The sequence below is a fragment of the Nicotiana sylvestris genome, chromosome 11 (genome assembly GCF_000393655.2).
Source record: "Nicotiana sylvestris chromosome 11, ASM39365v2, whole genome shotgun sequence".
Lineage (NCBI taxonomy): Eukaryota > Viridiplantae > Streptophyta > Magnoliopsida > Solanales > Solanaceae > Nicotiana > Nicotiana sylvestris.
The window spans coordinates 139,310,512-139,382,600 of record NC_091067.1 but is presented as its reverse complement, the minus strand read 5'-3'; the positions used below and the strand labels follow the sequence as shown (position 1 = coordinate 139,382,600).

Genomic DNA, 72,089 nt, shown 5'->3' with positions numbered 1-72,089 from the left:
GTCCTATCATGAGGTTGCAAAAGAAGGAGGAACTTGAGTCTGTTCTAAAGAAAAATAAAGTAGAAAAGATGACAAAGAGATTGGTGAAAGGGAGAAAGACATTGGCTCTTGCACTAGTTGTTGAGGTTGATGAAGACGAGCAAAAGGAACCTGATTCTTTGGTTCGTAAGTCCTCAAAGAAACTTGGTGTTCCTGCATCAAAGAAAGAGTTATTTGTGAGTGAGATAGGTGTGAGCAATGTCGAAGGTGCAAAATCTAGTGAAAATCTGATTGAAGATTTTGGTGAACAAGTGGTAGGGGAGTCTGTTGAAAAAGAGTCTATTAAAAAAGAGTCTGTTGAAAGGTGTCTGGGAAATCTTATGAGAAAGGAAAGAGTGCTCGAAAATTAGTGAAAAGGAAGGGTAATTCTAGTGAGGAACCTAGTTCGTCCAAAAGGGCCAAGGTTGATGATGCCCAGGATGTTGAGAAGGCAAAATTGAAAAATCAAAAGGTGATGTGGGCCCGTACATTTGACCCTAATATTCTGGATATGGATGGCATGCGTCAATTGGTGGAGATCTGTGAATTTCAACAGTGGACACACCTATTCACAGGTGATAGTCCCAAAGTGTATGAGGAAGAAGTGTGCAGCTTTTATGTCGACTTCTTTAAAGTTGAGGACGATCACATTTTTATGATGGTGAATGGTGTAGATTTTGTGATGGACTCTGCTGTGCTGGGAACTATTTTGGGCGTGCCCGTTGAGGGTTTGTCTTTTGTATCAGGAACCTGCTCTTCAAACTTTAGAAATGTTATCTTGAAGTATACGATAGTTCAGCAAGAGGAACGGGTACAGAAGAAGGCCCTCCTTCCGATGTACTAACTGTTGTTTGAAATGGTGAACAAGGTCTTGCTCCCTCGTGCAGAGAGAAGGTCCATTACATATCGCGCAGACCTGGTTCTCATGGAAACACTGGATAGTTACACAACTATCAATCTGCCTGGCATCATGATAGAACACATGCAGAAGGTGGCAGATTTCAAGGATGGTAATCATGGGCTGCCCTACGGGTTCCTCCTTACTAAGGTGTTTGAGTACTTCAAAGTCCCTTTGGGACAAGATAAAGTGGGTACCAGTAAGCAAACCTTATCCAAGACTACCCTTGAGGAATTTGAATGCATTGAAAAGGCTGGAGGGGTTGGCAGCACTTCTACTATCTCCCAGTTGATCAATGCCCAAAACAGTGCCACTGGTGAGAAAAGGAAGCTGAAGGCAAGGAATGTCATTCTTGAGGGTCAGCTAAGTCAGCTTCAGGAGGCACCTGGTTCTAGCAGCTCTCAAAGCACAGAGGTTACCCGTCTGACCAAGGAAAATGCCGACCTCAAGAAATAGGTTGAGGACCTGAAGGAGAGACTGCTCAACAAGCAGGTGTCAGCTAATGCTCGAATGGACATCCTTCTTCGCACTCTTGCCTCTTCATCTGGGCCTTCTCCTTCCAGTGCTCCCTAAACAGTGTTCCTTCCCAAGTGTCAAGTTCTTAGTGTTTGTCCTTTGTTTTCGTTCTGATAATGTTTATGACTGGTACTTTTGTTTTTGCTATTTTTATTTTGTGGGTGTGTTTGGAAACAATGGAACTGCTCCTTGCTTAATTATCCAAAATTAATGAAAGTTTCATCCTTTTACTATGTACACCTTGCTCTTTTTCTTTGTTTTAGTCATGATTGTGTGCACACATGTGGCATGAGTTAACTAAAGCTAGACTTGTTTTTTCTTAAGGCCTACTACTGATCTTTTTATGATGCCAAATGGGGGGGAAATAATTGTTGATGGGGAATAGATTCAGGGGGAATATAGGAATTGCGAATGTCATTCTGGTTCTTATGAGGAACTTAAATTATAAGTTTGTCATCATCAAAAGGGGAAAAATTGATAGGTTATATGTGTATCCTGGTTATGTTTTGATGATCTAACAAATTTACTGTTAAGAACTAGATAAGGAACCTATTACACATCCACAAGAACTTAAGATCAACAAGTCTCCAGGCGGGGACACGGTTCTACTCTTCAGAGTCAAAGGAAGTAAAGAGGGAACAGTTAGCTACCAGTTCCCGTCGTGACTATACAAGTCAACCACCCCAGCTGTACAGCTACTGCCTGCACACACAACAATGCAAAAATAGTATAATAATCAACTTTATGGGGAATGCCCTTTACCTAACTTTCTTACATCATTCAAGTGGTGTCACAAATGAGATATTAACATCAAGCAAAGGTAAAACAAAACACTTGCACACTCAAGATTTGATAAAGCATTCTCTCAAGTCATCTATCAATCTTGAAAGTTACTCTCAAGGGCATCAAGAACAATATAACAACGGACCAGTTCCCTGTATCGAGTTATTATATGTCCTTAGTTGTGTTGTACCTTTGTTAAAGCACTCTACTTGTAATTCCTACTTAGCTTAGTTAGAAGCATTGTGTAGGGAATTTTTGTAAATCATAAACCCTTGTGTTTGTGTCTTGGCTAGAGTTAGTCGAGTTGTAAGTCTTTGTAATAGAGTTATTACAAAGTGGCTTGTAATAAAGTTGTTACAAGTTAGTGAAGGATTAAGCGGTTAATTCCTAGGTTACAATAAGTTGTAATCTAAAGTTTACTCAGTAGTCAAGTTGAAATCCTACAAGGGTATGTCATGATTTTTGATATATATGTGTGTGTGTGTGTGTGTGTGTTATATACATATAATATACATATTCTATATATTTTTTATCTAGCGAACACAATTAGTTTCGGCCGACCGGTCATTTTTGTAATTTTTTCTTAAAATAAGAATGACCAAATCTAACCTGACCAATACCCATATAAATATATTAAAATGATACTAAAATATATCCTTCCTCCACAAAAAACTTAGTTTGGAATCTATGAGATTCTGACAAAAAAAGGTATAATTAGAGAGCACTTGAACCAAAAATGCTATAAATTTGAATGAAAATCTTGAAAAGAAAAATAAAAGATAGAAGTATCGTATTTTGAATGATTCACTTTTAGTATTATTTTAATTTAAATATATGGGTATTAGATTGGGCGGGTCGAGCCAGGTTGGGTCATTCCTATTTCAGTTGAATTATTATTTATTAGACAAGAAATTAAAAACAAAAATCGTGGTATAAGAAAATAATACTGAAAAGTTATATTTTCGATCACTATGATTTTTATGTGAGTTTGTAAAAGTTTTATGATTTTTGTGTGAGAAAAACAAAGTTATATGATTTTAGTGAAAAAACTCATAATTATATCATTTGTGAAATTTACCCGTCATTTGATTTGTTATTCGTAGTTAATCATACAAAATTATAGACGCAAATATCAAAACCTTGTTTTAACTGCAATCAAACCAACATTAAAACATCTAACAGTGTAGCATAGAGATCAACGAAAGGGAAAAGGACCATTAGAAGGGTTCATATCTCGACAAATTGCCAAAAAAAATGTAACGACCTGGCCGGTCGTTTTGCTTTCTAGAATCATGTTCCCTAAATGAGACTCCACGTATGTGTTTTTACTATTTTATGACTTCGGGGGAAGGTTAGTTCTGGATTTGAGAGGGTTCGGGTTGAAATCGGAACACTTGATTCCTTAAGGTTAGCAAAAAAGGGGCTAAGTTTGACTTCGATCAACATTTTGAGTAAACGACCTTGGAACCGGGTTTTGATGGGTTTAATAGGTTCGTATAGTGATTTCGGACTTGGTCGTATGTTCGGATCGAATTTTGAATGACCGGGGAGCATTTCGGTGCTTAATATTAATAGTTGGCACCTTGAAGGTTTTAAAGTTGTTTAAATTTGGTTTGAAGTAGGATTTTGTGTTATCGAGGTCCAATTGGGATTCCGAGATCGCGAATAGTTCCGTATGGTAATTTAATATTTGCACGCAAAATTTGGTGTCATTCCGAGTAGTTTAAGTATGTTTCGGCGCGTTCGGAGTAAATTGGAAGAACTCGAACCCTCGGAACGCATAGAATAATATCAAAACTAAGAATCACACCCCAATTGGGGTTGGGTAATTACTCAAATAGTTAAGTTATGAACTTTCAAACATGTATTGATTAATTTATATAATATTTGTCTAGTTTCGGATCGCTTGGCACCGAGTTGAGGCTTTAGAACGAAATTTGTGACCTGAAAGTAAGCTTTGAGACGAGGTAAGTCTCTTTTCTAAACTTGTAAAAGAGAATTAACCCCATAGGTGAATTGAATTAATATGTGCTTCTAATTATGGGGGCTACGTACTCACGAGGTGATGAGAGTTCGTGCGTAGCTACTAATTATGCTTATATCCGGGTAGTTTAGGACCCAAATCATAAAATACTTGTAATGTGTGCACTCTACTTGTTAATTTAAGTGCTTATATTATATTGGAACTTGATGACGGAATTTTAAAGGATTGAATTTCATTAACTTAAGTTGTGACGGGTTACTTGAATGTTAACAGGAACTTGTGCTTCTTTGTATGTTAGCCTCATAATAACCTCTAAATCCAGTGTTTATAAAATATCTTTCCTTCTTGTGGAGCGAGACGAACGTTTCGATAGTGGAATAGATGCATCTATGGTTCGTGTCGTTCGACCCTCGGTAGTGCACAATATATATGTTTATATTTTGGATCGGACCGTACGACCTCGATATAATTCGTGCGTAATAATACTTGGAGCTCAATTATACCTGATATTGTTTCATTGGCTTGAGAGGTTAAATTGTTAAATGATGGAAATTGATTTGGGGTTTTTTATCAGTGAAAGAATTGTTTAGTTGCTTCTTGTTATTGAGTTTCAACTTCATTTATGTAGCCCATGCTTAATTATAATTTCAGTATTTTATTGTTAGCCCATAGTGAGTGTCGAAGTCGCCCCCTCGTCACTACTTCTTCGAAGTTAGACTAAATACTTACAAGGTACATATTATTTATGTACTCACGCTACACTTCTGCACAAATCGTGCAGAATCTGAGGCAGGTGCATCTGATTATCATCCCGGCGCGCACTCCTGATACTTGAGACTTTGCGGTGAGCTGCCTTCCGAGCCCGTTCTACAACACCCGAAGTCTTTCTTTTGCTTTTACTTTCTGTCTTCTTCATTTCAGACGGTAGTCTGTATTTTTTTGTATATTCTACTAGTAACTCATACACTCGTCACACTAGGTCTTGAAATTGTACGAGTAGACACTTGATGATTTTTGATTATTTACTTCACCTCATTTGCTTTTAAAACAGTCTATTTCTCATATTATTTAATTTTTTACTTCTTATTTATTCAATAATTAAAAATCAACTTGCCAAGCGGTAACGTTGGGTGCCATCACAACCTATAGGAGAAATTTGATCGTGACAAAAAAAACCTGTGTAAGCTAAATGTCTTGTATTAAAGCATTACAAGATTGTAGGTAACTTCATTATATTTCTTGTGTCTTGGATCGTTTATTCATTTATCTAAAAACTTTACATGTGTTATAAATATATATATTATAGATGTTCATTTAGTACTCCGTTATGGATAAATATTATCCCTGGTAGAAGATTATCTATATCTGGTATAGTAGCAGCTTACACAGCAACTTGCAGTAGTAGCTTACATGACAGCAGCTTCCTTTCTTCTTTAAATAGAGGAGATTTCAGTTCATTATGTACATGAATTTGAAGTTGAATAATAAATCTCTCCTTCTCTCTATCTCTTCTTGTCTTTGATTTCTTTACTTTAAAGTCTTAATTTTATAACACGTTATCAGTACAAGACTCTGTCATTTTGAGCACTTACTTCGAATTTAATTTCTATTTCAGTGTTCATCTGTGATGTATGGAGACATTCTTACATCCGTGGTTAGATTTTGTTCATTCCAAGCATCATAAGGCAGACTATATCCTTGAGGTGGTGAGCTTTTTTTCTTGGCGTTAGAGATGTGGATATCACTTACGTCTGGAGGGGCCAAATTTGTGTAAAGTAACTTGAGCCTTTTGCTTATATTTGATTTAATATCTTTATCATCGCTTGCTTGGTTATATGCTACGTATACAGTACCTATTTTAGTATTTATTTTCTTTATCTTAATAATCATAATAAAGGATTATAAAGTGGATAACATTGTTAGATCCACTTAAACTCCAGCAGAGTTTGCAAAAAATATATAACCACCAGAAGTGGTTATGTTTTGTATATCTCATTGTAACTAAATTTTGTTAACCACCAGAAGTGGTATATGCCTATAACCACCAGAAGTGATAATTTAGGCTTTCTATGGTTACAATTGAAGATAAGTTAGAGAAAATTTCTCTATATTACTTGCATGCCTCGATTTGCTCCTGAAGTAGCAATATCTTAAAAGTGGTTCTAAGCCGTCATACAATCTGGTGTGATTAATACACATTCAAATAATTATGTTCTGTTCCCCAAAGGAAGAGAACTTTTGACAAATATTAACCATTCCCGAAGTGAATGTGACAATATTAATAAAGCTCTCATAAATATGAACGCGCTTTTGATGTGAATATATTACAATTCACCTCTAGAAGAGGTAATATAATTGAGGGAATATATACTCAATATTTCGTATTTTAAATTTGCTCCTGAAGAAGTAACACAATTGAAATTTTCTCCTGTAGCAGGAAAATATTATGAAATTGTGTCTTTCTGTGCTTAAACAAAATAATAAGCTATTCAAAGTTATTTTTGAAGCACATTTTTATTCCCTGGAGTGAACGAAGAAATACCATAACTCACCTCCTGAAGAGGTAGATAACAAAGGATATAAATCTTGTTTTTGTGGCATAAAGATCATTGTCTCACGTACCCGTTGTACGTAAAATATCTTGAAATATTTTATTAAATATTATTCCAAGGCAAAAGTATTCTTGTAGAATGCTTTCTACTACAACCACATCAGTACATTATGGTTAGTTATTGAGTTCCCCGAAGGAAATAACAACTCGTGTATCTTTTCTTAAAGGACGCAATGACTATGTGATTGCCGCATTGATACAAGATATTTAGATGTTAATGGTATTTCTCCTTGAAAGAGATATTTGTCACGAAGTTAGTAGTAGAATATTAAAATTCTTGATTTTCGTCATTTATAAATTTAGGATTGGCTTTGTATTGTCTATTTGATTATGATTTTCTCTCATGACACCAAAAGTGTTTGAGCAATATTTGGTAGTACAAAATTTATCAAAAGCTCCCGAAGAGCTATCTGTTTGTCTAGAAGACATATGACACCAGTAGTGTCCGATAAATATTAGATTGTGGATAATGAATGAAGGCTCTTGAAGAGCTTATATATAAATATGTCATTCATATTATATGATTATGGTCAAAACACATGTTGTAGTAAACTTGAAGTTTACTAATACAAATGGAAATCATATTAAGACTACAAATGATTGAAAGATTGAAAATCTTCATGTTTCCACAATCATAGGGGGTAAATATGTATATGAGAAGTTACCTGCCTTATTTTTCAATTTGTACTACATCATGTATCACAGTAAACCAGAAGTTTACTAATGCAAAAGCAGCTACAGTAAATCAGAAATTTACTTATACAAAAGTAGTCGCAGTACATCAGAAGTTTACTAATGCAAAAGTTTGTGCCATAGTAAACCAAAAGTTTACTAAAAGATAGCACATGCCATGATAAACTTGGAGTTTTCATTTGCCATTTTTAAATGAGCTATTTGAGAATTCAGATAAGCATATACTAAAGAACTAGAAGATTCTTCAGGAATTCTCATGTGTTGCTTGTTCTCATAATGAATTGATTATACCAGCTAAAGTTGGGACTAAGACCCCTGATTCTGAAATATATAAAAGGTGAATATGGGCCCGTTCACCTATCATGTGAACCACTTATAGGTGCATATATGAGATGGTTACATGTGTAATTATTGTCAACCTGCAGTTTGGCATTTGGAATTGCTTTTCTCGATTAAGAGCATAATTTTCAGATTATGAAATCAAGACAGTTCATCTTGATAATGCTGGTTTATATCCAAGCTGGTTTAGCATTGAATACCTCCTATTAATGGCTAAACCATTGCTTATGAGAACAAAGCTTCATGTGTTGGTCTAAGATTTTCTAAATTGCATATAGCAGCACTTGTATGCATCAGACCAACAATATATGATATGTCCTCCCCTCACAATTGGTTTATGATCAGAAACCAAATACTTTTACTATCTTTTGATGTGTGGTATATGATTAGTTTCTCTACCACAATGCACAAAGATATGTTTCCCAAAGAAGATTGGGGATATATGTTAGTTTTTCTAACATTTGGGGGATGGAATAAACAGCTGAAAAATATGCTATATGAATCGATTTATCATTAATATGATCCTCACTTAGAAGATAATTCAAGTAAAATGTCAGAAGCATTTGCTGATCCAAAATTAAATATCATATTTTAGCTGCAAATGCTCCTATTAAAATTTAAAGTCCTAAAGTTTATTGTACGCATGAAGCGTGGTAGACCAACCGGTTCCAAAGGTAATAATCCTTGAAAAATGATAAAGAGCTAATGATCAAAATGATCATAATGAGGAGGAAATGAGCTCTAGAAGAGCCTAAGACATAACATTTCATGAAACTCCAGAAGAAGTTTAGGTATTTAAAAATAAAAAAAAGTGATGAGATCTCAACAAGTTATGTCGCTTGTGAACCGATGCAAAATGATCGTCGACGATATATTTGATACAATATAGTGTACAATACTGTGAAATATTGTGAGGATCAGACCGGTAGTCCAGACACTTGAAGATGCCATACCATTTAAATGCGAGTCATAACCTATATGACTCATTTGATCAAATCTCTATAAAGATCTCTGAATGATTTAAAATGCCTGAAGCATATTCAAAATCTCAGGAAATGTACTCAATCAAATTACAAAGATCTTTGTACGATTTAAAGCAATCTGGGCTCATGTGGTATAATCGCCTCAGTGAATATTTGCTTAAAGAGGGCTACATAAATGATGTTATTTGTCCATGTATTTTTATAAAGAAAATGGCTTTAGAATTTGTTATACTTGCTTTTTATGTTGATGTCATAAATCTTGTTGGAACTCCAGAAGAGCTCCAAAAGGCAATTGAATATCTTAAGAAAGAATTTGAGATGAAAGATCTTGGGAAGACAAAACTTTGTCTTGGTCTGCAAATTGAACGTTTAGCAGACGAGATCTTTATCCATCAATTTGCCTATACAGCAAGGGTCTTAAAACGTTTTTACATGGACAAAGCGCACCCATTGAGTACACCAATGGTTGTTCGATCACTTGAAGTGGATAAGGATTTGTTCCGACCTCCAGAAAAGGATAAGGAACTCTTTAGTCCTGAAGTACCCTATCTCAGTACAATTGGTGCACTAATGTATCTTGCTAATGCTACAACGCTTGATATAGCATTTTCTGTTAATTTACTAGCAAGATATAGTTCTTCCTACACGGATTAAGGATTCGTTCTTACCTCCAGAAGAGAATGATGAACTCCTTGGTCCAGATATACTCAAGTCTCTGCACTGTACTCTTTTTCCCTTGCTCGGGTTTTTTCCCACTGGATTTTTCCTGGTAAGGTTTTTAATGAGGTAGCTTGCAATGTATATTATTAGTGTACTCTTTTTCCTTAATTAGGATTTTTTCCTACGGGGTTTTTCCTAGTAAGGTTTTAACGAGGCACATAATAATGAACATCCAAAAGGGAGTGTAATGAAGATATTATTGTAGATGTCCATTTATTACTCCGTTGTAGATAATCTTCCTGAAGAAGATTATCCATTTAGTACTCCATTGAAGTTTTATACAAGCAGCTGATGCATGCAAGTTGCAAGGAACTCAATGAAATGACTTGTAGTAGCTTCTTGGTTTGATGAGATTAATTTAAATCGATCTGAAATAGTGGTGGATAATATTCTCTAAGAACTCAACTTTTTGAGAAGATGGTATACAAGTTTGGAATTCGGTGACTCAAATATTTGAAACAAGGTTTTCATCAGGGGGAGTAAAATACGCGATGCACTCTTTTTTCCTTGCTAAGGTTTTTTTCCCACAGGGTTTTCCTTATAAGGTTTTTAATGAGGCACGTAGCAATGCGTATTACTAAATATGTGTACTCTTTTTCCTTCACTAGAATTTTTTTCCCACGGGTTTTTTCCTAGTAAGGTTTTAATGAGCCACATTATCCTTTAAATGAACATCCAAGGGGGAATGTTATAAATATATATTATGGATGCTCATCTAGTACTCCATTATGGATAAATATTACCCCTGGTAGAAGATTCTCTATATCTGGTACAGTAGCAGCTTACAAGCAACTTACACAACAACTTACAGTAGCAGCTTACACATCAGCTTGCAGTAGCAGCTTACACAGCAGCTTCCTTTCTTCTATAAATAAAGGAGATTTCAGTTCATTATGTACATGAATTTAAAGTTGAATAATAATTCTCTCTTTTGTCTTTGATTTCATTACTTTAAAGTCTTAATTTTATAACAACATGCAAAATCTTGATCCACGAATATGTATAAATTATAGAAACAAAAAATAGCTAAAACACATGAGCTAGTTGACGTGAATACAAGGTGAGTGGGGCATAATGGTGCCCACTTGAGCACAACCTCTGTCTATATATGGTCAAAAGTTGGTTCAATCATAAGACAAAATACAAGCTCTTCCTTTTGATTCGGGGAATCCCTGTAGGGACCATTCCCGGCGCCTTTTTATTCGTACTAATAATAATAATAATAATTTCAGTTTACGTTGATTATTGAGCCATTAACTTTGTTTTTTAGTTCTGGGGCAAAATTAACTTTGTTATTTGACCACAAAGCATAAATTGATGCAATCTTATCTATCATTCTTTGTATTGACTATTGAGAAGGAGCCAACACGGAAATGTGAAAAATTGGTCTTGATTAGTGGAACAAAAAAAACAAAGATCTATATTCAATATGGAATCAAAGGATTTCTCCTTTAAAAAAAAAAAAGAGAAGAATTCGGTTGTTTTTCTTTCTCTGCTCGTGCGTGATTATTTACAGAGTGGCATACTGGGAAAAAAATATCAAGATTTTATATATACAAATAATAATAAATAAATTGCTTTTATTCGAATCTATTAAGTATAAATCCTGAATCTATTAACTATAAATCCTGAATTTTCTTAATTCTATTGCTTATTCCTCCTCCTCATCCATCTCAATCTTCTTAATAAGAGTAATAATTCTTCCAATGATGATGATTAGCATGCAAACTTTCTCAAATATCATTTAGTTAAGTCATCCAATATTTTGTAAAATAGACTTTACAGAACAGTTGCACATTAATACTATTTGATAAAACTTTAATTAGATGGAATAGTTCCTTTATATCATATGAATGTATTCTTTGCTAAAAGTATGTATAGAACTTCCTAAAATTATAAATAAATATCCTAGAAATGCTGGGTTAAGAGGTAGTTTTTTTTTGGATTTCTCACCCGGTATCCGGTACTCACATTGGGGCCCGATTAATCCGGATTCGCGCCGGAAAAGCCCACATTAGGGGTAAAGTGCTCTCAAACAAAGGCGACTCCATACTCAGGGGCTCGAACTCGAGGCTTCTGATTAAGAATGAAGAAGTATACTTGTCACTCCACCACAACCCTTGTTGGTGGAACAAGAGGTAGTTGTTTACAGTACAATAGCCGTTGCTAAATAAGTTGAAACAAAGGTCTTTATTCACTTTATTTATGTTCGATTAAAGGCAATTTGAAGTAAAACCTAAATATACCTATTTATACAAGGGAAGGAAAAGGAAACAACAATTGCTAGACCATTTCCCTTTCAGTTCCCTGTTTACCTCTTTGGGACCCAAAAATCTTATGGAAATATATTCCAGACAGCACAAAGGAAGAAAAAAAAAAGATAAAAAGTACAGAAAAAAAATGTGCAGAAAGATTCTGATAATATTTTTGTTGCCTCTGCAATTGTTGAGTTGGCATTTGTAAAATATGCCCTAATCATGAAGATCCAAGCTGGAAAAAGAAAGAAAAGAAAAAGTAATTACTTTAATTATACCACTAACCATTTCTTTATTATGATATAGGGGTTGTAATTATAATTATCATTAATCTTATTAATAAAGACACTTAGCTTCTACTCAACTAAATTCAAATTGCAGATGTATCTTTTTCTTTAACACATTTTTCTTTTCAAGAAAAAAGAAGAAAAGGTTCGTGTTCCCCTCTCTACTTTGACTTTTCCCCCATTAATAATTCACAAGCTCTAACCATAGAGCGTACTACTAGACTGCTAACTTATTTTCATAATCAATTGAGCTACACAAAGTAGTACTAAATGCTAACAGTTCTTCATTTGAATTGGCACTCATACGTTTAGAAATTACATAAATAAACCACATAGTAAAAGCATCTGAATTTAAATATAACAATGATTAAAAAAAATAATAAACAAACTCCTTTTAATCGAGTTAAACATAATGCAATAAATTCGCAATTAATTTGTATTATTCGACTAAAATGATAAAAGAATAACACAACATTAAAAATATACCACATCCATTAGGAAAAAAGACAATGAAATCATGTAATTGTAGTTGTAACCACAAATAATTTATGTAATTGTAACCAACAAGGTTGGAAAAATACATAAGTACCCTCTGACCTATGCCCGGATTTCCAATTACACATTTTTTCTTTGTGGAAATCTTGTTACCCCCCTAAACTTATTTTAAATGGAATTATTTGCACCCTAAAATTAGACAATCAAACTCTTGGCAAGTGGTTAGCTACATGCGCCCCACTTATACTTTTAGTACTTTTTTATTCTTTCTTCTTTTTCTTATCCTTTTTTTCCTATTTCTTATTATTCTCATTTTTTTGGTTAATTCATTCTCTTTCTTTTTGTTTTGGTCACCGGCGGCATAAAATGGCGGTCGTCGGAATTTCACAAACATCATTTTTTCCGGCGATAAATTTTTATCCCGATCTAAGTATGTTTTATTTTATATATATAAATTTTTCTTGAAAGTGTAATTTATGTGTGGGAGGAAGAGCAAAAGAAATAAAAATGAATATAAGCTGAGAAAATTTTTTCCAGTTAAAATTTCAATACATCATTTTTTTTTCCGGCATGGGAAGGTTTTCCGATGATGAATTTTTGCCCCCAAATCTGAGTATATTTTGCTTTGCTTGTGAATAGATCTTTTTGAGAGTTTAATTTGTGTGTGAAAAGAAAAAATGAAAGAAAAATGGTTAGACAAGTCACCGGTGAAATAATATCCGCGGGAATTAGAGAAGAAACGAAAAAAAAAAGTAAAAGAAAAAAGACAAAGAAAAAGGAAAAGGAAAAGGAAAAAAAATAAAAAATGGTAAAAAGGAATAAAAAATAATCTGAAAATCATTTTTTCTTGCTTCTCACTCTCTTTTGGGAGAGTGAAATACACACACTCTGCCACATCAGAGTTAAGGGTGTAAATAATTCCATTTAAAGTAAGTTTAGGGGGGTAATAGAATTCCTCCAAAGAAAAAGTGTGTAGTTGGGAATCCGGGTATAGGTCAGGGGGGTACTTATGCATTTTTCCCAACAAGATTTATAGTGAAGTGATAAGTATTCCACCATAATCTTTAATCAGAAGTCTCGGGTTCTAATATGTAGTCATATTTGTTAGGAAGTGCATTATCCCCAAATATAAGAATTTTCGACGCGAATAACATTTAATCGAATCCCAATATAACTACCGAATATCGAGTAAGAATTCCAAAATTTTAATTAGATCCTCCACTTGTGGGACGATACTGGGTATGTTTATGACAAAATACCTTAAAACCTCCCTAAACTTGACACAGATTATTAGTTACAGCCTTAAACTATTCGTGGTCTTAATTACCTCCCCCAACTTGGCCTTTTGAGAGTCGTTACCCCCTGGATGCTGATGTGGCAAAAAGGGTGGGTGCACTCGCCTGCCACGTGGATTTTTCTGTATATGTGAAATTTTTTTGAAAAATAAAATATATTTTTACCTTTTATAAGAATGTTATTTTTTAGATAATTTTTTTCGAATACAATTTATAATAAAACTTGGATAGAACTACATTATTTAGACTAAATTTTTTATCTGGCTAAAAATAATAAAGTTTTAGTTAATCTTTTTTTGAATTTGACCTGAAAATAAAAATTTATACAATTGAAATAAATAGTCACGACATCTAAAAAGTTATAAAAAATAAGTAATTTGAAATTAATTATTTTGGCTATAATTTCTTATATAGCTCTAAATTACTTTGCTCTAAAAATATATTTTATTTTTACAGAGTTTACCTGTAAAAGTAAAATACACAATTGAAATAAATAGTCATTGCATCAAAAGAAGAAATAAAAAGAGTGTACAATTGCAAGAAATAAAATGAATCACATGCATTATACTGCAATTGTACACTCATTTTATTTATTCTTTTGATGTTTTTTTATTTCATCTGTAAAAAAAAAATTAGAGCACCGTAATTTAGAGCTATATAAAAAGTTATATCCAAAATAATTAATTTCAAATTATGTATTTTTTATAACTTTTTTAGATACCTTGACTATTTATTTCAATTGTATAAATCTTTATTTTCATGTCAAATTCAAAAAGAGATTAACTAAAACTTTATTATTTTTAGCCAAATAAAAAAATTTAGCCTAAATAATATAGTTCTATCCAAGTTTTATTATAAATTGTATTCAAAAGAATTATCTAAAAAAATAACATTCTTAAAAAGGTAAAAATATATTTTATTTTTCAAAAAATTCCACATATACAGAAAAATTCACGTGGCAGGCGAGTGCATGTTCGCAACAAATTTTCGTAAGACGAGAAATAAACTGCAATAAAAATAATATAAAGAAAAAGAGATTTTATTGATAAATATTTGCGAGTACAATTCTATATATCCCTTGATTCTCCTCTCTAAAATTCTCCGTGATTCGAGGGCTTGAGAAGCATCTTTCTCGAATGCAGGATGATGCGGACCTCCTTGTGATGTATTTAATCACCAAGAACGTCGAGCAGCACTTTGTTGTTACCGGTTGATCTCCGGGAAGAACTCCGTTGATCACTCCTTTGTTGAAGAACTAAGCACTTGATGATTAATCTCTCTGTTTGTGGATGCCTTCACCAATTGCAGAGTGTTCTTCTCCAACTCTTCCCATTGAGAGTTATGTGACCCCTCTATTTATAGTTGTAGAGGATGGACAGTCAAGCTACATAAAAATTCTCTTGCTTGATTCTGATTGGCCCATGTCATTTTAGCCACTTGGCGACTTGTGGTTGGTTCTTGCTTTTTGACTTGGATTGCCACATCATTTAACACATGGCGTCACCCTATTGGCCTGGAGTTTGACTGGATATTCCATGTCGTATGGCATGAGTCTGGGCCTTAAGATGAAATGGATTTTGGGCCTGAAAATAATAAAATGGACTTATTTAATTTGTAAAGCCCAAACTAATTATTCAACCCAATTGAATTAATCCAAATTTTGTATGGACTAGATCCAATAAATTTTATATGTCTACAGATGCCCCCTACTTCAAGGCTTGTCGCGGTGTAGGCTTGCTGAAACGAACGACGAGACTTGAAGTACCCGTGAACGTTGATATTTTTGTTTCAGCACTTGTGGTGACTTCTACCGGTCAAATCTAAACTTTTATCGAGTTGCACAATTATGTGAAATGCTAAATACAAACTCCAAGCAAAAATTAACCTTCCAATACTTTGGTTGTAGAACTAAATTTGTAGCAACTAAATTTCGCTCCTGAAAAATAATAATCAAGACAAGAAATATAGCGACAAATATTATATTCGATTTCAAGTGATGGGGTTACAATCTCTAAAATATCTCTAAATCTAAAGAGATGTAGTCTTTTGATTCTTCTCCTCACGGTCGATAGTTCAAGAACTTGAGAACTTGATCTTGAACTTGACAGATTTCAGATTTGTGGTTCAAGAGCTTGAGAGCTTGATCTTGAACTTGACGGATTTCAGATTTGTAGTACGTCACAAACTATTTGAAGGTCGTCACGAACCAGGATTTGGTGTTGGGTTATTACGAACGGAAGATTTGAAGCCACCCGCCTATGATTTGGGTTCGCCTTTGGAATTTGACCACAGACGATGATTGCAGATATGGATGGAGACCTTGATGTTATTCTTTAGAGCTTTTTTAGCCTTTCCTTCTGCTTACTCGCTTCCAATAGATCTTGGACTTGGTAATGGTGGCTTCTCCATATGTCTTTTACTTCCATGTATAACATCTTTCAGATTTGCAATTGACCTTGAACAACCTGATCTACTTACTGTCTTTTTCGTCGATATTTTGCTTAAATTTTTTTTGTTGCCATCAGTTCTTGGATCATGAACATATCTTAGCTCTGATTTGCATTGTAGTAATCTCTTTAAAGCAAACCAAACTGCTGGCATTTTTTCCCCTCCTCCTGTCTTCTTCTATAAGATCGTATAGTATGAATCCAGCATTAATAACTTGACTATCACAAACATGGAAAATTTTACTGTCCAGTGGCATCAAATATAGAAAATTTTAAAGCTTTTCCCACTTTCCCGTAACAACACTTGGGCTAACAGTAATTTTCCTTTCCTACTTTGAATTCCTAGTTTCAAACCTATTCATGTACAAATCGGACATGATATTTCCTTATTTTCACATGTTAGTAGCTTGAATATCAAGAATTTCTTTAATTTCTTCCTTGCTGGTTCCTATAAATTGGCCACTTTCTCCTTGTATCGTTACCATAGCAGTAGTCCTCCGCTCTTTGATGAAAGCAATAGTACTACTTTTTGGTTGGTTTTAAAGGTACTCTTCAATAGTTGGCAACGCAATCCTATCGCTCGATTCTCCTAACCTTTTTTTTGCAACTGCTACCAGGAATTTCAGCTTTGCGTGTTTTAACCAAAAAAATCATATCTTGGTATAGGAATGTCGAAATCATGAGCGGTTTACGGCTGCAGAAACTAGAATCAAAGTACTACAACATATCAAAAATTTGGATTTAAGTTCATATTCTACCATCCCAGGTGAGCTTCCTAAACTTGGCTCAAGTTCTGTCACGTTTGATATAGATCAGTTTGCGCGCCTTAACTAAAAAAATCATATCTTGGTGTAGGAATGCCGAAATCATGAGCGGTTTGTGGCTATAGAAACTAGGCTCGGAGTATTATAATATACCTAAAATTTGGATTTAAATTCGCATTGTACTATCCCAAGTGAGCTTCCAAAACTTGGTCCAAGTTCTATCGCGCTCGACATTTCAGTTTTGCATGCTCTTGCTAAAAAAATGCATATCTCAAGATAGGAGCATCTGAACTAAAAGCTGTTTACACCGTTGGTAAGAAGACTCGGTGATACACAACATATATAAAAGTAAAAGCTCCATCCCTTTTGATCCAGACGCAATAAATCTTTGATCAATCAAGGGCCGGAATCGAGATGATTGTTCCGGCAACATACTTCTTTTCTCCCTTTTTTTTATTGCAGGCTCGGAGATGATACATGGTGAGTTCTCCAATATGCATCATGAGAAGATGGGGATGTTCACCACTCCTTTTTTGTAGGTTCATGAAGCGTATGATCCATCAAGATTTGACGGAGAAGTGCACGTCACAATGCTCACCATCCGCATTGAAGCGTCGTGTCATTGACACTGGTACTTGTTGTTGAATCAAAGCTTTGTGTCATTGGAACCAATCAATCATGTGGGATTAACAGCTTCGTATCACCGGAATCGTATCCATCAGTCGAACTGAAGCGTCATGATATTGAAGCATTGTGCTACTGGTACTATATTCACATAAACTTCATGTTGTTGGCATCGAGAATTTCGACAATAGTTTTCATTTGCAAGTTTTTGCGAGAGTACTGGAAGTCTTTGATATCCCTAAGAAGATGCAATATTGCTAGCGAACAACTCTCCTATTTGTTGCGGCTTGGCGAGAGAGACATATGGAGTAGGACTTTCCAACATCGGCGAACAAGCACTTGGCGCATCTCTTATGCTTTGACTTCATAGCATTTCATGCTCGCATTGAAAAAAAATCGTACCTCGACTAGGCGTGTCCAAACTGCGGTTCTACAGAATTAAAACTTGCACCACATCGACATATCCAAAATTTAGGGCCAATTTCATCAGGACAAGTCGGAATGAACTTTTGAAGGCGATGCACAAGTCTGTCATTACGGCTTCACAGCACCATATGCTATCATTGGAACGCACATATCTCAAGCTAGGGACGTCCAAATTGCAAGTCGTCTACACCATTAGAAATAAGACTCAGAGATAATTAAATTTTCAAGATATCATGGAAGGATTCCAAGCAGATTAGCCGCAACAATATTTTGAAATTGACCCACTTGTCTGCCAAACTCGCTATTCAGCTTTGTGCGCACTCGTGGAAATTCATATCTCGATCTACAAGTGTCGGAATCGTGAGCCATTTGTGCCATCGTAACACTTGAAGATATCATGTATGAACTCCTTTTAGATTGCCTGCAACAGTAGTTTGAAATTGCTCCTAACGTTTGCCGCACTTGCGATCCAACTTTGCATATTTTTGTAGAAAACTTCATATCTCAAGCTACGAATCTCCGAATTGCAATACGTTTGCACCGTTAGAAAGTAAACTCAGAGACCTACAACATATATTAATTTCATGGAATAACTCATTTTGATTTGGAAACAGAAAATTCTCAAAGTCCACCTAGCAGCAGTAAACTTTTTGATTCGTGTAGTTCCGGCGGAAATAAAATCATATTTTGAACTAGAAGCCTCCAAATCACAAACGGTTTGTGTTGTTGACACTAGGTACATGCAGATACAACATTTGAAAAGTTAGAGGTAGAACAAATTTTAGATGGACTGCAGTGGCTTTTTGAATTTGATCGAGACGTCCGTTGAGCTTGATTTCCTACTTTGCGCACACCTGCGGAAAAATTTCTAGCTTGGGATACGGGTGTCTAGACCATAAATGACTTGATTCTATGACATTTAGATGTGAATAAATATAACCATGTCGAATATCAAGGCTTCATTTTCTCTGAGTTGTCCTATTTTGAGATTGACTCTACATTCTTGTATGTAGTAACTTCAAGTACCATGCCTCACAAATTTTATCTCTTGTTTATTCCTTTTGTAGAGTCGCGAAGGAGCTCAAAGGGTTCAGATGTCAGACTGAGGAGTCATACAGATGCAGAGTCAACCCTATAACAAATGTTGCACTTGATTTGATAGTCTTAAATTCATCAATGACGGCTCCCATGCTGATTAAAGGTTTTTCAAGAGAGACGACTTCTCATATGTGGGACCTTCAACCCACTTGCACAAGAGAAGCAAACTATCATGCTCGAGGCCTAACAACAATATATGTGGTCAAGAGATCATCACAACTACTGAGCACGAGAGATATACATCGAGAATGGCATCAAATGTGGAGACGTCATACGGAAAGGCATTTAAGATGCATCAGCAACAAAGCCTAGTTTATAATCATCTTTATGATTTAGGCTTTTGTATAGAAAAATGTCTAGTTCCTTTTGTCTCTACATTTTTGAATGTATCCACTTTTGTACTATTGAAACAATAAAACATCTTTTATATTTCAACGCAAATCATCTTCTTTTCCTTATAGATACGTGCCTCTACACTTGGCAGAATTAATGTAATGATACGATGACGCCAAACTTTTATTTTTTTAAAACTCATGCGACTGAACTTAGAATAAAACTTTAAGCTGCCTACGTACCTCGGTGAAGAGGATCAAGTCATAACGTAGTTCAGAGGGATGAGTTTTTTTTGTCTTGACTTTTGCCTAAGCCACCTCTTTCGAGGTTTTCAACCTAGCAGACTCTTTTTTTTTGTCGTACATAGTTTAGACTCATGCAGGCCAGGAGTGTAGCAACGTGTAGTTTAAGCTCATGCATCAAGGAGCGTCATGACTTGCAGTTTAGGCTCGTGCGTCGAGGAGCGTAGGTGACTTTCATGGGAAGTACTGCTTCATAAATTTTCCGTTGATCGGACCAAGTCTAAGACCATCCTTATCGACAATTTTGTATGCGCCACTTGAATAGGTTTCTTTCACAACATATGGCACATCCCATTTTGAGGTAAACTTGTTGCCTATGCATTTGTTGAGGATTATGGGTCGTCGAACAGCTAGGACTAAGTCTCCCACTTGGAATGATCGTGGCCGCACTTTCTTGTTGAAGGCTCTAGCTAGTCGAGCTTGATAGCATTCCATTTTTTGTTGCTCTTCCAATCTTTTCTCATTCAGTGCCTCTAACTCTGCTAGGCGAAGTTGAGCATTCTCTTCGGACGTGAGTCCTTCTTGGATTGCTTTCCACAATGATGGAATTTGTTGCTCCAACGACAGGACTGCTTCTACTCCATACACCAAAGAGTAAGGAGTTGCTTATGTAGCAGTTCTAAAGGTTGTCCGGTATGCCCACAAAGCTTCACCAAGTCTCTCATGCCAGTCTCTCTTATTCTTTGCAACAACTTTCTTCAAAAGGTTACCAAGCGTCTTGTTAAAAGCTTCAGCAAGGCTGTTGGCAGGTGCATTATACATTAAAGACTTATGTTGTTTGAAACTAAACTTCTCGCATAGACTCTTCAAGAGCTTGTTGTCAAATGGCGCTCCATTATCAGTGATTATGTATCTTGGTATGCCGCACCTAAAAATTATATATGACTTGATAAAATCGACAATGGCTTCCTTTTTCACCTCCTTGAGTGGAACAGCTTCCACCCATTTAGAGAAGTAGTCTGTAGCAGCCAATATGTACATTTGTCCCTTTGATGACTTTGTAAGTGGTCCAACAACATCAAGTCCCCACTCATCAAAAGGCCATGAAGCTACAGTTGGGTGAAGAGGCTCTGGAGATTGGTGGATGTAGTTGGCATGAAATTAACATGCTTGACATCTTTTGGCATGATCCATGCAATCCTTCACCATTGTCGCCCAGTAGTAGCCCATCCCCTTGATGTGAAAATAGAGATTGGGACCAGATTGGTGTGATCCACATGAGCTAGAATGTGCTTCCTCCATCATTTGGCGGGCTTCTTCTTTGTCAAGACATCGCAAGAATAGTCCTTCAAAAGAGCGGCGAAACAATGTCCCCTTATAGAAGATGAACCGTGGTGCTCTTCGTTTGATGTCTGTTCTTTGTCGCGGATCTTCAGGTAACTTTCCATGTTCAATGTACTCTATCAGTGGTCGCCTCCAAACTTCTTCTTCAATCACTTGAACAGACGTATGATGGCTTTTGTTGACTTGAAGATCCAGAAGTCTAGGAATAATCCATTGATGACATACATATACCTTTGTTGACTCATTTTCTCCAAGTTCCATCATCGTGGCCAAGTTAGCCAAAGCATCAGCCTTGCGATTTTCTTCTCTTGGGACGTGGTTTAAGAACACCCGATCAAATTTTTCAAGTAAACCGGAAGCGTATTCATGGTATGATAATAGATCTCCCTTCTTTACCTCGTAACTCCCAAAAGTTGGTTGATGATTAGATTAGAATCGTCGTAGATCTCCAGCTGTAGAATCTTCATTTCTAATGCCATTTCGAGACCGACGATCAAAGCTTGGTACTCTGCAGCATTGTTGGAGCATGTTTCACCTAAAACAAACGAGAATGGCAAGACTTGTCTTTCTGGAGAGATCAACACAACACCTGCCCCCGCACCATTACGACGTGCAGATCCATCAAAAAACATTGTCCACAGTGGCGATTCTTCGATGAACAAAACGTCTTCATCTGGAAACTCATCTGAAAGCTCCCATTCTACCGGACGAGGGTGATCAGCTAGAAAATTGGCTAGTGTTTGTCCTTTCACAGCTTTTTGAGGTGTGTATGTGATCTCATATTGGTTAAACAATATGGACCATCTTGCTAGGTGTCCAGAAAGAACAGATTGAGTCATCACAAACTTCACGGTATCTGCTCGAGAGATGAGTTTGATGGTGTATGCTTCAAAATAATGCCTTAGCTTCTTTATTGCATAAAGTAACGCTAAACATATTTTCTCAATAGGCGTATAGTTCAACTCAACTCCTATCAGAGTTTGACTAAGGTAGTACAAGGCTTATTCCTTTCCTTCCTCATTCTCTTGAGCAAGTAGTGCTCCGGGTGAACTTTCCTGTGCTGCGATATAGAGTATCAATGGCTTCCCAAGCATTGGCGCCCCTAACACAGGTGGATTCAGCAAGTATGTTTTAGTGCTTTCAAAAGCATTTTGACATGACTGATCCCAATGAAAAGGGATATTCTTCCTTAATAGATGATTGAAGGGTTGACACCGTCCGGCTAGATTAGAGATGAACCTCTGGATGAATGCTAAGTTTCCTTGGAGTCTTCAAAGCTCTCTCAAGTTCTTTGGCTTGGGAATTTTCTGAATGGCGTCAATCTTTGCAGGATCAACTTCAATTCCACGATGACGCACAATGAAGCCAATAAACTTTCCTGAGGTAACTCCAAATGCACACTTGAGTGGATTCATCTTCAGGTCGAATTTTCTTAGCCTTTCAAAAACAATTCGAAGGTCTTCAAGGTGGTAACTCCTACTCTTCGTCTTCACCACTAAGTCATCGACCTAGCATTCAACCCTCTTATGAAGCATGTCATCAAAGATGTTTTGCATCGCGTGTTGGTAGGTTGCACCAGCATTCTTCAGACCGAATGGCATCACTTTGTAGCAATATGTCCCTTTTGGATTTCGGAAATCAGTACACTCTTCATCTTTTGGAGACATTCTGATTTGATTGTATCCAGAGGACCCATCCATGAATGACATAGCTTCATGCCATGTTGTAGCATCAACCATGAGTTCAATAATTGGTAACGGGAAGTCATCTTTTGGACATGCCTTGTTTAGGTATCGAAAGTCAACACAAACACATATTTGACCATTTTTCTTCTTGACACGTACAATATTCGATATCCATGATGGATACTTTACCTCTCGAATAAATCCCGCCTCGATGAGCTTGTTGACTTCCACTTCAATTTGTGATACAAGCTTGGGTCGAAACATGCGTTGTGACTGCTTCACATGGCGTGGTCCATTTTTGATCCCTAAATGATGAACAACTACCTTAAGACTAAGACTAGGCATTTCTCTATACGACCAAGCGAAGACATCCTTGTACTCGGTCAACAACTTGGAGTATTCCACCTCCTCTTGAGGCGTAAGTAGTGCACTAATGAAGGTGAGGCGTGGATCTTTCAGAGTACCTAAATTGAGTTCCTTAAGCTCATCCACAGTTGATTTTCCGCCATCTTCTAGTTGAGGGGGAGCCTCATGTACTTCATCATCGATGTTAAGGCATGGGCTATCTTCCACGGTTATGTGATAGGATGTTTCCACAAAGTCTGACTCTTCTCTTTGACTTCCTTGGATGGTCAGCATGGCTTATTTCTCTTTCTTTGCTTCTTTATGAGGCTGGCAAGTGTAAACAATGGTTCTCCTTTGCACCTTCAGTGGACCATCTGTGGATATCGACAAAATAGACTTCCTCTTCATACGTGATGGGAAAACACTACAGATTTCTTTGTCAGCAACAACTTCAAAATGATCTCGCTCCTCATGGACTTGCTCCTTGTATTTTAACAGTATCTTTTTATATGGAGATTTCCTTGTGGTCCCTAGGCGACAAAAGACAGAGGTCTTTGAGGTAGTGGAAACTTCTTTTAGATGTTTGGAAGATACACATTCACCTTCGTGGCTTAGCCTTTCAAACACCGAAACCGGAGGGGTTGAGCCTCCAATGCGATCAAATATTGAAGCCCATTTTTTTTATTTTTCTTGCCCTTAACTTCCTTCATCTCCTCTACCGGGAGTATTGTGATAAAGCTATCTCTTTGCTTCTCTTTGATGAAATTCGAAGAGGCTCTGCCAAACTGAAGCCCAACCCAAACTTTAGAGTGGCGACGTAGTGCCCTTGCTTTCTCAACTTCATTTGGGACTTATTGAGCCCATGTATCTTTTCACCAGTTACTTCGTCTTTGAGTTCTCCTAGTTATGATGGATTGGAGAAGTCATAACCGGACTTTTCAATCAGTATGAAGGCCTTAGGATCATAGTGCCCTTTTATTTTATCAGCTTGAAGATTGCCTTTAGCAGACTCACCCGTCACAGATGGGATTTGTGCAACTGAGACAGTCATATGCTCCTTCAAATATTGGATATCTTTATGACTCATTTGCTTCTTTGGGGTACATTCCTATAGTAAAGGTTGCCCTTTCTTTCGACACTCACGTGGAACATAGCGAAAAACCAGATGCTCCTCAGTCTTTATCTGTATGTCACCTTTAGATGATGATATCTTAATGGAGACTTCTTCCATTCCCTTCTTAGGCAGCTTGGTGGTAGTCCATTGAGCCTCAATTTCCTCTTCTGACTTAACACCATCTTCGTCATCTGATGATGGTTTCTCCACTTTCAGTTCACAAGAATCTAGGTAGAATTTTGCATCTGCAAAGTATGACTCCATCTTAGTGAAAGGCTTGATATCTGCAACAATTTTGACTATCTCACCATCTCTTATGTACTTCAGACATTGATGCAAAGTAGATGATACCACCCCATTCTCATGAATCCAAGGACGTCCAAGCAACAAGTCGTATGATGTTTTAGCATCTATGACATGAATCAGGGTGTTTGAATTCATCTCACCAATAGATAATCCTACGCGGATCATACCTATGGCTCGTTGTCCTCCTTGGTTGAAACCTTGGATTGTTAGGTTACTTTTGGATAGCTCATCGATAGGGATCCCAAGCTTTTTTATCACCATATTTGGCATGATGTTGACAGCCGAACCATCATCAACAAGTATGCGATTGAGATGTTATTCCCGAATGGACCCTACAACAAACAAAGATGTGTTATGTGGCTTAGACCCCAGCAGCAAGTCATCATATGTGAATCAAATTGTTGCACAACATGTGACAACTTTTCCGTCATCATGATGTTCATGTGTTTTTATTGGAGCAAGATCATCGTTACTTTCCTTTGTTTCGTTAGTACTAGAAACTACATGAGTTACACTAACGTGACCTCCATGAAGGAATTTTCTCGGAAAGAATTCAGCAATGTGATGGGCTTTCGGAACTTCGGCGATAAGGCACTGTTAATCTTCTTGCTAGTAGAAGATTTGATACTTTTTGGTGATTGTAGCCTATCTGTATTGCTCATCATCACTCTTGAATTAGGAATTCGTAGCCTCAAAACTGCCTGATGTTTTCACTTCTTGTGAGTGACTAGAATCCAACCCTCATCGTCTTTGTCTTTGGAGTGATTGTCTAACTCTAGTGAACCTTCAAGAGTTTTTCTTGGAAGATCAACTTCAACAGGATCGAAACTTCCAAATTGTAAGAAGGTAGTGCTTGACACGTTATGCAACTTTGAACACTTCTTTTCCTTGATCGCGATACTTGCATGATTTGCTTCTGCTGTTTCATTCATGTCTATGATGATTTTCCTTCACTTACAAGAGCCATAATTTTCTCCTTTAAGATAAAGCATTTCTCTGTAGGGTGGCTAATGACGCGATGAAACTTGCAGTATTTCGGGTCGCCAACTTTGTCAATTTCCTCTGGCCTTTTTGATTCAGGGAGATCGATGACTTTCTTGTCCAGCAGTTCATCAAGGATGGTGGGTACGTCTGAATCTGGAAATGGATAAACCTTCGCCTCTAATTCCTTCAAGGTGGGACGACGCTTCTCCTCTTTGGGATATTGACTTGGGGTCTTATCCTCCTTCACTTTTTGCTTAGTAGTGACCTTCACAGAAGTTGCTTTCACCACCATTGATTCTTTGATGCAACATTTTTCTTGAACTCCTTTTGATCAGCAAATGGAGATGCATTTCCATGACTTGCGATGCTTAACTCCATGTCGTGCGCTCGTGTTGCAAGTTCTTCAAAAGTTCGCGGTTTGATCCCTTGTAGGATGTACAAAAGGTCCCAGTGCATTCCTTGAATGCACATCTCCACAACAGATATTTCTGATAGCCGATCTTTGCAGTCCAAACCTAACGCCTTCCAATGATTAATGTAATCCACCACAGGCTCGTCCTTCCTTTGCTTGGTGCCTGTCAACTCTATCATGCTTACAGTTCTTCGGGTACTGTAAAAACGGTTGAGGAATTCCTTCTCAAGTTGCTCCCAACTATCAATGGACTCGGTCTCCAAGTCAATATACCAGCCAAATGCGTTTCCTTTCAGAGAACGAACAAATTGTTTTACTAAAAGGTCACCATGCGTTCCCGCATTGCTACAAGTCTCGACAAAGTGGGCAATATGTTGCCTTGGGTTCCCTTTGCCATCAAATTGATGCAGCTTTGGTGATTGATAATTGGTTAGCATGGTTAAACAATCAATCCTCTTAGTATAAGGCTTAGAGTAGTACAACGAACTTTGCGATGGTCCGCTATATTGAGCTCTGATGGTATTTGTTATCATGTCTTGCAATTGTTGGACAGATAACGCCGCAACTAAAGTAGATTGCTTTTCCTTTTGAATGTTTAACTTTGCAAATGATTCCTCAACAGCTGTTTTCTAGGAGGTGAAGACAGGTGAACGAGGAGGGACATGGCTCGACTCTCCAGGTGCATAGGCCTCCAATTTGTTCATGAGTTGAGCGATTTGAAGGTCTTTGTCTTCAACTGATTTCTTCAAGACCTCTATAGTCTGTTCCATCATGGCAAACTTTTCGTCCACATTAGTTGCGTCAGTCATCAAGGCATTGACTTTTGTTGAAACTGAAGAATACACCAAATCCTCAAATTCGCCAAAGTTTGAGGCTGTTTGAGAAAATTGGTCAATCATCGAGAATGGGGTGTTGCCCCCAGAGATTGCGGTTGTGAACGTCATATGAGATATGTTTTTCTTTTCCATCTCCAAGGAGGCGAAGTATTCAGATCCATCCAAGCCACTAGTCTTGAACTTGCTTCGAGTGATTGGGCCAACATGACCGAGCTCAGCGGATGCGGCAATAGTAGCATCTTTGCATGAAATATCACACTTGCGGAAGGCCATTGTAGCAGTAGATATGAAGCTTGTAGTTTTCAACTTGCAAGAAGGAGAGATGAAGGGCATAATTGGTCCCACTGGACGAGCCAAAATTTGTTCGCAACAAAAATAATATAAAGAAAAAGAGATTTTATTGATAAATATTTGTGAGTACAATTCTATATATCCCTTGATTCTCCTCTCTAAAATTCTCCGTGATTCGAGGGCCTTGAGAAGCGTCTTTCTCGAATGTAGGATGATGCGGACCTCCTTGTGATGTATTTAATCGCCAAGAACGTCGAGCAGCACTTTGTTGTTACCGGTTGATCTCCTGGAAGAACTCCGTTGATCACTTCTTTGTCGAAGAACTAAACACTTGATGATTGATCTCTCTATTTGTGGGTGCCTTCACCAATTGCGGAGTGTTCTTCCCCAACTCTGAATGTCCCCTTAAGAGTTATATGACCCCTCTATTTATAGTTGTAGAGGATGGACAGTCAAGCTAAATAAGAACTCTCTTGCTTGATTCTGGTTGGTCCATGTCATTTTAGCCACTTGGCGACTTGTTGGTTCTTGCTTTTTGACTTGGATTGTCACATCATTTAACACATGGCAGCACCCTATTGGCCTAGAGTTTGACTGGATATGCCATGTCACATGACATGAGTCTGGGTCTTAAGATGAAATGGACTTTGGGCCTGAAAATAATAAAATGGACTTATTTAATTTGTAAAGCCCAAATTAATTATTCAACCCAATTGAATTAATCCAAATTTTGTATGGACTAGATCCAATAAATTTTATATGTCTACAGTGCACTCACACTTTTTTGCCGCATCAACGTTCGTGTTAAGTTTAGGAGGGGTTTTTAAAGTATTTTGCCTTATTGTTGTTGTTGAATCCCAAAATAAAATGTAATTAAAAAAGAAAAGAAAAAAGCTACTAATATTTAACAAGAAAAAGAAGAGAAAGAAAGAAAGCAGAAGGAGCTAAATTTGAAGGCGGAAAAAAGGGCTGAAAAGATTCTTTAGATTTAACACTTGAATGTCAAGTTTCATGACAACACTACTCTATTCAGTATTCACTGTCTTCAGTAGCAGCACTCTACATACTCTTTTTTCTCTCTCAACTCTCTCTCTCTCTCTCAGTGTTCAGATCTCAGGTTAGTGCTCTTTCTTCTCCCTACTGGTAGCTTCTCTTTTTTCATTTTGGAAGCTCAATCTCTGTCACAGCTTTTGCCCCCAAGGCTTGGGTGGTTATCATTTCTGCTCCACCTATTTTGCTGTGGTTTAATCGATTCGTGCTTGAATATATTTTCTTGGTGTCGTTTTTGCTTTTACTTTTCTTTACTTCTACTTTGTTTTTGTTTGAGGTTATGTGACTGAAGAGTTTGCCAGGTAAATACTGGCAAGTGTTGGTTTGAGCTGAAAAGTTTTTTGCTTTCTGTTCAATTTTAATAGGATAAAATTAAATATGTAGCATTTCTCTAGAAAAGGGGGTTCTGTATATGTTCAGGCTTAAAAAGATTTATACAGGTTCTCTAGCTCTTCTGATCCTTATACTCAGTTACTATTCTGTTTTTTTTTTTTGAAAATATAGTTGAAAGATTTAACAAATGGAAGCAAAGGATTAAAGCTTAGCTGATATTCTTAGGTGTCGTTTGGTACGCAGTCTAAATTATCCTAGTCCTGAGATTATAATCCCTAGACTAATTTATCCCACAAAATAATACCAAGTTTGATGGGATATCCAGGATTAAGTGTGAGACTAAGTTTGTACTAAGTTTGGTTGATGGGGATAAATTTATACTGTCAGCCAAACATAGTATCAATTTAATACCACACTTTATCCCACGAGAATAAATTTATACCTCCACACTTTATCCCACCTTATCCCGCGTACCAAATGAACCCTAATTTGTATGCACTGACTGTTAAAAGATATCTATGCAATCAAATCACTTATTAAATAATTGAAGGTCACTCTCTTGATAAATGTTAATTGTTAATTTGGTAAAGATGGTTTTACTATCACATGTTAAAATTTGCTGTAGTGTGGAAAAAACATTTAGACTGTCAGATTATACAACTTAGAAATTCTATTCTTAAAGTTACACTAGGTCTCGTGTTTGGGCATTAGGGACTTGTATGTTAGTGTATGCTTTTGTGTGATATGCAGAGAACCTCTAGTTTTAAAGAACACCTAAATTTACCTTTTAAAAATAAATTAACGTATCTGTCCAAGCCCTGGTACTTGTAGTGGTGGGAGGTAGAAGGTACCCTATGAAATTAGTCGAGGTGCCAGCAAGCTGGCTTGAACACCACGATTATAAAAAAAAAAAAATTAAAGTAGTGAAATGAAATTGGTCCAAATAGAGCGGAATGAATATAGAAGATTCATGTAGTTGCGCCAACTAGTTTTGGGATGGATGCGTTGGTGATTGAATGATTGATATAAATTTGAAATAGCTCTTGTTTTTGCAACCGGCTATGGATTCTGTTTGATGCAAAAGAATCTGTATGAAATCCCTTTTGATGCTCAAAGTTGCTTGAAGGTGGTTACTTCTACTGTTGTTGTAACTTCTTCATTTTTTAAAATTTTTACTGTGATTTGTAGCAGGTTATCTATAGAGTAGTTACTTGCTGCTCTGTCAAGGGGCTCAAAGAATACTTGCGAAAAATACTTGCAGTGTTTCACCTTCCGTCTGAATTTGTAGTTCGGAGTGCCATTTTTCCAATAGTTGAGCAGAATTAGAGAATTGAAAAGAAATGGAAGAAATACAGTCCCAATCGGATCATTACAGGTCTTCATCTTCTTCAGCAAGTAGTCCAGCGAGTAGGGTGCCATCAAGTAATTTCTTCTACTTGAGGAAACCTGGTTCACTTAGACAACCAATTTCATTTGAAGATTCACCTGATTGGGAAGACACGGATATTGAGGTCAAAGTGGACGAAGGAGGCGACTCCATCAATGCTGCAACTACACCAGCCTCACCTTCCCTGTCAAAGATTAATAGTGGTTCATTGCCGTCTCCACCTTTACCAGAGGGGGTAGTTATTACAAGAAAAATTGCCGGGGCATCGATTGCCTGGAAAGACTTGACTGTTTCTATAAAGGGAAAAAGAAGATACTCTGATAAGGTGGTCAAGAGTTCGAATGGTTATGCGTTGCCCGGAACAATGACTGTAATTATGGGACCTGCCAAGTCAGGGAAATCAACGCTCTTGAGAGCCCTTGCAGGTTTGTGTTGTATAGGCAAACATCCATTTACTTTGACTGCCTATATCAGTCCGTATGAATTGTTCATAACCCATTTTGGTTTCTCTTCCTTAGGAAGGTTGCCTGATTCAGCCAGAATGTATGGTGAGGTTTTTGTAAATGGGACAAAAATGTGCATGCCTTATGGTTCCTATGTAAGTATGCTTTTGTCACATGTAGTTGAGTTGCTGTTCACAGTAGGCAAAAGCCTGTCCATGGTTATTGTTTAATATCCTATGGTGCGCTTTACTTTTCTTGCTGTGTAAAAGTTCAACGTGTCTGTACATGATTAGGGTGTGCGCTCATTGACTACAACCTATACCCTCAACCAAAGTTGGACTTTAACAAGAACTAGAATTGGATTCTCATGCGACAACCCTGATGGCCTGCAATAGTAGCATTTGACTGAATGTTGGAAGAACACCCTCCATCCCATCATTGTAGATACTGTTTTAATAGTGAGAAGAGGGCTTTTTTTTCCTTGTTGAATTAGTAGTTGCCCGAATGAATTGAGTGTGTGAAGCCACATTTGTTCCTAACCTTCAGATGGAAATTCTCTTATCACAACCACCAGTCCTTGCTCAGGGTGTATAAAATCTGCATTATACCCATGTTCGAGAAAACCTACTAGAATCTTCTCATATGCTCTCCATCCACAACCCAAACAATAGCTCATAAGTCATTACTATAATGGTGAGTAGCTTAATGAAAATGTAATGCAGTATTATTATGGAACGATACAATAGCATTATTTTATCAGCTTTGCCTTTTGATAAGGAACTTCTTTCGTCTGCAGGGATTTGTTGACAGAGAAACTACTCTTATTGGAACGTTGACAGTGCGTGAATTCCTCTATTACTCAGCATTGCTTCAGCTTCCTGGTTTCCTTTGTCAGAAAAGGAGCGTGGTGGAGGACGCTATTGATTCTATGTCACTAGGAGATTACGCTAATAAACTTATAGGTGGCCACTGCTACATGAAAGGTCTTCGAAGGGGCGAGAGAAGGCGTGTCAGCATTGCAAGGGAACTTGTTATGAGACCACACATATTATTTATAGACGAACCCCTTTATCGACTTGACAGGTTTAGTTGTTAGACCAACTTTATACTAACCTATTCACTGTTGGTAACTGCACTAAATAATCTTCTCCATGTCTAGATCTGAATTAAAGTAGCAAAGAGAGCTGTCAGATTGTGTAGTGTGCTATACCTTTTTGGTAGCCACAAAATCCAATCTTTAACGTATTCTATCTTCTCTATGTTATAGTTTAGGCATTTTACAGCTGTCTTCTCTAATATGTCATGGATTAAATGGGCAAAGATTGGCTGGTCTTATATGTCACATATGCTGTGGGCAGATAAAAAGATTGAGTTTCCTATTGAAGTATCTGAATAGAGTTGGTCTGATGGAAAATATCAAATCGAGCTTCCAATTCCAAATTTTAATGAATTTGACTTATATGAAGCTTGTTAACAGTTGGGAACATTTCAGATGGATAGTCTGTGGCACAAAAAAGTAGGGCATAATGTATTTTAAACTCATACTATAAGAGGCGTTTTGTTCATCTACTTTAGATAGCATGTAGGAAAACAAAGTATCAAATATGTGGCTGTTTTGGTATGTTCCAAGTCTGTTCCCAGTAGGAAAATTTGAACTTCCTATTGCCTGTAAATCTGCTACCTAGGCCAAGGAGCTCTCATTGACAACCTGTCTTAGCAGTTTTAGGACCTTTTGTTATATTTCTTGTTGCCATTTTTGTCTTCTGAGATTATTGGACTAGAACTTAAACCAACAGAAAAAATCTAAGAATTAAGAAACTAATCAGTGATAAAAGTTTTTTTTAACGTCGATCATTCTTTAGCTGTTATAGCTCTTGCCTAAAGAGGTAAGCAGGTCACAATAGACTGCCTCAAATATATCTGTTAGTGTGACTTGTAAACTTTTCTTTTCTTTTAAAATTCCCCCTCTAAATAGAACAAATTCACACGTACTACTTAATGGCATGACAACCCTAACAGATCTGATCATTGACAGAAGATACAGGAGTGACCTACCTAAGAGAGAATGCAAGATGACTTCGCCCTATTACTTTAAGGACCGCATGAAAAAAAATATCCCATAGCTTTGGAGTACTTTAGGAATTTGAGGTACTGCTTGCTAGGGCAAGCTATGTTTGCAGGAGAAGTGGATCGAAATGCTATGCATGATATAATAGGGTTTGTTTGTGCATTGATCAGGTGCTTTTGAAGTGTTATGAACAGAAGTGCAAGTTATTTGAATTCTAAGAATCTTCTGACAGTAAATGCTTGAAAAGGTCAATAGTAAAAAGTTTGTAAACATTTTAGCTGTAATGATGCTAATTCCAAAAGACTACAAGATGGAATCTAGGACTGCTAGATTTCTACATGGAGGCCAATAGTTTCGCAACCACCCATTTTAAAAAAAAAATGCAACCCGTTGCTTTTGTTCAATGGTTCGTGAAATTCTTTTTTGTCATACATAGAAGCATCAATTTAGGAATTGATGGAGATATGGTTGATGGTGGCTGCATTTCTTTTTTCCATCTGACGGGGTCAAAATTGATAACTTTCTGGAATAGTGGAAATAATTATGGGGGCCTTCAATCAAATGAATGTCCTATTATGCTTCTCTCTAAAGTTTCTCTTCCTTCCCATCAATTATCCCAGTATAATCTTGTGATTCATTATGGTTGAGACTTGGTGTTTTAGGCCCTTCGCTGTATTATATATGTTTTTAATGCATCCTCTTAGTTACTGAAGTGTAATCAATTGTCATGTTCAGTGTTTCTGCACTTCTGATGATGGTTACACTGAAGAAGCTCGCAAGTACTGGCTGCACTCTGATATTCACCATGTACCAAAGCAGTACTGAAGTTTTTGGCCTTTTTGACCGCATTTGCCTCCTCTCAAATGGAAATACGCTGTTTTTTGGGGAAACATTGGCTTGCTTGCAGGTAATATATCTGAGTATTCTTCCACACACTATATCCTTCTTGATTCTTGTACAGCTTCTCTTATTAGCGATCAGGAGTGCATCAAATAGAAGAATAATATACTAATTGATATACATTGGTGCTATGATGGGCTTTGGTTGCTCTTTTCTTGTATGTAATCCTCCCAGACAGTTGAGGGGTGTGGCTTATTGAAAACAAAGAAGCCAAATGCTTAATTCAGATGACACGCTCTACTATAGGATAGAAGTGGCCCTGTAGTTGAAGCATAGATGCTTTATGGACTACCGTTCATTCAAGGGTGCTAATTATTTGAAGTACCTAGGTTCTCATAGCTAGGGTGGTTACATTCTTGTTGCCTGCTTCTCTTACAATTGAGCTGCGGATACAATATTGTTTCTGCTGAACTTATTTTGCAACACTGAGCATCTGGATTTTAGTAGTCCAAAAGTGGGTCGCATACAAGCATCTGCCAGTTAAAACTTCCTATGACTCCTTATACAGTCAATCGGAGGAAAATAATATGTTTGAAATATTGGGGCCAGACTTTCCCAAGGGCTTATATTTCAGAATTATAGGGTTTTGGGGGAAAGAAGCAAATGGGTTTATTTTTTATTGGGTGTGGGAGTGGGTGGGGAACCTGTGTTTTCTTAATCCACATTATTTTCTTGGTACGGATAACTTTCAGAGACTGACATATTATTTATTGATGAAGCACTTTTCAAATGCTGGTTTTCCTTGCCCAATCATGCAAAGTCCTTCGGATCATTTCTTGCGTGCCATAAACACAGAGTTCGACAGGATTATTGCGATGTGCAAAAGTTGGCAGGTAATTGCATGAAACTATTTGAACTTTTCTTCTTTGTTGCTTTAGCAACTCAAACTCAATCATACTGATTGTTGTTGGTTTGTTAACTATAATATCAAATAGAAGAGTTTTACCAGTTATAATATCACTCATGCTGCTGTTTCTGTTGTTTTAGAGTCAATTCTTCAAAAAAAAAAAAAGGAATAGGTGATCATTTCAGGCAAGCTACCATAAGAGTGTCCTACCAGCCCTCAAGAAAAAGAAAAGAAAAAGAATTTTAGTCTTCCTTTAAGTTTGTTGCACTTGTTGTCTGGACAGGATGACCATGGAGACTTGTCAGCGGTGAACATGGATACTGCTGTTGCTATACGTACCCTTGAAGCAACCTATAGATCATCGGCAGATGCCGCTGCTCTCGAGACAATGATAGTGAAGCTCACTGAGAAGGTAGGATTTTACAGGAGATCTGATATCTGTCACTATGAACTTCGCTCAAAATTTAAATACTCCTACCTATGAAGTATAAATACATATCTGGAAAGCTAACATATTTAACTCATTCAGTTGACAATGAAATTATGCACATTATGTAAAACAGTTACTCCTTTTGTTTCATATATTTCCTTATTAGTCCAGTCCAAAAACTATGGCACCTTTCTATATCTCGAAAAGTGTAAACTTTTGTAGATGACATTGTATTGATTGATGAGACGCGAGGCGACGTTAACGCGAGATTAGAGATGTGGAGGCAGACCCTGGAGTCTAAAGGTTTCAAGTTGAGTAGGACTAAGTCGGAATATCGAGAAAGTTTGAAGTACCTTGGGTCTATTATACAGGGAGATGGGGAGATCGACGAAGATGTCACGCATCGTGTTGGGGCGGGAATGGATGAAATGGAGACTTGCTTCTGGTGTCTTGTGTGATAAGAAGGTCCTAGCAAAACTCAAAGGTAACTTCTACAGAGCGGTAGTCAGGCCGACTATGTTGTATGGGGGTGAATGTTGGCCAGTCAAAAGCTCCCATGTCCAGAAGATGAAAGTAGCAGAGATGAGGATGTTGAGATGGATGTGCGGACATACAAGGTTAGATAGGATTCAGAATGAATTTATTCGAGACAAGGTGGGTGTGACCCCAATTGAGGACAAGATGCGGGAAGCAAGGTTTAGATGATTTGGACATGTGAAGAGGCGGAGCACAGACGCTCCGGTCAGGAGGTGTTAGAGGTTGACATTGGAAGGCCTAAGGAGAGGTAGAGGTAGGCCGAAGAAGAATTGTGGTGAGGTGATGAGATAAGACATGGCGCAGCTTCAGCTGACCGAGGACATGACCCTTGATACGAATGTGTGGAGGTCAAAAATTAGAGTAGTAGGGTAGTTAGTTTAGTGTTCTCCCTGTCATACCGGTAGTATTAGCTTGTACTTTAGTATTTTGTTGGCATTAGATTTCTACGACTACCAATCATTTCTTTCATTGCTGTCTCTTGATTATTTGGTTGTTCTTTATGCTTTACATGGCTTCTCTCTATTGTGATTTTTGATTTTCTGCTTATGCTTCTTTGAGCTGAAGGTCTATTGGAAACAACCTCTCTATCTCCACAAGGTAGGGGTAAGGTTGCGTACACACTACCCTTCCCAAATCCCACTATGTGGGATTATACTGATTTGTTGTTATTGTTGTTGTTGTAATTTAAGTGTAAATTTTCCATCTTACCCATAATGCCATACTTCTTTTTTTTTTTGATTGTTCATAATGGCATACTTTTATAGCCACACAAATGACATGGCAGGTTTAGCGCTTGAACTTCAATATACTTTCTGATTTCTTGCTATTGTTGCACAGGAAGGTCCATCTCTCAAAAGCAAGGGCACGGTAGGCAACATAATGCGAGTTGCTGTGTTGACTTGGAGATCCTTATTGATTATGTCAAGGGAGTGGAAATATTATTGGCTTAGGTTGATTCTCTATATGCTTCTCGCACTTTGCTTTGGCACTGTATTTTCTGGATTGGGGCATTCCTTATCATCTGTTGTGGTAAGCTAATAATATTCAAAACATTAGATATGTCCTTTTCTCCTTTTGTTTTTCCTGCTTCAGTGGTGCGTTATATGATGTATATAGGCATGTCATCTTCCGAGAAGCTTGGTTACCTAAAATATTATCTTTTGTTTGCCAATGCAACTTCCATTTCTATGTCTTATTGAAACATATAATCTTATGTAGTCCAAAAAATGCATGTATTTCTCCCAAACCACGTTTACTTGTTCATTTATGGACTGAGCTTCTCCATTATGCTGTTAGATGTTCTGCTCATGATAACTTTTTGCTATTCATTTTTCTAATTTAAACTTTGACCTCTTTATTGCCATGCAGACAAGAGTAGCTGCAATTTTTGTATTTGTTTCATTCACCTCTCTATTGAGCATTGCCAGTGTACCTGCACAAATGAAAGAAATCAAGGTGATTCAAATAACTTTTTCGTGTTTCTTTTGGATAGCACACAAGGATACATAGAACTTATTGCACATATACTGATTTCTTGTTGGAAATGAATACGAGAAATGCATGTCTTCTGAACATAAGGGGCTGCGTGATAGGGGAGCTGTAGACTGTAATTATCCTCTTGTGGTCCTTAGTAGGCCATTGCCATTTTCGTCAAGACAAGTAATTTTTTATTCAGTTCCTTCTTCAATTCCCTGGAATATCAAGTTCAATATTACAGCCCCAACACTATAGTTTTCTTTTATTTCTGTGTTTCAATTTCTGTATCCGAAATGCTAGAGGTTATTTTCCACTATTTCTATCATCTTTATGCAAACTGAATGATCGCTTAAAGTTGTGAAGTTATGAGCTCCAGTGATATACTTGTATAAGATTTTAGGGGAATAATATCAAGAAATATTTGCTTGAAGGTTTTCGACTAAAAATTTCAGAATTAGGATTCTCTGCCCAGGTGAAGTATCTCCATATATTCATATAACAATATAAACTTTCCCGGCATGTTGCTTTAAGTCAATTTCCTGGCTAATTTTCATCAGGTCAAACAAGAATGCTTTTGAACTTGCATCCCTAAAGCAGCTAGAATAGTATGGCAGGGTGTCAAAATTTAAAGAGTACAAATGAATAGATCTCTTTAACCAGATCATATTTTAGAAAAATACAATTCAAATACAGTACTCAATTCTCCGACGACGAGCTTTCATTCTTTGAAATGTATCCATAACAGACTCGGTAAAAATATTGCTAAATATTTTTTTCTGTATAAGACACCAAACATTCACTCAATAACTCATCATCCGTTCGATTCCATAAGTCTGATTTGATCAATTTCATGGCCTCTCAGTTTGTTCAGTTACTCCTTTACAGGTAAGAAGTTGGTAGATTAGAATTGTTTATTCTTGGCGGTGACATGCACATAATGGATGGTGGCTTGGTTGGTTTAGTTGATACATTTTCGGTAAACCGTCAAAGGTTCAAGGCCTTCTGCCTGCTGCCTGCTGGTTCCTATATTTTTCCAGAAGAATGCTAAAAAATTAAGAAAAGAAAACCGTTAATCTAGCGAGGATTCAAACGCTTGGCCCACAAGTAGAAATTGGAGCATTTCACCAGCGGGCCAACATAGCTCTTATGTTAAGTGGTGGGGTTTAGTTATATTTAGAAATATTTTCTTTTGCAGATTATTTACATGTATATAAATGAATAAAATTTCCGGCCAAATGGTGTCGGATGACACCACTTGGATCAACGTACCTTCGCCCCTGAATACTATACCTTCATTTCCATGTAGTACATTCATGGAAACATCGCTTTCATGTGAGTTGTATCACACACATGCATTGTGTGGATTAATAATCTAATCATGTACTAATGAGACCGAGCTCAATTGGTAAAGCCGAAGGCCTTGTGGCATTAAGATCTTAACCATTCTCCCTATAAGCAGGATAATTAGTACAGTGCATATCTAATCTGTCCTTCAATTGAACTAGTCACTTTTTACTTGTTTTGTATAAGTTTGGTTTTTTGTTCATCCTGATGTAGGGCAGTTTGTACTTTGGTCATCCAGCTCAAAAGAAAGGAAACAAGCAAAAAGCTAATCAAGTTTCCATTATATGCAGATGTATGCCTGCGAAGAATCAAACCTGCATTCTGGGGCATCTCTTTTCCTACTTGGGCAACTTTTTGCCAGCATTCCTTTCTTGTTTCTCATTTCCATTTCTTCAAGTCTCGTCTTCTATTTTCTTGTTGGGCTGCGGGATGAGTTCAGCTTGCTGATGTACTTCGTGCTGAATTTCTTCACATGTCTATTGGTAAATGAAGGATTGGTACTGGCTGTTACTTCCATTTGGCAAGATATCTTCTGGAGCATCTTAACTTTGGTGTCCATACATGTGAGTTCCATCTTAAAACTTAATATATTGAAGATATTATTTACCTGGAATGAAGTTTACATATTTCAGTAATGGAGGCTGTATGAGTTTCTACTACGTTATAAGGTTCTATGTCCTGACAAGGGAATCGGGGGAGTTGGATCTCTCTGAAGTTATTGCTTTTACGTTTACTGATGTATAGGGTTCTTATACCTGATATCTTTCCTTTTTTCCATCTGTTAAAGAGAGATCTTTCCCTTTCTAGGATGTATTTGATTTCACATCTGGCTTCTTTCAAATGTATCTGGTGTTCTGTATTTCAGGTGATAATGATTCTTTCCGCTGGCTTTTTAAGAATCAGAAGTGCTTTGCCTGGACCAGTTTGGATGTACCCCGTTTCGTATTTAGCTTTTCATACTTACTCTATCCAGGTAAGTTTGATATCGGCTGAATAGTTGGCTATAAATTCTTTCAAATGCATGTACTTGATCTCAGTTGGTCATCTCTTTTGTATATCTAAGATCTGTATCTTTGTTTCAGGGACTCTTGGAGAACGAGTACATTGAAACCTCTTTCGCAGTTGGTCAGGTGAGGACCATATCTGGAAATCAGGCTTTGCAAAATGTATATGACATATCTACTAACAGCAACTCTAAGTGGAAAAATCTATTAGTATTGTTTCTTATGGCCGTCGCATACAGAGTTATTGTTTTTGTTTTGCTCAAGTTTTGTGTCAGGAAAAACATCTTTGTTCGCAAACTGTTTCTATGTAACCAAAACACAAGGAATCCAAGATAAATACTATACTGCTCCCAACTATTGGCTTCAGTTTGTTGTTTCATAGCTTATACAATGTTGAAGTAACTATTGTTCTCCATATCCCTTGGTTCTCCTGTGCATTCAATCAGTCAGTAACGCCTTGTTGTTAACTTTGAGCTCTTGCCAGGATTTAGAATTATTATGCATTTACTTATAGTGATGAGGAAGAGTCAGAATAATTTGTCTTCATTTCCCCTAAGAATTTCCTACCTAGTTCTGCCCCCAGAACACAAAAATCAGACTTAGTTGCGAGTCACAACTTGTGACTATCTGTTAGGCTATAGCCTGCTACTTTGGGAAAACACAATTTGTTAAACTGATTAACCATTCACTCCTAAACAGTTCGCGCATAAGTATTGTGTTCTGATCCAAGAACAAAAACAATCTTGATGATTTTTGAACGATCAGAAGGTTGAATTTTTTTGTTACTCAACTCATGGGGCTCAAACAAGCTAGGCTTGTAGTTAGACCAAGTTTGTTGTAATCCGGCTACATAAATACATTATCTCAACAAGCTATTCAGGATAGTACTCAACTGCAACTTCTAGGGGTCGTTTGATTTACCGCATTAAAGATATATCATAGCATGAAATTCCACATAAGTTTTACAATGTTTGGTTGGTCGTACAAGAATAAATATACAGCGTGTGGTTGGCCTCATTCTGAACTCCATATTGCTAATACATGCATAAGTTTTGTAAGAAAATGTGTATATTTTCAACATAATAGAACGTCAAATAAGAACACGTATTCTATTTGCATTACATATATAAGGGTAACTTAAGACCGCCAAAAAAAGGAAAAAGATAGCAATCCCTACATAAGAATTCTTATACGTTATTATGCGCACTAACAATCTTCATTATGTTAATAACAGTAAATCCCTGCATTACTAATACGGGGATCAAACAATCACTTATAGTTTGAGACTAAACAGGTTAGATGGTGAAAGACTAACAGACCATCACTTTCTTTGTACTTCACCATCCAGTTTCAACTATTCTTTTGAGGTAAAAATCATCTTGTAGTCACTCCATTATTCTTGAGGCACATTTTATATGTTACTTAAGGTCAATAGCCTCAAATCAAAATCCAGAAAAGATGCTCGAACCCACATACACGTTAAGCGTTGGACTATGCTAAAGAAATAGAGTTCATGACCTATGTAGAATTTACCCCTCTTTAGGGCTTCTATTTTTCCCTTCGGTCATAAATCCTAATCTGGTTATCTCCAAGACCTTCATTTGCTAGTTGTAAACAGAAATACATGACTGTCTTAGGCCAAATGAAAGAGCAGTACAGCACTGGTAGCTTCAATGCTAAGTTTATTGGTCGAATATGGGAATTCCTCTTCAATTTTATATATATATATTCATGAACATTTAACATCAACATAGAATCCATGCAGGTATTCACTATTCTCGATTGCATAGTACAAGGATATTTGAGACACTGTTAACTGAAACCGCAGATGCATATCCACAGATTTAATTGCCTGACCTTGAACGCTTAAACAGAAGATAGATCAAATATACGAGGTATTTATCTAAATTTGATTTCTCGGATTCCAACAAGGAAAAAATTTCTATTAGCAATCAAGATTTACAGAACATATATCCGGAGAAGAGAGAGAGAAAACGAGAAAGACAAATTAGCAAAAGAAAAAGACAATACAAGGGATGAATCTCACGGCATCATACCCTACTCGATGAAGGAACTAAAGTTTGATTGAGAGCACCAACACCTGCGGCTAGAGTTCCAATCTATCATAACTTAGCTCCCTTCCCACGGATTCCATTTCCTCTAGCACAGGTTGAAATAACAAGAATACTCTAACAAGTTAAACCAAGATCAAAGAGGAAGCAAGTACTTGTAAAGCTAAAGATATAAAACTACCAGACAATAGAAATAAGAACACATTTTTAACACAAATAAATAAGTTCCGAATTAAGTATCTTAAGCAACATAACAAACAAAACTTCTGAGCCACCTTGGAAAACCAAGGCACCTCAAAAGAAAATGCAGACAGACTCAACAAAGTTTTTCTCGCCACCGCCTGTCAAGCACCCAACTCTGGGAGCGGATACCAGTCATACAAGGCAGAAATCTAGAACCTAAGAACCACATTAAAGACCGAACAAAAACATCACAAGCAGAGAAAACAATGTCTCCATAACACACTTTATTGTAGTAGATATCGCGAGTACCACCAGAATTGAACTGCAACGTTCATTTCTTCTTCTGAGCAGCCTTGGTGACCTTGGCACCAGTTGGGTCCTTCTTGTCAACGTTCTTGATAACACCAACAGCAACAGTTTGACGCATGTCCCTCACAGCAAAACGTCCCAATGGTGGGTACTCAGAGAAGGTCTCAACAACCATGGGCTTGGTGGGAATCATCTTAACCATACCAGCATCACCATTCTTCAAGAACTTGGGCTCCTTCTCAATCTCCTTACCAGAACGCCTGTCGATCTTGGTCAAAATTTCTGCAAACTTGACAGCAATGTGGGAGGTGTGGCAGTCAAGCACTGGAGCATATCCATTTCCAATCTGTCCTGGATGGTTCATGATGATGACTTGGGAGGTAAAGCTGGCAGCACCCTTAGCTGGGTCATCCTTGGAGTTTGAAGCAACAAACCCACGCTTGAGATCCTTAACTGCAACGTTCTTGACGTTGAATCCAACATTGTCACCAGGAAGTGCCTCCTGAAGAGCTTCGTGGTGCATCTCAACAGATTTAACTTCAGTGGTCAGACCAGTGGGACCAAAAGTCACAACCATACCAGGCTTGAGGACACCGGTTTCCACACGACCAACAGGGACAGTACCAATACCACCAATCTTGTACACATCCTGAAGTGGGAGCCTGAGGGGCTTGTCTGAGGGCCTCTTGGGCTCATTGATCTGGTCAAGAGCCTCAAGAAGAGTTGGGCCCTTGTACCAGTCAAGGTTGGTTGATCTTTCGATCATGTTATCACCCTCGAAACCAGAGATGGGGACAAAGGGGATTTTATCAGGGTTGTATCCTACCTTCTTGAGGTAGGAAGAAACCTCCTTCACGATTTCATCATACCTAGCCTTGGAGTACTTGGGGGTGGTAGCATCCATCTGCACAAGGAATAAAGCTGGTTAGCAAACACACATCAATCTTCAATTACAAAGCCACTAAAAAATACAAGCAAACCTTGTTACAGCAGCAAATCATTTGCTTGACACCAAGGGTGAAAGCAAGCAATGCATGTTCACGGGTCTGTCCATCCTTAGAGATACCAGCTTCAAAACCACCAGTGGTGGAGTCAATAATCAGGACAGCACAGTCAGCTTGGGAGGTACCAGTAATCATATTCTTGATGAAGTCCCTGTGTCCAGGAGCATCAATCACAGTGCAGTAGTACTTGGTGGTCTCAAACTTCCACAAGGCAATATCAATGGTGATACCACGCTCACGCTCAGCCTTGAGCTTGTCAAGCACCCAGGCATACTTGAATGACCTCTTGTTCATCTCAGCAGCTTCTTTCTCAAACCTCTCAATGACACGCTTGTCAATACCACCAAGCTTGTAGATCAAGTGACCAGTGGTAGTGGACTTACCAGAGTCGACGTGGCCAATGACCACAATGTTGATGTGAAATTTCTCTTTACCCATGTTGATTTGAAAAAAGACTGCAATAATAAACAGTCTCCAAGTCAATACATACATAAAAACAGGTATAACATGTCAAAGCAGCCAAAAAATAATGTGTTATGTATCCACAACAATATAAAAATTCACACAGAAAAAAGACAAACATACACTTCAGTTACCAAGAACCAATAATATAGGATGTTGGATTAAAAAATTAATTAGCAAAAAGAATTCTCTACTAAGAGACGACAAGAACTAGAGAATATAGTAGTATAAAACACATTGGAAGAATGATCTAGTTGGTTCTTTGGCTATGAAATATGAATTTAACACAATTTAAAATATTTTCAATTATAAGAACTATGACATCAGTTTTATGTGGTCATTAAAGTAAAAATATGATTACTGGTACCCATACACAGTGTTTACACCATTCCATATTAATTTATGGTTTTAAGTAATAAATTAAGGTAAACATGTGTATTTATTAACCACAGATTAGTGAAAAAGAGTGTATGCGAAGACACACGCCATATGCCATTGGATGGGTAAACACCAGGTGTAACTTTTAATCCATGAATCATAAACAGATCATATATGCACAGCAAAGCATGACAAATCTAGACAGATATTACTAATAATTATCAAAATCAAGCCGGTTTCAAAGCCCATAAAGCCACTTCAATTATCGAGTTGATTTATGGAGAAACAATGAACCACAACAGCATGCTAAAAATCAAAACTTACTAGCTAATCAATGAATTATAGAATCTGATAATGCTCACCACATCAAATTCAAAGAACGTATAGTCTAGATGTAATCAGTCTACCCCAAAATCATACAACATGCATATTTTTTAATTAAAATAACAATCGGATAAAACACACATATGAAGATATCATCAAACAGATATGAATGAATCAGATCAATCAAAGCTAACAACAAGTCTATAGAAACTGAAGAGAAACGAAAGAGGATAAGATCTAACCTTAAAAGCCAATATAGATCTGTTGCCGCACAGCAGAAGGAGAAGCAAAAATGAATGAGAGTATTAGGGTTTCAGGGGGGTTATTGGGGTCTATTTATAGGCGAAGGATGAGTGGAGCTAGGGCTTCTCTTAGTGCCGCACTTTAGTCGGTTTACCTAATTACCCCTTAGATCTTTTTTCTTTCTTAAACCTAACCATCAACGGCCGCGTCCTAGTTTTTTTGTTTCCACATTTTCTTTTCTTTTTTCACAATTTCTTTACACGTCATGTTCGAGCCAACTTCCGCCACCTCAATTATTTTAATAGTTGCTTGTTATTCTCTCGGATCCATAATAAGTGACCAATTTACTTTTTTATTTTGGTCCAAAATAAGCATTAATTTATATAATCAAGAAAAAATTCAATTTGTGTTTACAAAATTAACCTTATGTACATATCCCTAAAAAGTTTTCTTACTCCTCACATTAAATATTAATTAAGGGTGGTTTAATCATACTAGGTATTTTGTATAGAATTTAGTATTTTCTTAATGTGCATGCTAAAAGCAAATTGGTCACTTATTATGAACATGAATGAGTAATTGTTAACTCCCGTCAGCACAAATAAACTTTACCTACTATTAATCATAGGGAAATTTTCGATCTTATAACATATAGGAAACTATATTACCAAATATGTTCATAGTTTGCATTTTACCCGATATGCTAAATAAGAAATCATTGTAGCTGTAGATTTCCTTATTTAGTCGCGCTAATATTGGGGAATTAAATATTCTCCCATATTTTTTACCACACAAATCACACATTAAATAGGCTACAATTTAGGTCCATTTACCTAAATGAAAACATTATTTTTCATTCTTTTTTTTTTCGGTTACCCAAACTAAAAAGATTTATTCTCTCTTTCTTCTTCAACATTTTATACCAAATGTCCAGGTCTCATTTTGAAGAGTTTAGCAGTGCCATTTCTATTGTAGGTACATGTACTACATATATTTTCACACTGAAATAATGTGGTGCTGAGGACACGGCCCTTGACAGGGAATTATGGAGGTCGAGCATTAAGGTTGTAGGTTAGGGAGAGTTGGGAATATTTCTACAACACAATAGAGTGAGACTAGCCAGTTAGGAGTTAGACTAAAAATGTAATTGGTCGTCTATTGATGCAGGGCTTTACCTTCTAGTTTTACTATACCAGCCATCTATTTCGTATTTCGTATTCTGTATTTCATATCTCTTATATATTGCTGTTATTTTATTATGCATTTTTATGGTACTAATATATTGACTCCTGTTGCTTTTTTGAGCCGAGGGTCTCCTGGAAACAGCCTCTCTACCCTTCGGGGTAGGGGTAAGGTCTGCGTACATATTACCCTCCCCAGACCCCACTTGTGAGATTATACTGGGTCGTTGTTATTGTTGTTGTTGTTGAAATAATGTGGTGCTGGAAAATTCCTTCACTGAACAAATGTAGACGTAATTTGACGCACACAAGGGAATACCTCTTGATTTCATCAATCAGTTTATAATTCATATAGTTGTATGTTTGTGCTGCTACATTTTATATCAAATTCTAGTTGTATATAAATGTCCTACATTTTATCTACAAATAAACTATATATAGAGAGAGAGATTTTCACAATATCTACAAAATTTTTACATATATTTTACAATAAAATTACATATCAGTTGAAAAATACAGAATTTCAATGTTTCTACAAAATTTCTACAAACTGTTCATAACAAAATTTATCTTTATTTTCATGCATCTTTGTCTAGAACACTAAAGTTACTTGATATGCCAACATCTCCCGTTATAGAGGAATACAACTTATCTATAATTTTTTACAACTTTCACACATTATTTCCACCCAGTTAAATACAACTACAATAACATAAAACTTACATACAAATTTTATACAAATTTTATACAATATGTCTTTTGTATCTGATTTATACATAGTAAAAACAAATTTCATACAACTAATTATATATTATAACACTTATCTAAAGTTATCTACAATTTTCGTACATTATTTCTACTAAGTTATATACAACTACAATATAATATCACTTAAATATTATTTTTATACAAATATTGTTCAACTTTCATACAATAGTTAAATGAATAAAAGGAAAACAAATAAATAACAGAATACATTTTTTCTACAATTGTTCTACAATTTTTCTATAATTTCTGCAATATAATGTATGTCATGTCGTCTTCTTTTTCTTCTTCTTCTTCTTCGAGTTTCAATCTGAAATCCAACCAAAATCAAGTATAATCTTCACTAAAACCCCTCAAAATTGAGATATAAACTCCAAATCATATTCCCAATTATTTGCAACAACACCAAATCCAAACAAATAATGATTTTTGAAAACCTAAATTCGAATTCAAAGCTTCAAAGTTTTTTTATGGTTGTCAATGGTAGAATTGCTGCTCTCTTTTCCTTTCCTCTTATATTACTGAAATTTGGGATTGAGAGATAGAGAGAGACGTAGAGAGAATTCCCAATTCTTTACAACAACATCCAATCCAAACAAACAATGTCTTTTGAAAACCAAAATTCGAATTCAAAGCTTCAAAACTTTTTAATGGTTGTCAATGGTGGAGGGGTTACAGATTTTCGTTGGTTTTAGAAGAGAAATCATGGGTGATTGAAGAGGAAATCGTGGGTGTGGTTTGAGTAAATCGGATGGAGAGAGAAACTTGGGGGAGTGAAAATATACGGGTGAGTAAAATTAGGAACTAATTAATATCATTAAAATCCTAAAATGGTACGTAAATGGTAATTAGGTATATAGAAGGTAATTATATTAAAAGTTAAGCATGGAGGGTAATATAGTTTACTATATGACATAAGAATGATGAGAAAAATCATCAAATTTTTCTTGTCTTCGTTGAGAATTTTTAACCTAAAACTTTATGATTATCCTTTCACTGTATTGATTTCATTGATCACTAAATTATACTCTTGAATATTATTGGTTCACATTTTCTAGACCACTAAAACAATATTTATTTACATAATTAAATTACTCCGTAAAATATAATTTGCCCGTGTACCACTTCTATAAATTACACATTCTTTTTCTAGGTTAATTAATTCATGTGTTACACATGCTTCTATATCACTCCGTTTGTTACAATGTTATATGATCCTGTTTTTCTTTCTAAGTTTCTTGCAAAAAGAATGACTTTTTTCAAATTATTTTTAGATCATGCTTTGTTGGCTTATACATTCTTTTTGCCGGGATATTTTTATGTATATGTAATATACATGATAATACTATGATGGTAATATTGCAGTTGTAATTGATCAAGAAGGAACTCGAATTTTTGGTGTCATCGTCCGGAAAATTAAGAGAATTAAATTTTGCTAGAATAGTTTCACACGTCGATCCGTTAATTCAATAAAATAGGGATTAGCACTCGATTTCGTTGGCACCATGCAATTGAACCAACTCAATTGCATATATATAATACTGAATGGTGTTTTCATAACGTTTGAAATGTAACGGCAACACAATGAGAAAGCTGTTTTCCCATTAGCCATCCACCAATGAGATTTTGTACTATAAACCTATAAAGGTGGACCATTGACCCTTACAGCATCAGGTCTTGAACGCAATCAAATTTGCTTGGCCTCCAAGCCAAAACATTCTATGTCCACATTTTGCGTTTCATGCCATTATGATGTCGACATCTTGTGACAATTTCGTACTAATAATATAATAATTCAAATATAAGATAAAATATTTTTATTGACATACATATATACGCAAAGGCAGATCTTGAATTTAAATGCTATGAGTTCAATTTTAATGTTTTTAACATTGAACCCATTATATTTTTAAAGTTATGAGTTCATATCTATTATTTTTGGAATTTTAATAAATTTTTACATATTAATTTTTACTCCTCATTTAAAGTTATGGGTTTAGTCGAACCCGTAGTTAATACACTACATCCACCTATGTATATACGTGCCAATTTACACATATTTTGATTATTCTATGTGTTACTTGTTATTTCCTACCAACAAAAAGATCTCTCGACTATTTTGTGGGAAACATGTTATCTCCCGCCAACGCAAGTACGAGATAATTATGTTCATCGAGACATAGAGAGATAAAGAAGAAATCACCTAGTATTTTTTATTTTCATTAAAATTAACCTTGTAAGCACGTGATTTTTGCCCTATGAGAGAATTACTCCAAAAAAATTCAAAATAAAATAATTTTCCTATGTGTGCAATTTGAGAATTTTCGTGGCATTTTTGATAATTATTTGTATTTGTCCATGCATGTTTATTTGTTAAATTAATAAAAAATACAAAAAAAATATCGCATTTGCATTTAGGATTTAATTCTACAATTAGGAGCAATTAAGTTTGTTTCTACAAGAACAAAAAAATCATAAAAATAATATACGTTGCATTTTTAGCATTTAATGTCCAAATTGTGTGATTTTATCGTAATTACTATTTAATTGTGTGTTAATTGTTATTGAGAGTTAATTTGCACTTTTATAAATTAATTTAGCTCTATAGGATAATTTAGGATTTTTAGAATTTAGTTTTAGTTTAAGAAAAAAGAAAAAGAAAAAAGAAGCAATAAAAGAAGAAGAAAATCGGATTGGGCCACCTTTTAATTTAAATCAACCAGACCGAAACCAAATAACTCAACCGGGTCGACCCGACCCAGTCCGCCCCATAACCCAAACTAATCCCAACCCCCATTTTCATTTTTTCATTTTTCCCAACCCTAAAAAACCCTAAAACCATCAGCCTCATGTCCAGCAGCCATTGCTGCTGCTTCATCTCCTCATCCCAAGCGACCACACATAGCTGCTGCTGCTTCATCTCCTCTCTCGTCAAACTGCTGCCCAAGCTCCTTCTTCTTCATCGACGAACAACACACAACCTCGTCGTCCACCCAACTCCCCATGGTTGCTGCTCCTTCATTTTCTTCATCAACGTCCAGCGACCTCACCTCTCATGGCTGCCTTCGTCGAGCTCCGTCGATCACCCTTGCTGCTTCTTCTCCTTCATCTCAACTACGTCGAGCTCCAGTCAGTCATCATGGCTGCTGCTTTACCTCTCATGGCTGCCTCCGTCGACCACCCTTGCTGTTTCTTCTTCTTCATCGTTGCTGCGTCGACCAACCACCTCCCTCACGTCCACCAGTAGCAACGTCGGTGACCCCTCACGCCGAACTCCATCTCTAGCCACCTTCACAAAACCAATAACCCACAGAAAAACACCATCGCCACCCGTCTCCACCAGCTGCTATAACAGCAGCGACGAACACACTAGACATACGACCACCACACCCAAAACACCCTAAAAGTCCACTGTTGCTGCTCAACACACATACACACAGCTTCACGTCCAAACAACTTGTTGTCTCGTCGTTTCTTCAGGTTTAATCCGTCAAGGTCGTCGTTTGTCGTTCTGAGTTCGTCGAGATTAAAAGAGAAGGTGGGTTTTCGTTGAGTCGAGATCCATTAGGTCGTTGGCAGTCTTGATCCGAGTTTTCCGTTTCCGTTCGAGTTCGTCGTTGTTCATTTCCGGTTAGTTGGTTTAAGTTTTATTTCTGTCCGTATTTTGTTTGATATTCTCGGATTTGAAATCAGTATATGTTTAATTCTTTTCTTGTTCGTTGTTTTTCATTTCTTGATTATTTCTTCAGTTTGTTTTTATTCATTTGTTTTTGTTTACTTTTAATATAGAAGTGTGTTAGTTTAATCACTTAAATCATTCATCTTCGTTGTTTGAGTTAGATTTAATTCGTGTTCATTTTTTGTTTGAAGTTCGTTTTTCATCAAGTGATTTAATGTGAGTATTTTGGTTTTTAGTTTTTGATTTAGTTTGAATCATCCATCTTTGTTGTAATGTTATTGGATTTAATTCGAGGTTCGATTGATGATCGGGTTTGGTGATTTGTATTTACTTGTTTGTTCTGCTGAGTTTGTTTGGATATGAATCTGACTGTATTGTTAATTCATGAACGTTGTCGATTAGGAGTTTGTTTGGCAAGTTTATTATGCAGAGTTTGATTATTAGTTGTCAATTATCAGGTTTGATTGGTTATAGCTGCTGTATTTTGGTTAATTGATTAGGTGAATTGGTTATAGCTGATGTGGGTAGAATGGTAAATTGCAGTATTTTCAGGGGTAGAATGGTAATTTCAGTAATTTTAGAGGGGTATTTTTGGAATTAAAAATTTGAACAATTATTTATTTTGAGTGCTCTGTCCACTAATCTAATAATATTAAAATAATACATAAAATAATACGTAGTGGGGGACAAGACATAATGGTGAGGAATTAATACATTGTTTAATATAGTGGGGGACAAAGCATGCGGTAGTGGGGAATAATGGAATTAATTAAAGAAAAGATATGGATTAGTGAGAACTAATGTATTTGTTTAATATAGTGAGGGACAAAACATTAAGTAGTGGGAAGTTAAAGGGGGATGGGTAGAAGATGGTGGGATTTTAGTTTAAATGCTTCAAGTTTGTAAATAAATAGAGGGAGAATTCCAAAAATAGAGGGGAGGGGGATTCGAATAAGAAAAAAAGAGATTGGCTGAATATTGAGGAAAAATTTGGAAGGAGATTCGAAAGAGAGAGTAGTATACACCCGATATACAATCTGCATACATTGGATATACAGAGGAGTCAGAATTTAAGGGTTAAACATTAACTGGTCTTTCAATCTAAAAAAATATTCACTTTGTGTCTGCCCGTTGATTGTTGTTGGTGTTTCTGGATTTCATTTGATTTGTTCTTTAAGTTTGGTTGGTTATTTGCTACTACTTCACTGGTTATTGCTGGATTTTTGTTTGATTTTAAAATCTGTCACTGGTTTCTCGTTGCTGGTTGTTACTGGTTGCGGGGTGTTGCTGTTGTTATATGCTACTGCATTTCTGCCGATCTTCCTCTTCTTTTACTTCTAATATCAGGTACACAACTGACACGCTGGTTACTGTAAGCTGAAACATGAAGCATGAATATGAAATGAAGAGTTGAAGTTCTGAATTTATCTTAACTATATTCTGAATTTTAGTTGTATATATACATTATTTAGCTTCCTCTTATCAGAATCATGTAGTTGTTTTATTCTGTAATAAATCAGTTCGGCAAAATAGGTTAATTCACTAGTTATGAAGGCTTCAAGATTATAGGTTGATCATGAACAAGTAGCTAAATTTAGCTAAGACACGAATTTAAATTAAACATCGTAAATTAGGCATTAAGGCATGACTTGAGCTTAAGCAAGATTAAGAGAACGTTTAAGTCTAATAAACTTTCTAATAAGCTTTAGTAATTATGGTTAAATCTAGTTTCAAATGATTGTGAATAATTAATCTCAATAATTTTTTTTTAAAAAAAAATAACAATGCTGAGTTTTAATCTAGCTATATTTGTTTATTTTGAATATTAGTTGTTGAATTTTTATTTTATTTATAATTTCGAAATTAAGAGTGAAATTCCTTTTTCATCAATATTTGTATTAATCAAGCAATTAGCATGTCATGTCTTCTTAAAATAATAAAAGCTAGTAATAAATTAGGATTTTCTTTCTTTATTTTAGAGACTCATTTTTATAGAAAAATGTAGTCGTTTTAAGATTTGTCCAAATAAATGAGATGAGCCTCGCTTAATGAAATGTATAGATTGCGGGGCCCTCAATAAATGTACATTTAATCGCTTAGAATTAGGGAGGAGCCGTTTTAGCAAATTTCACGGCCCTACCCAAAATAATGATACGCTAGACTCTTTAGGCGCGATTTAATTAATTTTACCTTTTTAAACTCGGATGCGCATTTCATGCAACCCAAATCTAAATCCTAAAACATTGAATAAAAATGTGTTCCGGATTGCGGGTGCATTTCATGTGACGTAATCCAAAGACATGTTTTAAAACGATGTTCACAATTTTTTTTTAAAAATAATAATAATAATAATAAAGTGGTAAAGAGTTAAAATTGGCACATCGGTTCATAATTGTATTAAAATCAGATAAATAAGCCAAATATGACAGTTGAGCGACCGTGCTAGAACCACGGAACTCGGGAATGCCTAACACCTTCTCCCGGGTTAACAGAATTCCTTATCCGGATTTCTGGTTTGCGGACTGTAATACAGAGTCATTCTTTTCCTCGATTCGGGATTAAAACCGGTGACTTGGGACACCATAAATCTCCCAAGTGGCGACTCTAATTCTTAAATAATAAATCCCGTTTCGATTGTCCCGTGATTGGAAAAACTCCCTTCCGCGCCCCTTTGAGGCGGCGCGGGCCGAAAAAAGAGGTGTGACAAACCTGAAGCCTCACGGATCTCCTCTCATTTTATTAACCACTAGGCCACACTACTAGTACTTGTAATGAGCATGCAAGGTAAGGAAAGATTTAATCAAACCCAAAAAATGACAACCCAGTGCACAAGACATCTCGCGTTCATGCAAGTTCCGGGAAAGGGTTGCACCCCAAAGAGTGTGATATAGACAGCCTACCCTAATGCAAGTATTACTGGCTGTTTCCACAGCTCGAACCTATGACCTAAGTCATAAAAAACAACTTGGTCATTGCTCCAAGTATAATCAAACCCAATTCTACAAAATATCCAATAATCCAAAGGGTAGGTCAATAGGTCACTTAAGAGTTCTCCACATTGTCATTCATAGAGAGGTTGAAAATGGCAATTTCTTTCTGAAATGGAGGAGCTGGAATCTTAAGTGGAAAGCAGCACGTCCCCCATTTTAATTTATTTAATTGTGGAATAAATGAATAATCAAGCTGGCTGATCCTTTTCTTTTCTTTTATTATATATTTTCTGTTTAAAAAAAGGACAATTATATTACAGAAAAAGACAAGCAAGAATTTGTATTAAAGGACAGTAAACTTGGTCGTTTCTTCCAATAGCCAACAAATATATATACACAAAATAAACAAACATTACAGTCTTAATCAAATTAGTACCCAAGATTCGGTGAAGACACATCATGTTTGGCAGGCATGAGCTTGTAGGTAATGTTTCATTTGTCAGCTACATTTGCAATGAAAAAATTAATGTGTGCTTAATTAGAACAAAACCCTGAGATCCCGCAGTATTATTCCTAGAATGTTTCCTTGTTTCTCAGCTCACCACTCACTTCCCCTAAATGAGGTCTGTATCAAACGTAAAAGTTAAGCAAACCCAAGCAAAATATTCTGATCTGTAGTGTTACTTCCTACAGTTCCTAGGAACATGTGTGTATCTTAAGCAAACAATATGTAGCTATGAACGTCTACTCATGTGAGACAAGAATGCTCTGTTGCTCTCATATTGATCCTTAACCCGCAAATTGAAATATGTATTCTATGCTTGACTAAAAAAATGCTACCCTCCTCTATTCTAAATATTAGTCGTTTTGACAGATTGAATTTATTTAAAATATTTGACGTTTAGAAAAACAAACAGTCATTTATTATTTTTCATCTTCAAAACTACCACTATTGTTTCAATTAGTGAAATGTTTATAGAGAGATAAATGATAACTGTGCAAATACTCTTATTTTATCTGTTAAGTATCTTTCTCTAAGTAGCGGGCAAAAATGTCACAAGACGGACGGAGTAATACGGTAGACATAGCTTTTAGCTTTGAGGAAACAAATTGTAGAACAAATAGCAGTTGCTAAGTCAAGGCCATCAAAAGGAGATGGAACATGAAAATTTCAAAAAGTATCTTGAAACGCATATTGAGTTAATATCCACTTATCATTTTCTTCCGTAATTCGTCCTGTGAGAAATTTATGTTGTTCCTAGACGCAAAGAGAAGCACGTCCCAATCATAATCAAGCATTATACTGTGGGCTTGTCATTACCACTGCATAGCTCAATATGACATCTTTGCTCATACCAAAAAATGAGAATAACAAAATTTCATGTCTAACATCTCTTTCGAGTATCTTTGGAGTTTACAGTAATCATTTAGCAAATTAGATCCTTTTTCGTCTAGCCAATGTCAGCCTAATCAGATTAACAAAATCCTAGACAGCGAAATCTAGGAGAATAAGAAGGCCATCACCAACCCAGTGTCAGTACAAAAGAAGACTCACTGGCCATCTTCATCCATTCTAGCGTTTTCCAGATTCTGCTAGGGAACAGTCCTTCCGGTGAAACATGGCAAGACTGTACCTGTTACCTGTCAGTGTTAAACCACATTTCAGTGGGAAGCTTGCAAATGTGTATAAGCGAATTAATTTTACAAGAGAAACTCCACAAGGAAGGAGGATGGTATACATGGCTTTTCCACTCATAGCAGATGTTTTGAGATGGAAATGCAGATAAAAAGGAGAACCTGCATATAGCCATGCAAAAGACGGAGGCATTTAGAGCTTTCAGTCTTTCAGAGTTTACCTGGCAGTAAGTTATAACTCTTTATCATCACCAGCTTCAGCTTTTGTGGCGGCTTTCTCTGCTTCTTCTAATGCAAAAATTTTCAGCGATTCAATGTCTCTTGGTCCTACAGCAACAGATGTAAAATACAGGATTTCAGGTCAAATACAAGTTAATGGGCATGGAGTGGCGAGACCAGCTTGTCGCATTTTATGGTATTATTGTCTTAACGTCATGATAGATGCTAAAGGAGCTAAAAGGATGTTTTGATACAAGTGGGATATATGTTAACAATTGTCTTACCTATATTTACAGCTTTTTGATGAAGTAGCAGTGAGTACTTAGCTAAATATTCATTGATTGAAAGATCCTAGGTCCTTTTAGACAGCTTCAATATACATGATCTTGGGTCTACCTCATCCCTTTTCTGCACCATCAATCATCATATCGTTACACCTATGGACCGGTGCATTTAGAGGTTTATGTAAGACATGATCAAACCATCTTAAGTCGCCCTCTTTCAGTTTAAATTCTATGAGTGCTACTTGCATCATCTCACTGATGTGCTTATTTCTAACATTTTCCAATCTTGTGTGACCACATAACAATCTTAACCTCCGCAATTCTACAACACTAATCTTGTTGATATGTTGAGCCTTAGACGCCCAACTTTCTTTCCCGTATAACATTGATATTCTCACTACCTTTTTATAGATCGGCTTTCACTTTTTAAGGTAGCTTTTTATCGTATAGCACTCTTCCATTTCAACCATATTATTAAGTCTATATGTCACATCTCCATCTATCATGTTTTCTTTTTGACGACTAAGCCTACACATCCACATTGTTGTGAAATAATAGTAACATTACAAGAACTAAGCAATTAACAAAAGTTTAAAAAATAAAGAATATAAATACTAGTAAGAGCACAAAAAAGTAACTTCTTTTCTTCTTTCACATGTGTGTTCTGCCTATCTCAATTATCAGACCTTTTATAGGAAAGAAAGGTGAGAGATAGCTTGTAAGAATCACCACTGCACTGTGACAAGTATGGACATATAGCATGGGAATCCATCCATAAAATATTTACAACACTCATCCTTGAATGGCCACGTAAAAAAGGAAAGATATGCCTTGTTAAGACCATACTAGGAAAAAACCCACTGCAAAAATATCCTAGTGAAAGAAAAGTAATACTACATAGTTATTTGTAATATATATTGCTTGTTGCTTCATTAAAACCTTACCCAAAAACCGAATGGGACAAAAGCCTTAGTTAAGGAAAAATAGTGCAGCACATATTTAACTCTCCCGGATGAAAACATCACTTATTGTCTTGAAGATGACACATTCCAATAATGTATGAGATTGACAATTCTTTAATGAACAGAACCGTCAAATTATCATTTGAACGAAGTTGTTGAACATCAATTTCACCATTCTTTTGAAGATCACGAGTAAAAAAGAATTTTAGTGAAATATGTTTTATTCTATCTCATCCTCCTTTTAGTTGAGCTATGCATGCAGCATTATTTTCATACAATGTAGTTGGAAATTCCTTTTGAAAGGAAGACCACATGTTTCCTGGATGATTGAGTTATTGATCTCAACCAAATGCATTCTCGACTTGCTTCATGAATGACTATTATCTCTGCATGATTTGAAGAAGTAGCAACCATAGTTTTGCTTTATTGAATGCCATGATATGGTTGTACCTCTACATGTAAATAAATAACTTGTTTGAGATCGATTTTTATTTGAATCAGACAAATATCTTGTATTTGCATAGCCAATCAATTGTGAGTTTATTCATTTGAATAAAACAGTCCCATATGAATGGTCCCTTAGAGGTATTTGAACATATGCTTAATACCACTCCATCGTCTTCGTGTTAGGAAGAACTAAATCTTGCTAACAAGCTTATAGAGAAAGCTATGTTTGGTAGAAAATTATTGGCAAGATACTTTAATGCACCAATTGCACTAAGATATGGTATTTCAGTACCAAACATATGGTTGCTACTTTATTAATCTTTATTCTCATATGGTTGCTCTTCATTATTCTCATAAGGTCGAAATAAATCTTTATTAATGTCAAGCAATCTCACAACCACGTGGACTCAATGGATGTGCTTTATTAAGTTGTTCGGACTCGGGTGCGGGTATCCGATACGGGGACGGATCTGAGTATCGGATTCGGCAAAATCTAAATTTTAAGATTCGGGTGGTACGGATCCAAATATGGATACGGGTGCGGGATTCGGCTAATAAAAAAATAGGGCTATAAAAATAATGTAAATTTTGAGAGATATTCTGTGAAAAACTTACATGAATATTGTAGAATTCAATCTTTCATTCTCCAAGATGGACATTATGCTTTCATTCTCCTAAATCTGTTTTATTTTTTATTTTGAGAAATCAAAATCTCAATTTTTCTCCCAGATTTGCTGATGGACTCCGATCAAAGTGTCCAAAGTTAGTTGACCGTATCCGGGACGTATCCCGCTCCCGTCCCTGTCTCGTATCGGGACGGGGACAACACCAAAATCGAAGATTCCGCGCAACTTAGGTGCTTTATCCATGTAAAATCGCTTTAAAATTTAGTATACACTGATTGGTGGACAAATATTCCATTTGTAAAATGCTCAAACCAAGATAGAATTTTGTCTTTCCAAAATCTTTCATTTCAAATTCTTTCTTCATATATTCTACAGTCTTTGGATGTTCTTCCGGAGTTCCAGTGATATTCAAGTCATCAACATATTATGACAAATTCAGATCCAGGCCTCTTAATAAAGACATAAGAGCAAATTGGGTCATTTTTGTTCTTTCAACAGATACTCGTTAAGGCTATTATACCACATGTGTCCTAATTGTTTTAATCCGTATAAGAATTTCTGAAGCTTTATTGAATGAGTTTTCCAGAAATCTTTATATGCATCAGGCACTTTGAATCCTTTAGGGATTTTCATAAAAAATTTATTGTCCGGTGAACCATATAAATAGGCGGTGACAACATCCATAAGATGCATATCAAGTTTTACATGAACGGCAAAATTTATAAAATACCCGAAAGTGATTGCATCCACCATAGGATAATATATACTCTTTTTCTTTCACTAGGATTTTTCCCAATAATTTTTTTCTAGTAAGGTCTTATGAAGAATATTAGTAGTGTTGTAAATAGTTTATGGATGGACACCCATGCTATATGTCAATCCTTGACACTGTGCAATGATGATTCTTACAAGCTATATGTCACCTTCCTTGCCTATAAAAGGCATGGTAATTGAGATAGGCAGAACATACATTTGATAGAGGAGAAGGAGTTACTCTTTTGTGCTCTTAGTCTTACTAGTATTATTTATTCTCCTTACGTTTTAAGTTTATGTTAATTCTTAGTTCTTGCAATATTACTTATATTTCACAACACGTCAGAACGAGGCTCTAATCTTCTCCAAGTAGAGTTTTGAGTTTCTACTTCAGATTAGGTATGCATTTAAAGTTTTATGAAAGAACTTTGATCATTACTTGTTTTTTTCCAGATAACTCCTTTTTCTTCTTCCAATTGTATGTTATCATTGTCAGTTATATCGCCTTTTATAGGCATGAAAAAGTAAAGAATTACTATTGTAAAATAGTGAAAGGAATGAACACCCACAACAAGCATGAGCATCCAGTCCATATTATTTACCACAACACCAATATTTTGTCTACTCTTGCTTCTTTTTTATCCCTCTTATTGGGACTAAACGTGCAGTGCGTATACACTATGTTATTTCTGTTTTTGATAATCATACTATCTTACTTCTGTTATCCTCAAAAACCGCACTATTAAATACATTTTCTCCGTAGTTCCAACATTTGATTGGCTCCATCACTAGTTCCGTTAAGTAAACTGCATCATCTGCAAATGAGATGCACCATGGAACCTCATCCTATATAGTTAGAGAACTCAGATTTAAATGCTGCGTTGCACCAGAGCAAGAAATGGCTAAAAATGCCCTCCATCCTAAATATGTTTTAGAGTTGACACAGCTTCACTATTATCCTAATAATTTCACATTGTTCAAAAATTCATTCACTGAACAAACCAAACTTAAAGCAAGATGTAATACTTATATTATCACACTAACTTTAATATTTTCTTCTACACGGACTGATTCTTTTAATAAGTAATTCTACAGGCACTGATATAATCACAGGTCAATTTAGAAAAGCAGATACAATTGGGAGTAGCAAAAGAAATCCAAATTATGCATCCTTGTAACTTAAACTTTTAAATCGACTATGAGATAGTTAAGAGATGTTTCAAAGAAAAAACTCCTACCTTGGTACTTTGCAACTTCTTCTCCATTGTAGAAGAGTTTGAATGTAGGATATGAATGGATATCAACTTTGTTACACACTGGTTTATGTGTACCACAATCAACTTGTCCCACCTCTATCTCATCCTCCCCTTCCATCGCTTTCCCTAGATCATCCCAAAGTGTTCCCAGGTTCTTACTGAAAAAAGGTCTCAGAATTAGCAAAACGAAAGAACCTTCTTAGGACAATACAGCAAAGGAAATATCAAGGACTAATTTTGTGATATATAACGAAATTTAAAAACTAAAATGAACCCAACTCAACATTATCTTACCAAATACATATTGGCTGAAGAATCATGTTTTTTCAGTTAACTAAGCCAGTCACAGACAGGTACATGCCTTGTGATGGACTAGTAAGTATGTTTTAAAGTCCTTGGACATCTACAATTATTATTCTCCAGAAAAGTATAGTACTGGCACTTGGGATTATTAGGTCTATCATCCAGTTAATTCTCTTACTAGTTGCCATATATAACCAAAAATATTAGCTAGCTACAAGTCAAAATGCCACTTATAAAAAAAAAAAAGCTACATGTGAAAATTTTAACAAAAGAAGAGTGTCAGTATGTAAAATACTAGATAGAAAACTGCTAGATTTTTCAGCATTTCATTATCATCAGTAATAAGAATAATGAAGATCTAACTAATTTGTATTTTTGATGTAATAACACTAAAGACATCGCAAAAGTTTGAGTTGACAGTTGTTCCAGAGGTACTTCACCACTCAGGTTGCTCAGCAACGGCACCGTGAAGTGTCCCTATCTCACGCTGGCCTGGATACTTTAGAATGTAAAATTATTGGTTGAATCAGCATGCTGAGATGAGTTATATATATATATATTTTTTAATTTTATTTTATTTTTTTTATGACCGAGAAATCTGTCTGGAGCCGATCCTTTGAACCAACCGCAGCCTTCAAAACTCGGTGGATAATGGGCCCGCCCCTCTAAGTCACTAATATAATTACCATCTTCTGAATTAACCCAAATAAATCTGCAAACGACCTAATCTCTTTCCCACCAAACAACCAACATCCATTGGTGCCCTTTCCTTGACCAATGGCACCACTGTTCGAACGACCTCAGCAATAGTCATTGAACAAGAAGAACAAAATAGAGAATTTAAATTCTCAATATGATCCATAAGAGTAAATAATTAGAATAAGGGATATTTCAGTGAATCACCCTCCACTTAACACTGACCCTTTCATGTGGTTCAGTGACACTTAAGCCCCCTTCCCCCAACCCTTTAACTTCATTCATATTCTGATAGGTATCTGTCATCGGAAATGGGTCACAAGAAGACCATAGAGAGAGAGTAGCCCTCTAAAGTCAAAACTGTCTTTAAGTTCAAATTCGCGACATGTATAATCTTTAAAATGGGTAAAATACTGATTCAATTTTATCCAATATGAATATATCAAACAAACTTCTTCACAAGGCGTTCCAATCTCTATGTGGATTTTAGTCATATCAAATACCTCAACAGTAACTTTCTAATGTAGTCTTCAGAGCCAAAGCATTATGGGTGATTTATTTTACCTCTCAGCATGAAATTGTCTCCTTCAAGAGACTTTGGCTTAGCATTTTTTTTCTTTTTCTTTTTGAGAAACGTAGAATGTTCATTAATCTTGGAAGTTTCCTTTCCTTGTACTACTAGATCATAGTGTAAATGGGATTCCATACCCGTTTGGCCAAGCTGCAAAAATTAGCTTATTTTGAGAAGTGCTTTTCTCAAAAGTACTTTTGGTGAGAAGCAGTTTGTGTTTGGCTAATTAGTTTGAAAAACACTTCTGAGCAGCAATTAGTGTTTGACCAAGCTTAAAAAAACTACTTCTAAGTGTATTTTTCTCAAAAGTGCCTCTCAAAAAAGTACTTTTGGAGAGAAGCTACTTTTTTCTGCTTCTCCTCAAAAACACTTTTTTTTCCTTCCAAAAGCTTGGTCAAACACCTCAATTTTTGGCCAAAAGAAAAAAGCACTTTTGGCCAAAAAGAAGCTTGGCCAAATAGGCTAGTTAACCTTGACAATGAAATGAAAGAATATTTGATCATTTTAACATAGCTCTTCCCTGTGGCCACAGATATAATCAGGCCCACCTGTTTACAGAATATGCTTGAACTTGCAGTCAAGAGGCAAGCCACATTCATGCACTACAAGATTCAGAGCATCATGGTACCTTTAGCAATTTGAATTTGGAAAATGAGATCCTTCATGGATATCACAGAGTATCTATCTACGCTACTAATAGAGAAGGCTTTACGCATTCATAGTGGCAGTTTGGACACCAAAAATGCCTAGAACTTCCTAAATTTTCCTCACATTAAAGAACCAAAAAAGTAGCTAGCAGGCAGAAGTGGAAATTGAGTTGAGAATTCAGACAAGCCAACCATTTCTACAAGAGGAAAAGGGAAAACATTAAAACTAAAGCAGACTAGTTTTGAAAGGCTTACCAGTGCTTACACCACGGTACACAAAATTTGACAAACCATGCAGTGTCCTTCTCATTTATCTAAATGAAATCCAAAAGAACATGTGAGTATGGCTATGGAAACCATTCAAAAAGTTGCACAAAACCACCAACAGCTAACTCAAGACTGCAACTATTATTTGATTCAATGTTGAATACTACTTGATGTAAAAGAAATCAACAGAATATATAAAGAAAACTTAAATATTTAGCTATGTGGCTGATTAAATTAGCTACATGTACTCTATGTCCACCAATGGATAATCACTCTTCCAAACCAGATGAATGGCAACGGGATGAACAGAGATTACAGATTACCCACCACGTGGAAACCACCGATATCATAATCATCAACCAAACCTGAACTGAAAAAGGTTTTCTTTTTCCTATTTCATTTATTTTTCTTTTGAGTTACTAACTCCTGCTGCTGAAATGGTTTAGCCACCCACGTGTTACATAGGCCTTCAGATGCACCAGTTTTTAGATGTGAAAACATGATGATTGAAGGTGTTAACAAGATGAAGAGAGACCTAAAATCACATGGAAAGAAGTAGTCGCAAAAGATTTATAATATCTCAGACTCCAGGTAGATCTAGCAAAAGATAGAAAATAATTGAAGTTGAAAATCCGTAAAGGTGATAGCAACTAGAACACTTGTGCTTACGAGAAGATTCTTAGTATATTATTAGTGATATAATGACTGGAGTATATTAGTGAATCCCTAGTGTTAGATAATTCTTAAGTACGCAATATTGAAATATTATTGAACCAAACAGAGCATTTATGATATTGAGTGTTGAGGATTCATATAGTCAGTACCAACTAGCTTGGGATTGAAGCGTCGTTGTTGTTGTTGTTACCAGCATCTAATCATATTACACAAAGAAAAATCCGTATGAGATTGAGTATTGAGGATTCATACTGCCGGACCCAACTAGCTTGGGATTGAGGCATAGTTGTTGTTGTTTTTGTTGGCTGAGATAGTATGAGACGCAAATGTCCTATGATGCTCCTAGTTCTTTCACGATTTTTTTTCCTTACAATTTAGATCAAATAACCGGTTACCCAATATGGACACATTCAATTTCCTACTTTGGCAAAAATAACCAAAAAATCACACAAACTATAAAAATTAACAATAAACCGAATTAAATTTAGATATCACTACTCAATAACCAATAAAATATCATCTCCATAATAAAACACATACAGTAAAATAAGAACAATAATTACGTGAAAACTCTAATATACATGTTACAGATCGTATAAACCCTAGTAGTTTTCTAGGAGGCAAATCTGATCTCTGATCTAAAAACAAGAAACTAAACAGCTCTATCAGAAGCAACAAAAAAGAAGTTTATTTACCTTGTCATTAAAAGTATCGGCTGTGAGGGTAATGACTTCAGCTCTGGCGATAAATATCGAACTTAACAAAAAGATGCAACACAATAAGATAAAGGCAAATGGGAGCGTACAGCGTTTCATCGTAGCACCAGATTTTGATTCTGAAAATCGAAATTTCAGTATAGCTGAAAATCCTCCAACTTATTGCTTTGAATTTGAAGTAGACTGGGAAGAAGGAAGAATTAAGAGAAGAAATGGGAAAAGTAATAAATAGAAGGATGTTTGGGAGTATTTCCAATATGGAATATTTTAGTTATACTGTTTCTTCTTTGTGGGATTGTTACACAAATATAATATATATATATATATGTATTATATGTGCATAATTGTATAAATTATTGGATAATTTATATATTTTGCCTAAAAAAAAGACAGTAAATTTGACCAACTATTTATGTAAAAGACACCTTTTCTTTTTCTTTTGTGGGTGGACTTAACTTACGGGTTTGTTCCATTAAGTTTTGACTAATGAAAAAGGACAAAATACAAAATTAAGGAGTTCGTCAAGGCTAACTACATTCGCTACCTAGAAAATATATATATTAAATTTATATAATACCCATATATACAAAAGAAAACGTTTTATCAACATTATTGTTCCATTAAGTTTTGACTAATGAAAAAGGACAAAATACAAAATTAAGGAGTCCGTCGAGGCTAACTACATTCACTACCTAGAAAATATATAAAAAATATATATTAAATTTATATAATACCCATATATACAAAAAAACGTTTATCAACTATTATTTTTGGGAACGGCTAATAAGATACATTTCTCAGGTAAAAAGGTACAAAAGCATTTTTCGGTTATTATGGGGTTACATCAAGGATCTGCGCTCAGCCCGTTCTTATTTGCCCTGGTGATGGACGCACTAACACACCATATTAAAGGGGAGGTGTCATGGTATATGTTATTCGCTGACGACATAGTTCTGATTGATAAGACGCGAGACAGTGTATACGACATGCTGGAGGTTTGGAGACATACCCTTGAGCCTAATGGTTTCAAATTGAGCAGGACTAAGACAGAGTATCTTAAATGCAAGTTCAATGTTGAGTCGGGGAAGTGGGCATGGACGTGAGGCTCGATCACAGGTGATCCCCAAGAGAAGTAGCTTTAAGTACCTGGGTCGATTATCCAGGGGACGGAGAGATTGATGAGGATGTTACTCACCGTATAGAGGTGCGGTGGATGAAATGGAGGTTAGTATCAGGAGTTCTATGTGACAAGATAGTGCCACCGTTAATCAAAGGTAAGATCTATAGAGTTGTGGTTAGACTGACCATAATGTATGGGACAAAGTGTTGGCCGGTTAAGAACTTACATATCCAGAAGATGAAAGTGACATAGATGAGGAAGTTAAGGTGGATGTGCAGGCATACTAGATTGGATAAGATTAGGAATAAAGTTGTCCGGGGAGAAAGTGGGTGTGGGTCCCATGGATGACAAGATGCGTAAAGCGAGGCTCAGATAGTTTTGACACGTGCAGAGGAGGAAACCTGATGCTCCGGTGAGGAGGTGAGAGAGTTTGGCCTTGGCGGGGAACGAGAAAAGGTAGATGGTGTCTAAGAAGTATTGGAGACAGGTGATCAGACAGGACATGACATTGCTGCAGATTTTCGAGGACATAGCCCTTGATAGGAAGATGTGGAGGTCGAGCATTAGGGTTATAGGTTAGGACGTAGTCGAGTCTGAGGGTGGCGCGACCCCAATTTCCCTCCACAGGATGTCGTGATAGCACCTAGTCTCTAAGACATATGGAATATAGTTGAAATGACAAATAACTCTCAAATACTCAACAATTTAACATAAACAAACTCAACAACTCAGTATATACAATTTCTCAAAACACGGCGAATACAAGTCACAAGCTCTAAATAGTAGTACTAAATAATCCTATACATCAATGTATATATATAAAAAAGGAAATAAGAATAGTCTAGGTAGAGGAGGACTCTGAGACTTGCGGATACCGACAGGTATACCTTGAAGTCTCCGAAGTTGAGCTCTTCTCGCTAGTACCTGAGCTGAAGTACCTGGATTTCCACAAAAAGAGGTGCAGAAGTGTGGCATGAGTACACAATAACGGTACCCAGTAAGTGCCAATAACTTTAGGATGCATCTTTTTAAATCAATATGGGTGATTAAGTACGTGTATGCTTGTGCAAGTATTCTATCACAACTCAAGTCAACAAGTAAGAGTGGAGACAACAAAGGGCACATAGGAAACAACACAACAAAACGTAAAATGTACCACTCACATAAGGTAGGCACACCACTCCACAATTATCATCAATAATAATGCCCCCAGGCCATCACAAGTCATCACAAATCATCCTCTGACATAACCCACCTTGTCTCGCCACATGCGCAATAATGAAATAAATTCCCACCTTGTCTCGTTGCACGAGCATAATAATATTCCCACCTTGTCTCGCTATATGCGCAAACTCACATATATAACCCTTATTGTCATACCGCATGTGCAAATATCAATAATAATAATAGCACGTACAACTCACATGCGAACATCCTGACAATCCGCTCAACGATACCACGTGTGCTAAAAATATAACAACACAATATAAGGTCTTTCACCATATGTGCCCATCACCATATGTGCCCATATGCCACAAGCTTTCCTAAAAACAATTTCAATACCACAATCACGCATAGCCCTCGGCTCAACAATACCGAGTATAACACAACAACAACAACAACAACAATAATACGAGAGTGCGGCAAGTAAATCAACACAAGAACAATAGAACATAAATAAACGGAAGAACGAACTCACAATAAAAGAAACACAGGTAATAATGGTTTCCACAAGAATAGCTCAACAAAAGGGAGATATACTGTGAAACAATGATTCCACATAAGTATAAGTCAACAATTAGGGGGATAACAATACTTCAGTTAAGGTTAAGCAATTACAGAAGAGATAATAATAACTTCAATTAAGGTTAAGCAATTACGGAAAAGACATCAATAACTTCAATTAAGTTTAAGAAATTACAAAAAAGACAGCATGGCAATAAAAGATGCGACAACTTCAATTAAGGTATACAATAGTTTATTGACAACAAGGGTAGAACACGAATTAATCAGCTCCAAATAAGACACGTAGGGGTGAATTTAATGGATGGAGGATTTATCATGATAAGAAAACTTCATTTTTAATGTACATAAGAACCTAAGAGCCAAAAATGGTCAAATTCCCACAAATAAGCCTGAGTACGTACTTGTCACCTCGTGTACATGGCCTTCACGTGACACAATTAGCACAAATGACTCAATTCTAAGTGGCTCCTCAATTGTTGCTCTGACAGGTACCCTAGCTGTGGCACGTGCCCCTTCTCGGCCTCTACTTTGGCCCCAACCTCTCGCGACTCTAGTAGAGGGCACATGTGTCTGCTCAGCTGATCTGATTGCGCGTGTCTTTACCATATGTGAGAGAATAGAGATACAAAGGCTCAATCTTTGAAATCAACAAATTCGCATAATAAGAATGAAAGAAGTGAAATTGTCTTAATAGTTCTGTAGCATCTCGAAGATAAGTACAGACGTCTCTGTACTGATCTACAAGACTCTACTAAACTCGCTTATGACTCGTTGCACCTATGAACCTAGAGCTCTTATAACAACTTATCACGACCCCAATTTTCCCTCTATATGATGTCGTGATGGCACCTAGTCGCTAAGGTTAGGTAACCCTAAAACTTACTAAATTAAATGGCAGAATTTAACCAGAAACAATTATTAAGCATGAAACTAAAATTTTCTATAGTAAACCAAACATCCCGAGTGCAATACAATATCCCAAAACCGATAGTACAAGTCATAAGCTCTACTGAGTTTTCTAGGGAAAACCCCTAAGTACAACTGTTTCGGAATAGAAATAAACAATATAAGTACAAAATCAGAAGGTGACTCCGGGGCGTGCGAACGCGATGTCAAGTATACCTTGAGTCTCTATAGTAGAGCCCGAACATCTAACTATAATCAACCAGCTCTAAAGTACCTGGATTTGCACAAGAAAATGTGCATAAAGCGTAGCATGAGTACACCACAGCTGTACCCAGTAAGTGTCAAGACTAACCTCGGTGGAGTAATAATGAAGAACAATCAAGACACCTACTAAACATAATAAATTATACAAGTATAAATGTGAAACTAACATGGAACAATATCATTATAAAACTAAGCATGATAACAATAATAAAAAAATGCTTGTAATAGGAAACTAAAAGCAACAATTAGCAACAAGATACAACAGGTAATAATGCCGTGGAATAAGCTGAATACAGTTTAAGTCTGATGAAACCAAGTAAGGAAAACAATTAACCACTCAATAAGAGCAACCACTTTCACACAAGATTTGTTTAAGAAATTCACCAAAGTACTTTATCTCATAGTCACAATTCATGGGTCCTAGTTCATGAACCCTAATCACTTGGAATCTTGTGCCCACATTACAGTTTATAACCGCACGAATGACTCACGTGCTGCACGGATAACTCACGTGCCAATACCATTGATACCTCATATATGTACAGACAACTCATGTGCTCAGGGAGTGACAACTTCTCATATACGCACGGACTACTCATGTGCCAATATAACAACTTTCACACAGAAAGCAAGTAAACGGGAGTACATGTAAATGGTCAATAATTGTAGGATTCATCTTCTTAAAGCGATATGGGTGATTAGGTATGTGTATGCTTGTGCAAGTGTTCTATCACAACTCAAGTCAACAAGTAAGAGTGGAGAAAATGAAGGGCACATATGAAACAACACAACAAAACGTAAAATGTACAAGTCACACAAGGTAGGCACAACGCTCCACAATTATCATCAATAACATTGCCCCCAGATCATCACAAATCATCCCCGACATAGCCAACTTTGTCTCGACACGTGTGCATCAATGAAGTAAATGCCCGTCGTGTCTCACCGCACGCGCATAATAATATTCCCACCTTGTCTCGCCACATATGCAAACCCGCATATGTAGCCCGCCTTGTTACACCGCATGTGCAAGTATCAATAATAACAATAGCATGGACAACTCACGTGTGAACACCCCGTCAATCCTCTCAATAATACCACGTGTGCTAAAAACTTAACAACACAAAATAAGGTCTTTCACCATATGTTCCCATATTCCACAAGCTTTCCTCAAAACAATTTCAAAACTACAAAACACAAATAAATGGGAGAACGAGATCACAATGAAAAAAGAAACACAGGTAATAATGGTTTCCAAAAGAATAGCTCAACAAAGGGAGAGATAACGTGAAACAATGATTCCACATAAGTATAAGTCAACAATGAGGAGGATAACATAACTGCAGTTAAGATTAAGCAATTACAAAAAAGATAATAATAACTTCAATTAAGGTCTAGCAATTACAAAAAAGACATCAATAACTTCAATTAAGGTTAAGCAATTACGGAAAAGACAACATGGCAACAAAAGAGGCGACAACTTCAATTAAGGCACATAAGAGCTTATTGGCAACAAGGGTAGAACATGAATTATTCAACTCCAAATAAGACACATAAGAGTGAATTTAGTGGATGGAGGATTTAACATGATAAGACAACTTCATTTTTAATGGACAAAGGAACCTAAGAGCCAAAAAATGGTTAAATTCCCACAAATAATCCCAAGTACGTACTCGTCACCTCGTGTATACGGACTTCACATGACACAATTAGCACAAATGACTCAATTCTAAGGGGTAGTTCCCCTACACAAAGTTAGGCAATATACTTACCTCGAATAAGCTAAACCGATACTCTAAAATGGCCTTCTCGAGTGAAAAAACCTCTGGGGTGGCTCAAATCTAGCCAAAATAACTTAATATCATAAATGAAAACCATAGGAAACAATTCCGGATAATAAAGCTTTGATCTTTAATAAAAACTAAAAAGTCAACCCCGGACCCGCACCTCGGAACCCGATAAGAATTACAAAATTTGAACACTCACTCCGATACAAGTCCAACCATACCAAAATTATCAAATTCCGACATTAAATAGCTTTTCAAATCCCAAAAATTTAGCATAAGAAGTTTCATATTCCCCCCCCCCACACAAATTTTCAATCCAAATCACTAATTAAATAATTAAAACAATGATAGATTCATGTATAATAACTAAATCTGAGTTAGAATCACTTAGCCCAATCAACTCCTTGAAAATCCCTTCAAGAATCGCCCACATCCGAGGTCTCTAGCTCAAAATATGAAAAATGGGTTCAAACCCTCGATTTTGAAACTAATAGTTGCTGCCCAGATGGCCTTCTTCGCAAATGCGGAATGTGCCCCGCATTCGCGAAACACAAAATCTCAGCTGCCAAATTCCTCTTCGCGTACGCGAGAGCACCCATGCGAACACAATGATTAATGAACCAAGGCCTACGCGAAGGCGTTCCTTCGTTCGTGAACGCATGGCCATCTTCACGAACGCGAAGAACAAACTTCACCTACCTCCCAGATAGCCTTCACAAATGCGAGACATCTCTCGTGAATGCGAAGAAGGAAACCAGACATCAGAATTTCTGCATTTCGACAAGGCCAAATTCAATCCGAATCTCAGCCGAGGCCCTGAGACCTCAACCAAACATACCGACAAGTTCTATAACTTAACGCGGATCTGCTCAAGGCCTCAAATCACATCAAACATCAAAACGACGAATCACGCCTCAAATCGAACTTAATGAACTTTCAACTTCTACAACTTGCGGCGAATCATATCAAATCAACCTGGAACGACATCAAATTTGCATGCAAGTCCCAAATGAAATAATGAAGTGATTATAACTATCGAAATCACAATCCAATCCGGGTCAAACCCGTTAACCTTCCAAGCCTTCACGTTTCTAATTTTTGCGAAAATGCATCAAATCAACCTACGGACCCCAAATCCAAATCTGAGCATACGCTTGAGTCCAACATCGTCATACGAAGCTATTGGAATCATCAAAATATCATTCTTGGATCGTCCACACAAAAGTCAAACTACGGTCAACTCTTACCGCTTAAGCTTTTAAAGTAAGAATCCTTCTTCGAACTCGACCACACATGCAAGTTATAATACATAATACGAAGCTGATCGAGACCTTAAGCCACCAAACAAGATGCTAATTCTCAAAACTACCGGTCGGGTCATTACAAAACTCATAGGGAAAGGACATAACTATAATAACTTATTTTTTCGATTACAATAACTTCTATGTTAATTTATTAATATTTAAGATTTTAAAATTAATAAAATTTCTTCTATTGAATTCTTACTAAAAATATCTAGGAAGGTTTAATAAAATCAATTTCATAAGAATCATCCGTGTTGGTAATATATTATCACTCCATAATATGTAATACCAATAAAAAATAAAAGTAATGTTAAATGGACTGCATATAGCTTTGAAATTAAGAAAAAAATTCCCACGATAACATAGCTTTATATTATATTTGAATTGCTTCCTACTCGAATAATATTTTATTATTATTAATTTTTCGTGTAATATTGCAAAATATACCCAATTACTAAAGAAAAACTAAGAAATTTTTTAAGAATATAAATATGTGAGAAAGAAAAAAAAAAGGTTGGTAAGAGTTAATATCACTAATGATTTTGCAAACATAAAGATCTAAAAATGGAATGTCAGATTGATCTTTTTATTCTTTGAAAATAAAATTCTTGGTGGATAAAATTATAATTACGATTAAATATTCAAAATAAGAGATGAACTAATTTTAACAATCTGAATCAACTAAATATAAATTATTTTTTATGTTAAAACTAAATAATCAAATCTTTTAATTGTGTAAAAGATTATTTTTCTAAGTATGTAAATCTACGATATCAACTTTCGTCTTCTGAAACTAAAGTATATCCTTTAAATTTGTGTAAAAATATTTTTGTATGTTTATGTTTTCTTATTATTATAATAAATAAATCACAAAGACAAACATTCTAAATAGTGAACTATAATTACAATAATATATTTCTTGCACGAATAACTATATGTCGTACTTTCAAGAGGGATATTAATATCGATAATAAGAATTCTGGTTATGACATAACAACCAAAGCATTAGAAGAAAACATATAAAAAAATCGTCTACAAAGAAATGTTCAGTAAGATACCATCACATTACATACCTTTAAACTATAATACATAATTATTTAAGTAACATGACTAAATTGATCATTTGTGTAAGATCCGATGATGTCCTTTCATTTTGAATTCACATATTATGTAAATGTAATAATATTTTTCGGCATTTTGTCACGACCCTAAACCCAGACCCGATCGTGATGGCGCCTCTCGTGAAAATAAGGCCAGTCGACACAACAATAAATTCATTTTTAAGCAATTAAAAGGGCACAATTTAAGTCTTTAACATAATTTAATCCCAAATAAATAGTGAAATAATAAAAGTTGCGGAAAAACCAACATAGCCTGACATCGGGGTGTCACTAGTCATGAGCATCTAATATAGTCTAGGAATACGGAAAAGGGACTACACAGTCTAGTACAAAATCCAGTACAAAAGAAAGAAATAATGACAAGAGGGAGAAAACACTGGGCTGCGAACGCCGAGCAACTACCTAGTGGACTCTGAAATCTGCTGGAAGCTATCAACCCTCGCTAGCAAGACCTGAAGCGCCTGAATCTGCACACAGGGTGTAGGGAGTAAAGTGAGTACTCCAACTCAGTGAGTAATAATAATAAATGAAGACTGAGCGATAAGAAATCACGTAGAAGGCACAACAATATGCTATAAAGAAGCAGTGTAAAACCAAATAAACGCAATAAAATAGTGAAATCTTATAAAACACCTTGATTCAGAATAAACTTCTTTAAAATACCTTTTCAACAGTTACACAAGTGAATGAAAAGCAACTAGAAAAGATAAACACATAAAAATCCGCCCCTCGGGCACAATGTCAACAGAATCAGCCCCTCGGGAAATAACATGGAACAACACCAGCCCCTCGGGCTATATCTCATATCACAATGGGTACCCACGCTCACTGGGGGTGTATAGACTCCGGGAGGGGCCCCTTATGGCCCAAGCGCAATATGAAGCCATCTCGTGGCATATTCAGTAGGCTCTCGGCCTCATATCAACAAGCCACCTCGTGGCGTACTGATAACTAGGAATTCTAATTCATTTTACACTCCTTTTTACTTGAGTTTTGATTAAAAATGTATACAAAAAAGTTCCAAAAGGCTTACATGTTGTACTTGTTTGCAGAGTTTGGTAAAAAATGTGATAATTAGTTAAAGGCAGCTCAAAAAGGAGTAAAACATGTACAAGTACCAAGAATAAATCAAAGTACAGCTGCAACTGGCCCACCGCGGCCGCAAGCTATTTAGTGTGGTCCGCAATGAGGAGATTCAGAGAGGTGCACTTTTGGAGCCTAAGGCAATGCGGACCGTGGAGGAGTTCGTGTGGTCGCAGTGGCCTCTTTGCGGCCGTAACCCATTTTGTTCGGTCCGCAAAGATGGG

General features: G+C 36.3%; 5 protein-coding genes across 6 annotated transcripts; 1 reads left to right on the top strand and 4 right to left on the bottom strand.

Moving 5' to 3' along the window:
* Positions 1–20,972: 20,972 nt before the first annotated feature.
* LOC138881738 (uncharacterized) lies at positions 20,973–21,416 on the bottom strand. Its single transcript, XM_070161989.1, has one exon. It carries the CDS (start codon positions 21,414–21,416, stop codon positions 20,973–20,975), a length of 444 nt encoding a protein of 147 aa, XP_070018090.1.
* A 4,123-nt stretch (positions 21,417–25,539) lies between these two features.
* LOC104231895 (uncharacterized) lies at positions 25,540–26,438 on the bottom strand. Its single transcript, XM_009784961.1, has 2 exons — positions 25,899–26,438; positions 25,540–25,854 (listed from the first exon to the last, which is right to left on the bottom strand). Exons 1-2 carry the CDS (start codon positions 26,436–26,438, stop codon positions 25,540–25,542), a joined length of 855 nt encoding a protein of 284 aa, XP_009783263.1.
* Positions 26,439–28,078: 1,640 nt separating this feature from the next.
* Positions 28,079–39,313, top strand: LOC104231892 (ABC transporter G family member 3-like). Of its 2 annotated transcripts, none has more exons than XM_009784955.2 (12): positions 28,079–28,245; positions 29,703–30,323; positions 30,417–30,496; positions 31,138–31,424; positions 33,145–33,316; positions 34,029–34,142; positions 34,440–34,568; positions 35,961–36,152; positions 36,492–36,578; positions 38,234–38,506; positions 38,809–38,916; positions 39,026–39,313. In XM_009784955.2, the coding sequence occupies exons 2-12, from the start codon at positions 29,852–29,854 to the stop codon at positions 39,281–39,283; spliced, it is 2,172 nt and encodes a 723-aa protein (XP_009783257.1). In that variant the 5' UTR covers positions 28,079–28,245; positions 29,703–29,851; the 3' UTR covers positions 39,284–39,313. The 2 variants fall into 2 exon arrangements, with proteins under 2 accessions (XP_009783257.1, XP_009783258.1); XM_009784956.2 differs by having other exon boundaries at positions 29,700–30,323.
* Positions 39,314–41,207: 1,894 nt separating this feature from the next.
* LOC104231890 (elongation factor 1-alpha) lies at positions 41,208–44,073 on the bottom strand. The gene is made up of 3 exons (XM_009784954.2): positions 43,922–44,073; positions 42,492–42,970; positions 41,208–42,415 (listed from the first exon to the last, which is right to left on the bottom strand). The coding sequence occupies exons 2-3, from the start codon at positions 42,951–42,953 to the stop codon at positions 41,534–41,536; spliced, it is 1,344 nt and encodes a 447-aa protein (XP_009783256.1). The 5' UTR covers positions 42,954–42,970; positions 43,922–44,073; the 3' UTR covers positions 41,208–41,533.
* Positions 44,074–53,805: 9,732 nt separating this feature from the next.
* On the bottom strand, positions 53,806–62,825 carry LOC104231889 (protein disulfide-isomerase 5-1). The gene is made up of 5 exons (XM_009784953.2): positions 62,514–62,825; positions 61,132–61,190; positions 58,642–58,817; positions 54,334–54,439; positions 53,806–54,118 (listed from the first exon to the last, which is right to left on the bottom strand). Exons 1-4 carry the CDS (start codon positions 62,631–62,633, stop codon positions 54,345–54,347), a joined length of 450 nt encoding a protein of 149 aa, XP_009783255.1. The 5' UTR covers positions 62,634–62,825; the 3' UTR covers positions 53,806–54,118; positions 54,334–54,344.
* Positions 62,826–72,089: the final 9,264 nt, after the last annotated feature.

What these genes read in the sequence shown, in the direction of transcription:
- LOC104231892 (XM_009784955.2), top strand. Translation starts at nt 29,852, where the DNA reads ATGGAAGAAATACAGTCCCAATCGGATCATTACAGGTCTTCATCTTCT. An exon ending in GCATGCCTTATGGTTCCTAT is followed by an intron (nt 30,497 to 31,137) that starts GTAAGTATGCTT and finishes TTTCGTCTGCAG; the next exon opens with GGATTTGTTGACAGAGAAAC. An exon ending in AAACATTGGCTTGCTTGCAG is followed by an intron (nt 33,317 to 34,028) that starts GTAATATATCTG and finishes TTATTGATGAAG; the next exon opens with CACTTTTCAAATGCTGGTTT.
- LOC104231889 (XM_009784953.2), bottom strand. Translation starts at nt 62,633, where the DNA reads ATGAAACGCTGTACGCTCCCATTTGCCTTTATCTTATTGTGTTGCATC. An exon ending in CCGATACTTTTAATGACAAG is followed by an intron (nt 61,191 to 62,513) that starts GTAAATAAACTT and finishes GATTTCATTTAG; the next exon opens with ATAAATGAGAAGGACACTGC. An exon ending in AGAAGTTGCAAAGTACCAAG is followed by an intron (nt 54,440 to 58,641) that starts GTAGGAGTTTTT and finishes CTGTTGCTGTAG; the next exon opens with GACCAAGAGACATTGAATCG.
- LOC104231890 (XM_009784954.2), bottom strand. Translation starts at nt 42,953, where the DNA reads ATGGGTAAAGAGAAATTTCACATCAACATTGTGGTCATTGGCCACGTC. An exon ending in TGATTTGCTGCTGTAACAAG is followed by an intron (nt 42,416 to 42,491) that starts GTTTGCTTGTAT and finishes TTCCTTGTGCAG; the next exon opens with ATGGATGCTACCACCCCCAA.
- LOC104231895 (XM_009784961.1), bottom strand. Translation starts at nt 26,438, where the DNA reads ATGCTAACCAATTATCAATCACCAAAGCTGCATCAATTTGATGGCAAA. An exon ending in AAAAGGAGTTCAAGAAAAAT is followed by an intron (nt 25,855 to 25,898) that starts GTTGCATCAAAG and finishes ACTTCTGTGAAG; the next exon opens with GTCACTACTAAGCAAAAAGT.
- LOC138881738 (XM_070161989.1), bottom strand. Translation starts at nt 21,416, where the DNA reads ATGGAACTTGGAGAAAATGAGTCAACAAAGGTATATGTATGTCATCAA.